Consider the following 61107-nt stretch of genomic DNA (forward strand, 5'->3'; position numbering starts at 1 on the left):
GCTGTTGCTGTAGCGCCTGTGGTTCTTGTGGTGGTGGATTTTGAACATTGGTACTCCGGTAGGAAAGGTACGGATGATTCCGATACCCAGGATTGTAGGTTGGAGTATGGGTTATTCTGCCTATAGGCTTGGAATGCATTAACTTGCTCCACGAAACTCCTGCAATCTTGTTCCCAATGACCTATAATACCACAATTTTCACAGAAAGCCTCATTAGAATTATTATTAATTGCAGAAACATTAGCTACATTAGCAGTACTAAGATTATCTAATTTTTGGCATATAGAGGTCAGTTGAGCTTGCAAAAAGGATACAGAGTCAACACTATGCTTCCCCTTGTTAGCAAATCCTCTAGGATTCCCATATTGGGAATTATGTATCGCCATATCTTCAATAACCCGACCTGCATCATCAACATTTAGATTCATAAATCTCCCACTAGCTGCAGAATCTAAAATTATTCTAGAAGAATTTCCAATGCCATTGTAAAAGGCTTGGATTAACTGCCATTGTGCTAAATTATGGTGGGGGCATTCTCTTTGTAGGTCCTTGAACCTCTCCCAAGCCTCATATAAAGATTCATCGGCTTCTTGAGCAAAGTTCTGAATCGCACTCCGTAGTACGGCTGTTCTCTCTGCAGGATAATACTTGTTATAAAAATTCAAAACAAGAGTTTCCCAGTCAGTTATACCAAGTGCAGTTCTATTTAAGCCATTAAACCACAATTTAGCTTTTCTCGTTAAAGAGAAGGGAAAGAGAATCTCCCTGATTTGGTCTTGTGTAACCCTGACTTGCCTGATGGTATTACAATATTGACAATAGTCGGCAATGTGAAGATTCGGGTCTTCACCCTTAGCTCCACTGAATTGCTTCCTTTCTATCATCTTTATAAATTGAGGTTTAATTTCAAATTGTACCCCATCAAGAGCCGGAGTGGGGGTGAGATGTGGAAAATCTGTAAGCTTTGGTTGTAAGTAATCACTAAGCTTCTTTGGAACCGCCATCTCTGATTCTGCGTCTGATGATACCTCTAAATCGCTAGATACAGTTGGAGGATCGCGGTGATTATTATTATTATCACCAGAATCCGCCAGGATTTGCTTGTAGAGATTTTTCTGTCTATGGAAGGAACGTTCGATCTCAGGATCGAATGGGATGTACCCTGATCTGGAACACCTGGGCATAAACAAAAAACTAAAAGCAAATATGAGATTTGCCTCAAAGAACTAACGTTCTCTGAGACAAAAAAAAAGAAAATAACCTAGACTAAAAAAAAAAATTAGAAATAAAAATAAAAATCGTTTCCCCGGCAACGGCGCCAAATTTTGACAAGGTAAAATCGTACCCCCTAATCAAAAATACTTACCTAAGTCCTCTAACTAAAGTAGATAGGGAAGTAGGGTCGAACTCCACAGGGAAACAAGTCTTTCTATTCCTAATTAACAAATTTAATCTAGATTATTAGGTAACCAATATGTGAATTTGAATAATAAACTAAACTACGGAGATCAAGAATAGGGAGAAATTAATATATAAAAGGATCTAGGGCATAGATTCACCAATAAATAATATTCCAGGGTAGAATATAATAATCATTCATCAATGCATACATTAATCAGATTATAAAGGGCTTTCGCTACGTATTATAATCACACAATTAATTTACCGGTATTAAATCTCATCTTTCGAATCTCGACCTAACCATTTATAAATTAACCTGCCTATTGAAACTAGACCTAAACATCAATTCTCATCGGTCGAATCTCGAATCAATATTGTCAAACTCATGCATAAAAGATCAGGCCTAATCTAGTCACAGAGCATTAAATCAATCAATAGAAAATTAATCCAGCATTGATAATTAACAACAATAAATTACCCCTTCATATTATTTATGGATCCCCATAAACCCCTAGAAATAAAACTACTCACACATAATAGGAACTAAACAAATCAAAGCAATAAAGTAAGACATGATTAAAGGAATAAAATAAACAATTAAGATTAAGAGAAGAGAAATAGTTACTAAACAAATCTGGAATTAAGAATGGATTAAGAACAAAGGTTTAAGAGAGAGAAAATCTAAGAAAACAATTAAGAGAGTAAAGAAAGTGTAAAAAGAGAGAGAGAGAGATAGATAGATAGATCCTAAAATCGTATTACGGAGGAGTATTTATACTCCGTACAAATCCTAAACTAAAACAAACTAAAACGACGCTAATCATATCCTAATAATTACATGCGCCCGATCGGGCGAGGCACCGCCCGATCGGGCGCGCCTTTTTGCTCTTCAAGTAAACTCTCGCGCCCAGCCGGGCGCGTCATCGGGCGCTGACCTTAGCTTCCCCCGCCCTCTTTGGCTGGGCGGCTCTCTTGGGCCACTAATTGGACTACGATTGGGCTCCAATTCTTCGGGCCAATCTAGGTTTCCTCCTCGGGTCTTGATTACTCGGTCCAAATGCCCCGGTATCACCTATACCGAGCCCTTAATCACCGGTTCGATGGCTTTAATCGGTCCTGGGCTATAAAGTCTGGTCGTGCTTTTCCTATGCTCGTGATTGCTCCAAAATATCTCGGGAAAATACTCCAAAAGTGTAAATCCCTGCAAAAGTCAACCAAATCTACGAAAACACTAGGATACACCAATTAGTAATAAAAATGGCTCTAAAGAGCCAAAAACACTACTAATTATGACCAAGGGATGGGGGTAAAATACTATATAAAATAGACACATCAATCACACACATCACAGATACATGACCAAATATACTTCCCTTAGGAACCCTTTGTCATGGAATCTTAACACAACGTTGAAGCATGCCTTGTCATATCAACATCACTCATCAATCATAATTGTTATTTTTGCTTTTTAGCGCCTGGTGCTAGATCACAACGTCCGGCGACAGAGTCAATTCTTGGCGCCAGAGATATTTCAGCAGCGACAGAGCTCGAAGCCTCTTAGAAAGGTGATTTCAACCTCATATAGCAATTTCGGGTTCCTTGGTACGCCAGTTAGCCCCTATAAGCAATTTGACATGATCAAGTAGTCAGTTTGATTACAATCGCAATAGGTGATTGACTTGATGAATGATCGTTTCACTTAGCTTAAAGCGCCTAAGCGTTGGCTCATCACGGAGACACCGACATAATGGTTCGCAAGCAGCAAACCGCCGACGTACTGGCATAACGGAAGCAAAGTTCAAGCGAGCTTTAGAGATCGGCAAGCGTTGGTCTTCGAAAATTTTTCTTCGGAATATTAACGCAACAAACATTCATGTATCAGAAGCTCTTTTGCTCCAGAGAGGCGTGGAAATATCATTCAGAAGCTCTTTTGCTCTAGAGACACGTGGGCATATCATTCAAAGCTCTTTTGTTCAGAGACGCTTGGACAATCCTTTCAAGCTCTATTTTTCAGAGACGCGTGGACATATTAGAAAAAGAAGCTCTTTGTTCAGAGGCGCGTGAACATATCCAAAAGAAGCTCTATTGTTCAGAGACGCGTGGACATATTAGAAAAAGAAGCTCTTTGTTCAGAGGCGCGTGAAGATATCCAAAAGAAGCTCTTTGTTCAGAGACGAGTGAACATCAAAACAGCAGGATGGCGTTCCCTAGATTACGGAGAGTTGTCACAAACAACTGAAGGTGATTTCAAGCAAATTTATCTTCGATCATGTTCCCTTAGACGTGGAAGATGGTCACAAAAGCGGAAGAGGATCGTTTCAAGCGAAGCAATCTTCAATATTGGAGGCAGTTACAAGCGTAGCGGTTTTCAAGCGGGATGGTATTCTCTTAGTAGGAGGTCATCAAAACAGTAAAGCGACAGCAAATCGGTTACTTTAAGAGACGTGTGCTCGACGGTGCAAGATACACGTTTCTTAACTCTTTTATCTGTTTAACTAACGCTAGTTCGCAGGTATCGGTGTTACATTTAGGATCGTAGAACGTCCTGAATCATTCTCCGTCCCTATCGATACTTTGACTTTTGTTTTCGAAACTCGCGTATCTCCAAACTCAGTCAAAGTGGGGGCTTCTGTAGATACCCATTTGTGTCTCCCCAAAACCAAACCCAGTGATGAATACCTTTCACGTCGAATCATAATCGAATGAAGTGAAAATGTGGAAAGTTTAATGTTGCGGAAAGTTTTAATTTCTTTTCTCTTCTCTCTGTTTTTGAAAACCTATTTTAAGAAAACAGCCAATCCAGTTTGGTTGGTCCATGATATGGGTCCAATAATAGTGTAGTTGGATGGGGATTGAAAAGAGCTTTCCAACGATATATTATAAGCCCAATTCCGATGAATATTGAGGAAGTTATGGACAATTTACTGAACTGGGTCCGGTTTGAGCCTTATATGCGGCCCAATGATCTAGAGGAGGGCCTAATATGGATTTATCATTCCTAATGCAATTAGGAATGGTTTTATTCTTCTAGATTTTTCTAGAAGGTTCTTTTTATTCCTAATTCAATTAGCATTGATAAATTGACTTTTTAGAGTTTTAATCAGAATAAAAGAATGTTTTTGAGGAAAATACGATTTTATCCTCCTGTACGGTTAAATTATATCTGATTTTAGAAAACGCGTTAAAAACGGGATTAGCGCCTAACGCCAACATTAGCGCCTGGCGCTAGCGTTAGCTCCTGGCGCTAATGTTAGCGTCTGGCCCCAATTGCCGGCGTCGGCGCTAATCAAATTTTATCTGCGTCAGAACTCTGTTTCAATTTTTTATCTTTTTGACTGATTTTCTTTATAAATAGCCTTCTAAAAACTCCGTTTTAGATCATCAATTCTCATCAATTCTTATTCTCACCAATTTTCACCAACTCTCATCAAGATTTTCTTGATTACCCTCTCTCTCTCTCTCTTTTCTAAACTAGCCTTTTTACAAATATAAAATTTCCGCATTCGCAAGACTTAGAAACACCTAGCCATATTCGAAGTTGCCTTCTCCCTAGACGTGAAAGGTTTAATTTCTGAGGGTTTGGTCCCAAATCTCTCTTTCAATTATTTAATTTAATTGTTTTAATTATTATTTTCCTTGAAGTTACTAACGTGTGTATTTTGTCATTAGAAAGAGGTACGAGGCATCCAAGTAAGTGCTTTAATTGTTTAATTGATATTTTGATATAGAAATCATGTTTAGGTTATTATTATGATTCCTAGCGTCATGTTAGGATGCTTTATGGATTCCTAATATCATGTTTAGGGTAACAACTATAATTTCTAATATCAAATATGACAATTGTGATTCCTGCGATGCTTCCTATTTTCTTTCTAATATTCATGTTAGTATCATGTTAGGGTTAAAGCTTTGATATTTATTGTTTAGTGACATGCTAGGGTTTTTTATTAATCTTGTTAGTATCATGCCTAGGATCTTGCTATTATTATTATGCTTTAACATGATTATGATTATTATGATTTTTATAATTTTTATAATTATTGTTATGATTATTATTATGTTTCTTGATATATATTTATTGTTATTGCTTGATCACACCTTTTATGCATGTTTAAAGGGAATTGGTTCTTGTAATCACGCTTAATAAGATAATTAATAATCTTGTTTAGGGTTAATATGATTATAATTCAAGTGATCGCCAATAATAGATTTATTTGTGCATTAATATTCAACCAACATAGATTAAACAGGTTTAGGGTTAATCTATTGATTGCATGTTAGTCAGAAAGCGCACATGAATACGATCAGAATAAAGTAGAGGCCTATTATTAGGGCAAGTTCAATCTCTTTTAGGTTGGATTTGTACCTTCATCCCCGAACTACCAGTCATGGTTCAAGACCTATTGGAGTTGACGATCTCCTGGATCGTTAAGGGGTGTAACCTTCACCCTGTGAACGGTTTACAAGTTCCTAAAACTTGTTGGCGACTCTTTTGCTCTATCTTCTTTTCCTTTGGACGCCACCGTACTTTAGTGTATGATCACAGTGGGGTTCAAGTTTGGAATAATGCTTGAAATATTCCCTACAGATTATAAAACAAATTTCTCTTTTTAAAACCAATTCCTTAGGTGAAAATTTTATAATTCCTTATTAAATAAAATCAACCTTTATAATAGGTTAAATCAATCCTTCTTTTATTCAATTCAATCATGCTTTCAAAATCAACATTTTAATAGATACTTAGCCTGAAATAAAATCTCATAACTTTTCAAAATCAATAACTCTTCCTTTGAAAACTCTTTTATGTAATTAAAAAAAACTTTTCAAATCACTTCCTTTATTAAACATTATAAGTAATAATTCAAACCATTCAAAGCATAATTTAAAAATCATTCAAAATACTTTTATTAAAACAAATATTAAAAGCAATACCTCCAAGGCTCCAAACATAATTTATTTCATAAATCATAATTCAAATTAATTTAATTCAATCATATCATCATAAAATCATTCAAAACATGTTATTCAAACAAATCACTTTTAAAGGTCTATCCACCTAAACGTATCTTGATTCTGGATATCAATCAACACTTTGCACTTTCAAAGTTCAATCATGAATACACCTTGCAAATAATATAACCATAAGATTATCACAACATAAACTCAAATCTAATGTGCATGGAATATAAAACTCTTTTAAAATGATACTTTACTATAAAATTATAGCTTTGAAATAGGTATTTGTATTTTAGAAAACTAACCGTGAAGAAGATAAAGGAATAGGATTAAATAGAATAATTAAATTTTCGTTGGAAAGAATAGGCCGAACTTGCAGTGGACATAACTCCTTCAATATAACTCTGAAATGGGTAATTCTTGAGCATCACCTCAAGGATATTTTGAGAGGAACAATCTTTCGTGAAACATCAATACCCCAAAAATTGACCATAAGTGCCTAAAAAGTGGCTTCAAAGGTGCACGGGTTGATTTGTGTGAAAAAGAGAAGAAGAAAAGTATGAAAAAGTTTAGGGAAAAGAAGAGAGAAGAAGAGAATTAGGTTTTGGTGTGAAGAATATGAGAGGTGCAAAGGGGATATTTATAGGCTCATGAATGAAAGAAGTATGGTATGAGAATGTAGAAATAATTATGGTAAAAAGAATTAAGGAAATTACTTGGTTAAGAGAGTTAAAGAATTATTGAAAATTTACTATTAAGGTAACTAAGAAATTAAGAATAATTAATTTAAGGAAGGTGTGTCGTCATGAAATATAATATGGAAAAAGAGATTACTTGGAGAATAATCAAGGAAGATATAAGGTAGGAAAATAAGATGATCATATATTTAGAGATGGAAAAATAAAATTAAGGAAAATAAGAGATTTTAAGGAGATAATTTAAAATAAAAATTACCAAAATAATTTACCCAAAATCAAACCAAGGTGGCCAAATATTTTGAGCTTCCATGCTCCAAATTTTTGGATTTCCTTTGCAGTATTTAGGGAATGTTTTTGCTTAATTTAAGAAATTAAAAATAATTATGTAAATAATATCTATTGTATAAAATAATTAATTAAGGAAATACCAATTATTCACTAAATAAAATAACTAAGAAAATCAGATTATCTACACATAGAAAATCCAAAAATCATATTAAATAATTTAGGAATTTTCGGCCCTTTTAAATAAATAATAAAATATAGTTTTGTTTGATTAAAATATTCGATATATATATAAATAATCCGGTTTTTAAATAAAATAAATGCATAATAAATATTATTCAAAATTCACAATAATAATTGAGTTTTGAAATACTTTTGGCGCCAAAATTCAAATATCATTTTGGCTCCAAAATTCAAATAGTAAAATAAAATACTAAAATACCCTTTTTAAGAGAATACTAATTAATTAATTAAAAAATGCGTTTAAAAATACAGGGTATAATAACGGCGCTCGAGGGGACGGGGTAGGGTTGGGTTGCAACGACTGGTTATGGGTGGTTGGGTTGTGGTTTTGGTTTTGGTTTTTTTTTTTTAACTTTTTGATAACAAAACTTTATTAACGAAAACTTAATGGCAAGGGTACAACAGAGTTACTAACGAGACCTTGGGATTATAGTGTAGAAGTTTCAAACACTTGAGGGTTATAGCATAAAATTTCCCTTTTTTTGGAAAAAAAATGTCAAAAATAAAACTACCTGAGTTTCACATTTTTGCAACTTTGAAAAGTGCCCAGATTCCTTGGAAAATTTTGTTTGTGAGTCTAAGATAAAGAGAGAAAAATAGCACTGCATGTAAGGAGGAGAAAGATAGAGAGAAATCACAACCTAAAAAGGAAAGAAAACATTAGTTGCAAATAATGTGTAGCATCCATATTTGGCTAAAGTTGCAAAAAAATATGAAACGGATGTAGTACATAAAATCTTTGAGTGGTCTGAATTATACAATCTTTGAAGGTATCCACTTAAAAAATGTACTCCCTCCGTCCTATTATTTCGTGCTTATATCTCAAAAAGCACGATAATTTAGGAGAATGGTGGAAGAAGTAGAATATTATATTGGAAAGATAAAGAGTAGATAATATTGTATGAAAATAATAAAACGGTTTTTTCACCATCTACCCCGGAGTTTTTTGTTTATTCAACATATACCCATGAAAATTTTCAAATTCATCATATACCCTTGACTTGTTACAAAAATTCACCATATACCCTTAATAAAAACAAGATGAGTGAAATTTAGTTACGTACTTATCCATCAAAACCACCTTAGATCTCTCCCTCCATCACTGAAACCACTCCTTTCCTTTGTCCAATTCATGAAACCACTCTAAATTTCTGTAATCATATATGTATGATTGATTTAAGGATAAAAAACAAAGAAAATCTGGGGTGGTTTGGAAGGTAGGGAAAAATGTCGGTGATTTCGAAGGTAATGGAATGTATTTAGGATGGTTTCATGTCATAATTAACTCTAATGATTGATATAGTTAACAATCAATAGTCATCAAGGGTATATGGTGTATTTTTGTAAAAACACGAGGGTATATGATGAATTTTAAAAAGTTCATCGGTATATGGTGAGTAAACAAAAAACTCGTGGGTATATGGTGAAAAATCGTAGAGAATATTGTATGAAAAAGAGAAAAAGTAAATAATGATTTTTGGGTATATGAGTATTTTGTATATGAAAGATAAAAAGTAAGTAATAATTATGTGCTTATTTTAGAAACAGACACAATATTTTGGGACATCCAAAAAGGGTTACGGACATGAAATTATGGTACAGGGGGAGTAGAAAATTTATTAAAAAGGTCCTTTTAAGTAGGTCTTTTTGTTATAAAAGTCTTTTTATACTACCCCTGTTTCACATTTTTTGCAACTTTGAAGGTTGCACGGACTTATAGGCAAAATTTGTTTGTGAGTGTAAGATAAAAATAGGAATACATGTGATGAGGAAAGAGATAGAGAGAAATGACAACCTAAAAAGGAAAGAAATTATTAGTTTCAAATAATGTGTAGCATCCATTTTTGGCAAAAGTTGCAAAATATACGAAACAGAGGTAGTAAAATAAGTGGCACAAGAGATCCTTTTATTGCACTTAGTTGTGGCGAGTGCCCTATAACCGGATTTCGGCTATTGACTTTTGGTCGGAAAAAAAGTCAATGGCCGAATCCGGTCAAAGGACCATCGCCACAACTTAAGTGCAATAAAGGACCTTTTGTGCCACCTTTACTATAAAAGAACTTTTACAACATATTAAAAAAATTAAAAAATAAATCTATTTAAAAGGACCTTTTTAACAATTTCCAAACAATTATGATTGGTTTTTAACCTAATTAATAGATTATATGGGATACTTGTCATTATTGTATTGGTTTGACAATTTTTTTTATTTAATTAATATTTTTAATTTTAAAAATATTATTATTATTTTTTTTTTTTGGAAAACAACCATTCTCCACCCACTAGCCGAGAGTTTGTTATATATACTACTGTGGTGTACCGTACACCTAATAACCCAAAGTTAGTTTTTTCTCCTCATTTGGTTATTAAATGTAAAACAATAATCAAAACTAGAACAAAATATTCATGGGTGTACGGTGCACCCAGGTGTACTAACAACCTCTCCCACTAGCCACCACTCTCCTTGCCTTCCGGCGCCGGTCGTACCCAAACACCCCTCCCATGACGCCGGCGCCGACCCTTCCCCGGCTCCCCTTCTCTCGAAATCCCTCTCCCCCCTAACAAACAACCCGCCTTTGAAACCCCTTCCTATGCCACAAAACCCCCTAAAACACTACATCCTCTACTTTCAAAAACCCTAAAGATGGCGGGGATGGTCTGATTAGGATTTTCGCTGGCGGGGGAGATAGTTTTAGGGGGTTTCGTGGAGGAGGGAGGTGGGTTACGGGCAGAGGGGCTGCTAATTCAAGGAAGAGGGAAAGGGGTAACACGCGACAAGGAGGAGTGTGTCAGGGCTAGCGTCAAGGGAGGGGGATCAGGGCGTAACCTACGTCGGGGAAAGGGAAGGGCAGTGGTGGCTGGTGGGGAGGTGGGCGGGGGATTATTTTTTACTTAAAAAATCTATTTTAATTGTTAACTATAATTATCGTTAAAATTAATAATTAATCAATACTATATACTAAAGTAATCACTAGGAATATTCCAAAAATACACGTGTCGCATCTATAATAAAAATTTTCCCGCAAAAACTTTTATTTTTTTTCCTTAAAAATAATAGGAAATTTTGCAAAAAACCACCTTTTAAATCTTGTTTTTTGCATATAACCACCTTTTAAATCTTGTTTTTTGCATATAACCACCTTTTAAATCTTGTTTTTTGCATACCTTTTAAAAAAAATATTGCAAAAGATCACCAATTTATAAAATTTTGTTGCAAATTACCACTTTTTTAGCCAAATTTATCAATTGTTTTACATTGAATTGGTCGTAATTTGCAACAAAATTTTTAAACTTGGTGGTCTTTTGCAACATTTTTTTAAAAGGTGGTTATAAGCAAAAAGCAAGATTTAAAAGGTGGTTTTTGCAAAATTTCCAAAATAATACTACCTCCGTTTCAAGTTAGTTGCAACTTTCACCTTGACACGGTTTTTTAGACAAAATTTCATAATAGTTGATTAATGAATTAATTAAGTGTAGGAGAGAGAAAGTAAAGGTAATTAATAAATTGAATACCACCAAAGCAGTACCACCACGAAAAACCACCAATAGCAGCCACCCTGCAATCGTCTCCCCAACAGTAGCCACTTCAAAACCGCCCAACAGCAGCCTGAAACCACCTCATGTCAGCCCAAACAACCCCAAAACGACCCACACGTACCTTGAACAACCCTAAAACCACCCTCTCTTAGCCCGAACAACCCCAAAATCACCCCCTCTCAAACCCAAAAGACACCGAAACCACCTCATCTCAACTCGAATCGCATCAAAACCAACCCCTCTCAACCGAACCACCCCAAACTCACCAACACTCACCATAAACCACCCCAAAACAACCACCCTAATTCAGCCCCAAAACCACCCACACTCACCCTAAACCAACCCAAAACTACCCTTACTCACCTTGAAACCACTCCAAACTAGCTAATTTACCCCTCAAGCCATCAGATCTATGCAATTGTTTTTTTTTTTTTTTAAAAAAAAACGAAGAGAGAGAAAGGAACACAGGAGGAGGCGACGAAGTTGACGATGGTGGCTTGGTAGATGCAGCGGAAATTTTGATGGTGGTGGCCTGGTAGATGCAGTGGCAACGTTGTTGTTGGTAGCCTGGTAGATGCGGTGGCAATGGGGACGACGATGATGACGTTGAGAATTTGTTCACAATTTCGTGGGAGTTATGAAGTTATCCAATTGAATGAATTTTGAAATTGAGTTGTTTTGATATATATATATTTAAGTTAGATTAAGAGTTTAATGAAATCTGATTTAGATAGTTAATTGTGTTTATGAGTTTTTTAGTAAAGAACTTTTTGTCCTTTCATTTTAAAAAACATACTAAAATGGAAAAAAAAAAATTGGAAAGTTGCAACTAATGTGTAGCATCCCATTTTGGTAAAAGTTGCAACTAATATGTAACGGAGGTAGTAAGATAATTGACATTTTATAAAATAAAAGAGAATATGTTGCCTAAAAATTAGGACATTAAAAACTACTTTAAATAAATAAAATATTTTTTAAATCGTATACACAATTAATATACATACTATATACTACATTAATCACTAGGAATATCCCAAAAATACAAGTGTCGCATCCACAATAAAAATTTTCCCGCCAAAAATTTTATTTTCCTTAAAAATAATAAGATAATAGATTTTTACAAAATAAAAGAGAATATGCCGCCTAAAAACAGAAAGATTTGCGTGGACCTGGTTCACAATAATATTATTGTGGACCCGAGGTTTATACACACGCAACTGACATTATATTGGACATAGTGGCCCTTATTTTGAACATAGTAACCTTATTTTCAACATAGTAACACTAGTACATAATTGAGTTTACGTAACACGTGTTTGTAACACTTATTAAAGTGCAAAATTAATAGATTTATAAGTAACACTTTGGTAACATTTTTGTAGATTGCAACACTTAATGTAACACTTTTAAAATAAGTAACATTACAAAGTATCACTTTTCACATAGGTAACATTATAGAGTAACACTTTTAAATAGATAACATTTTATAGTAACACCTAAGAAGTGTTACCTTATTTTATAACATCCCTAACCTATAAAGCTCTAACATGGCATTACTCCTCTTCTCATCTGCTAATTGATTAACTAAAATTAGTTTTGTTCGCTAATAAGGACAACTATGTAAATTACCCTCGTTGCCTTTAGCCTTCTCTAAGGCCTTGTTCTTTTGAGTTACTATGCTCTACTCTGCCTTGCTCTGCTCTACTGTGTTGAAATCTACTCTACTCTACTGAAAATCGCTCTGCTGATTTGCTTTGTTATGTTCTGTAGTGTGTGGAAGCCATGCTCTGCTCTTCTTTGCTCCGTTCTACTGAAATCTGCTCTGCCTAAAAGTTCAAAAAATTCGAGCCTAAGTTGTAAGTACTACAACTCTTTTTTTTCTCTTTTTTTTATTTGAGGGGAAAAGTATTACAACTCTACGAGTAATAAAATTCCTCAAAGTATTTTACTTTAAAAAAAGAAAAAAAAAACTCTACAAGTGACAAAATAAAAACTTGTTTCAAAAAAAAAAAAACAAAAAAAAAACTTTACAGGTTTATATTGCTCGATTCTTTCTCCCACTTAGAAATGATGAACCCTAACATACCTCCAATTGATTGATCGAAACTCCCAAATTGATTGCTCGAATCTCCCAAATTGATTGCTCGAATCTTTTATTACTCGATTACTCATTTCTGCTTGATTCTCTTTCGCCTGAAGTGCTTCCAATTGATACGATAGAATTGCTGGATACAATTCTCTCTGCTGCTCAATTTTCGTTTGAGTAATCGCCGAAATCGAAAGTTTCAGGTATCAATTTTATTATTGTATGTTGTGTTTTTGATAGAAGTGGAGAAATTGTGTGATAATTTGTTGAGTTCATGCGATTTGAAAGTCACTTTCAGTTTTGCCATATCAATTTTGTAATTACTGATCGAATTTTCTCTTTTCGCTCGAATTTGCTGCAAGTTAGATATCGCTAATTTGTGATGATTTTGTTAGATTCTTAATTATATGAGCTAATTTTGTTATTGTCCTGATTTATGTTGAAATGCAGTTAATTGATTATTCCATAAAACTTTGAGTTAAATATTACTTTTTTTTTCCCGCTAATCTACAGTTTATAATTAACTTTGATGAATGATTATTTATATTTTTGAACTGATTTGCTTCTGTTTGATTGTCTGAATGGATGGTTGAAAAGGATGGAAGGATTGTGGGGTTAAGAAGAGGGTTTTTGTTGCTAGGTTTTGACTTGTGGATGTGTATATTTCGATATTCATTCTACTAAAACTAATGGTATAAATATTTATGAACAATTGGATAGAACTTAATTGGCAGACTATGTATTGATCCCTTGCCTTTAAGACAATCATGTACAAAGTGCTGGGAGTATGATCAGGTATGCCGCATTGTGACAATTAGGTAATCCATTAAGATGCAAACAGGTCTGAACACTCTAGTAAATTTCAAAGAACTAACCTCACTCCTATAATACATTTGGTATAGCTTAGAATTTCTCCAATTTTAGAGACCCGCCAAAACTCTACTCACCCATCCCAGTTTAAGCACTGATATAGTGACATATTAACTTGTAGATTGAAGTATACCCTGATAATTGCAAGCAAAAATCCTTTATGTATTCAGAGCCTTATATTATCTCCTGTATATGTTTGATAACAACTACTCTATAGTAGAAGCTACTAAAATTATCTGACACCAAAACCCATCAAAAAAATAACTTTTGGCAAGACTTATGCTTCCGTGGCTGGGACTACATCTTCATCAGTTGTGTCAAGCAAAACTGTTTCTTTTGCTGGTTCAGTGCCATCTCCCACTATAGCCGCCTTTGTTGAATGTAGTAGTTTTTCTCTAAGCTTTGTTTTAAGCTCATCTTTTTCTCTTACATTTTCAATGAGAAACTTTCTAACTGATCTTTCCCACGGAAATTATGGCAGTTGAATATCACCCTGATTATTTATTAGCTTGTTCTTGACACCCAAACTTATGAGCTCTGCATCCCTACGTATGCCCTTGCCATAGCCCTTGCCATACTCGATTTAAAATTCAGTAGTTCTAAAAGGGGGGTGCATGCTTGTTCTTTAGGATTTTCACAAGGACCTGACTCCCGACAATCTGCAGAATGAAATAGTACATATAGTTAAGGGGATTCATACACTATTTCAAACGATATTTTTATTAGTTCTTAATGGTTACCCTACCCCTAATTCAATGATTCAATCACTTGAATGTTTCTGCATCCCCTAGCCAGATTCATTTTGCTAATAGCTTTGAAGATAGCTAGGGTCAAGAGTCTACTAAAATTTGTTTACAACAATTAAAAAGTAATGAACTAGAATTAGCAATGTAAACTCTGATAACCAAGCTAATATTTCTAGGGGTCTGACACTCTAAAAATCTATTTGTGATCAATGATGTCCGTCAACTAACTGTCTTGTGTGTTCTTTGTAGGAATCAAGATCTAGATGGACATTATGAGAAAGCTAGACAAGCTAAGCAAGGATAGAACAAAATAGAATCAGAATGAGGGATTTGGGGGTTACATTCATGTTTTATACACTGAAACAGTCGATGAAGGGATCAAAATAAACAAAAAAAAAGTAAGAAGGCGACTAAAGATTCCTACTGAAACAGTGGATGAAGGGATCGAAACAAACAAAAAAAAAAGTAAGAAGGTGACTAAAGATACTGACGAGTATACACCCGATGAAAAGGGAGAATTGAACCACTCAAGTGAAGAGAATTAAAATCAGATAAGGAAAAACAGTGTAAACTTGAGGTCTCGTTAAAAAAAGGTTGTTCTTTTTTTTTTTTTTTTTCTTTCTTTAATCCTGACATCTAAATATTTTGAATCCCAATTGTAAAAAAATCATGTAATACTTTCATTGTTTTTTAATGAATACTTTATAGCAAGAGATGACGCCATAAGAAGTGTGCATGCTTGCATATATGTATGTGGTTGATGTTTAGGGAGATACAGAAAAGAAGTTTTTTATCCCCAGGATTGAAAAGATTGGAGCTGCCCGCTAAGCTTATTTATACTGTTGTTGCAGTCTCTTATTGTTAGCGTTGTTTTTCTGCTGCTGTCACTTACAGTTACTGCTGTTTTGCAGCTGCTACTGTTGTTTTTTGCTGTTGCTTCTGCTACTTTTTGGTGCTACTGCTATTTTTTTGCTGCTATTGCTCTTTGTTGCTGACTCTTGCTGGTGTTGTTTGCTGCCACTGCTTCCTGCCACTTTTATTTGCTGCTACATGATGTCTGCTAGAAGCTCTGTTGCTGCTGCTGCAATTATTCTAGCATTTGTTTCTTTTAATTTTTTTTCACTTTTTTTAGATAGAGATCCAAGTTAATTTTCTTTTTGTTTTGATTATCATCTTGTTTGGCCAAACATTAAAATTGGTGTGTATGGATTTTTTTTTGAAAGAATTATGAAATTATTTCAATTCAAATTATTATCTATCATATATGTTAGTTTCTCATTCTTTATTGTTAATTTTATTTTATATTTAATAATAATAATAATAATAATAATAATAATAATAATAAATGTTACCTATTAATGAATAAGTGATACATAATGTCGAATACAATGCTTAATATATGTCAAAAGATGATCGAAAAATGTTACCTTATAATAAACAAAACTTTTACATTAGTTTAAAAAGTGATACATAATGTCGGATAAAGTGATACTATATGATTGAAAAATGTTATTAAAGATAAGTAAGTGTTACGTAAGAAATAAAAAGTAACACTTTAAAAATGATACTAAAAATGTAAAAAGTGTTACATAAAGAGGGTTTATAGTATCACTATTGAAAGTGTTACCATATATTACCCAAAGTGTTACATAAGACCTTAGGTAACATGGGCGGAAGTATCACCCAATAAAGTGTTACATATTGTCTATAATAACACTTTTACCACTTTATGTAACACTTTTTGGGTGTTACTTGAAGTTAGTTATGTACTAGTGTAACCTTTATTAAAACTTGTATAATGTTTAATGTTATTGTGAATTTAAAATACGACATTGACCCTAATTTTAACATACTGACTTTCATTATTCATATTGACGAGAATATAAACTATTTCATCAAAAATATTAACATCTTATAGCCTATATATTACCAAAATGACTTTTATTTCAACATAGTGACTTTTTTTTAATTATTATAGAAACCTTTTTTATATTAATAAAACAACTATATTTTCTCTAATGATTATTGTCCACAATAAATTAGTGTGAACTAAGTCCATTTAAGAATTTGTAGAACAATAAAAACTACTTTAAATTAACAAATATTTTTTAAATCGTATACACAATCTATATACAAATACAAATTTATAGTAATTTTATAAAAATAATGTTTTCTTGTGAATATCCGAGCGTTGCTCGGGCAAAGAACTAGTTAAACTATTAAACAAAAATATTTTAAAATTAATAAAATATTAACCGTAAATATCTTGTTTAAAGCGAAAACTCTTTAAAGATTGTATTATACAAAAATAAATAAATTCGACTTGTTTTTGGCGGACCACTCAAAAGTTTATTATTTTTTTTACAGTTTTTCTTTTTTTTTTTTGTTCTTTTATGAAGAATGTTGTACAAGTAATTTGATTCACAAACAAGTAAGACTTTTTGTGGCCAATTAACTAGATTAGTAAACAAATAAAAAAAATCTTTTGCAACATTTTAGTAAAAAAATTTACTGCAGCGATAATTTGGTAAATAAAGTTAATCTCATTTGACAATTTGGTAAAAATTATTAACTCAGACGACATTTAGACCAAAAATCTATACTTTTATTTTGAAACTGGAAGTTTAAAGGATACTTGTCGTCCATTAACTTTTTTTTTTTTTTTTTTTTGTTTCAACTTAAGTGTAAATATAACTTTCTTTATTTATTTTAAAATTTCTTCTTTATCCCAAACACTTTTAGTCACTTTGATAGACAATGATCAATTTTTATTTGTATATCTTGGTTCCTCTAAATTTAATTGAGTATGATTTATGCTTGATCAATTCTAAAATTTAATTTAGTTACCTATTAGTTCCATCACTACTACAAAACTAGCCTAGTGTAACATTTTTTATGCAACACTTTTTACATATGTTGCATTATGACTGGCTTTATATTATGTGCAACGCTTAATTTTAAAATGTTGCATTTTACTCCTTGTTGCAACACTTTTTGTAAGTGTTGCATTAAAGTGCAACACTTTTTTCTAATTTTTTTTTTATTATAACTAGGTTTGATCTATGTAGAGCCAAAATTCCTTTAAGGCGGCTCTTTTAGCAAAAATGAAAAATTGGGAGGGCATTTAGGCGGTTCTTTAGCAAAAATGAAACTTGGGCGGGCAATTCAAAGTTACGTGGCAATTGTACAGCTCCCCATTAAATTTCTTTTCTGGAAACATCCTTTCTCTCTCCTAGTCTCTTACTCTAAACTCTAAAGACACACTTTCTCATTCTCTCCTCCATTTTCTTACTACTTTTCTGAAGTAAAATACTAAGAATTCACTGTACTCAAGCAAGTTTTTTGCTAATTTACTAGTAAATCATACATTCATTGTGCCATTGGGTTTTTGTGCTGCTAGTAGCCTCTTCCTCACCGACGTTTAGGCTAGGGTTTTTTATTGCTCTTTTTATTCGTTGGGTTGCTGTGATTCTATTGTAAGTTCCCAGATTTTTATTTAATTTTCTTCTTGTGTATATATGATTGGGTGGGTAATTATAGATTTATCTATTTTTCGGGCAAGGTTCTCAATTTTCTTAATGGGGGAAATTGAGGGGTAGTCGAACACTAGTTGTGTTGGGAGCTGATACACATACAATTGTTGTATGTGGGATCAACATACAACACCAATAAAAAATCGCCCCATCAGCAGTACCAAAAAAAAGAAGGGGGAAATATTGGGGGGAAATAATTCACTACTATGGCGCCATATCGTCACTTAAGCGGGAATGTTGGTGGCTGAAATAGTTGGCGCCATAAGCAGTAATTACATTAATATCTTGATTTTGTTTTTTTTTTTTTGAAAATTAAACCCATAAATATAGGATAATGTTCTAAATATTTTCAGTTTTAAAAGAATGCCGGAGAATCTGAACAAACCGCTGGAGAAGAAGAACAAACCGCCGGAGAATATGGTAAAAGCAACTAACGTCGGCGAATTTTCCGGTAATTCAAAGTACATGTTTTCGGGATGTTGTTCAATCCATATTAAAGAAAATTGATTTTTTTCGACAATCCACCATGTTCGATTCAATTTTAATTTGTATATAATTTTTATTTCGTCCACCATGTTTCTGGGATTTTCATATTAAAATCTAAACTCATGTACATAATATAGAATTTGTTCAATCAATTATTTATATTCAAATAATCTTATTTAATTTTTCCAATTCTTCAGCTTTTACTGAAATTATAAACTCTTGTATAACCTGATTTATTAATAATATGTCAAACAATTATATCTGAAATTAACAATTAAACATGTCCTGATATGAAGTTCTTGCGACGTCCTTGTCTCATCTGGTGATTGTTATTTTTTTTAGAAACAATAACAATTTCTTTAGTAAGAATTGGCAAGTGAAATCAATAATGAAATAATAGTAATTATTCCGTTTAATTAGGGAAATTGTTAACAAATATCTGCTGTCGTTAGATATTGTCTCCAAACATTTGGTGATTATTAAAATTATGTACATATTTGTGACAATCAACGACATGGGAATTGCATAGGGTAAATTATATTATGCTTAAGGAAGGGATCAACCTAGAAACCATGTACGATTATTGTATGTCTATGTTCGTTATTGTTAACCAATTTTGCAGAATTACTAACAAATATTGCGAGATTCACCTTGTAACATTTCGCAAATATATTGTATCGGTCTTTTGTGATATATTCATAAGAATAGTTACAAATCAATAAGGTTCTGTTACTAGACAAAGCACAAACATACTAAAATGTCCAAATGATAGTTAAATTATTTACGTTAATTGATTATTCATTAAAATACAGTGTACTCATGTTATCACAATATCATGTTTAAGGTCTTTGGTAAATTATGAAAAGTATAAAGTATTAATGTACTCCAATTAAAAAGTGAATTATATTGATTAACTGTTATTTTATTAAATGCTTATTATTGATGTGAAACTGGATTGATATTTACTTGATTCACTCTACTGAAGTTACTAAATAAATTGGTTGAGTTACTAAATATTTCACTACGTGAGTTACTAATTGTACTTCTTGTGTTACTAAATTATACAAATAAGCAGCCCTAGTAATTCGTATACTCTACAATTCAATTTAATTTGATCCATCATCACTGTCTAATTCATCATCATTTCATTCGAAATTGATGGGCCTTTTTATATATTTTTCTCGACTTTATGCCAACAGTCATCAGCAATGGCATGCTTCCATAGTTCCAATTCAATGTGGAGCTTCCGCTTATATATGAACCTTCTATTAGACATTTCTAATAGATCTACTTCTATTAGTTATCCTCTTATCAATAAAACAATTGTTTTCCTAATTCTACTAATGTATGGTACTCCCTACATTTATAGTGACATTGAGACGACTGATTGTTATGTAAATAGGTACCGGTCGGTGAACAAATCATATATGATATTTAATAGAATATTTTTTAGTAACTGTAACATTTTTATTTTAACAAAGTAGAATAATTTCACAATTTGTAGAATTATTTGGTAATTTAATTTTTAACATTTAGGGAATTTGTTTAACAAAAAAATTATTTAGAAAAAAATTATCGAAATAGAATGAATCATGAATCGAACCCAGGTTTCAAAGTAGATAATGTGCAAAACAAACCACTAGGCTAACATCATTTTCACATAATATTTTTTAATAATTTAACTATATTTATTATTTATAACTCATGTATTCTTATGAAAATTTGTGTACCAATTTATTGTGACCGTTCGTCTTCCTTTCCAAATAGACTCTGACGATCTGACTACCAAATAGGCATAAACATTCAAAAAAAATTCTTCCAGATACAATATTTTTTTTATAAAAAAAATCAAAAAAAAAAATGGCCTAAATTACAAAGCTAATTTACATCAACTTTCAAACGTGGAGTGTTATGAGGTAATCCAAGATTTCAAAACTTAAGCAGTAATTTTCTGGGTTTGATTCAAGACTCAACCAAAGTAGCCGTTAACTACGAGTGAATCCCTCGAATTATGTGCGTTTTCTTTATTTTTTTAAAAAATACCTTGTTTATTGGACACTTAATCTTAACAAGCACATTTCTTATATCACATTAGAGCTTCTAGCTAACAAAAATTGTAACGTCTTGGTAGCGGCTGTAGAATAAAAATTGGTTGTGGGATTTTAGGGTTGGATTTTTATTATGGCAAGGGGTTTTGCGGTTAAGCTAACTCACATTATTAAATTGTCTAATACGGTTATATATTGAGATACTATTATAATGAGATATATATTGTGCAAATATATTATTGTGAATATTGTGATTATCTTTAGGTAGTTGAGATCTTTAGAGAACATTAGGGCTTACCCCCCAAGTATTCCTAGGCTATAAGTATTGTATTGAGGCTGTGCTTTATGAGATGAGAAATACAAAAACATACTTTTGTGATTAATTTAACATTATACGAATACTATTTACCTTGTAAACTAATGGAAATATAAGTTTGATTTGTTAATCCAAATGTACATAAATCAACAATGTTATATGATATGAGCTTCGCTTATTATTCATGTATTTGCAGTGACATGGATTTTAATCAAGAATTAAATCTCAACCAAGTTATAGAAGGAATTGATGTTGATGAAGAAATCCTTCATCAAGAAAATCAAGAGAAAGAGCAGGAGAATGATCAAAACCGTGATGATAGCATTCAGCAAGAGAATGCTCAAAACGGAGAACAAAACCTTGACCAACAAAATGACCAAGACGAGATAGAGCCAACTATAGGAATGTGTTTTCCTTCTAGTGAAGAATATGCTAATTTCTGTCATGATTATGCATTTAAAAAAGGTTTTTCCTATTTCACAAGAACAACCCTTTTGATGGATGGATACAAGGAAAAAGGTATCAAACGGACAGAAATCGGGTCTAAGGAGACAGCTTACCACATGATGAAGCCACTAATATTTGCTTGTAAGAAAGGAGGAAGAAAACAAACAGAGGGTTCTAATGTAACTAACTGCAAAGTGTTTGTTCACGCAAATATGGTGAATGGTAAAATGGAAATACGGAGTTGTCAATTAGAGCACGACCATGATCTCTATCCAAAGTCAAGTCGTTTGATGGCTAATTACAGAAGCATTGATGATCCTAATGTAGACAGAATTGTGAACAATGACTGTGCTGGTATATCAATTGTTAAAAACTTCAATTCATTTTTAGTAGAAAACGAGGGTCATGAAAATCTAACATTCGACCAGCGAGACTTGAGGAATGTAGTGAACTTGGAGCGTCGTAAAATAAGGTTTCAAGGAGATGCAATTGCCCTCGAAGAATACTTTAGGAAGTAGCATGAGCTTAATAATGACTTTTACAGCTCAATTCAAAGGGATTGTGATGGAAGGTTAATGAATGTGTTTTGGTCTGATCCAAGGTGTAGGGCAATGTGTGAAGATTTTGGCGATGTAATAACATTCGACACAACATTCCAAACCAACAGGTTATGTTATTTACTGTATTTAATTCTTAGTGTTTTGCTGTTAGGTTTTAATTTAGTAACTAGACTATATTTAATAGTAACATAAAAGCTACTGGCTAGCAACAACAGTGTAAATTAGATTATTTATTAGTAACATAAAAGGCTTTTGCTTGTTCCAATTGCTTAGAATTTTTATTTTAAAAAGATTTTTGTATAACCATTAACAGTGACGCTAATTATATGTAAAGAAATTTGACAATTTATTATACCTTTCAGATACGAAATGCCTTTGGCACCATTTGTGGGTGTCAACCATCATGAAAATTCAATTGTATTTGCATGTGCTTTGATTTCACACGAGGATACTGACACCTTTTTTTGGGTATTCAATGAATGGCTTAAGTGTATGGGCAAGGCTTCGATAGGCATTCTCACTGACCAAGATAAAGCTATTGGCAAGGTAGTGGGTATAGTATTTAAGGAGATACCACACCGGTTATGCTTGTGGCACATTCTTAAAAATGCTTCTAAAAATTTGGGTAGCAACAAAAACTGGAAGCAAATTGAGGTCGCTTTGAAAGTAGTTGTTCATGAATGTCTAGATCCGGAAGAACTTGAAGAAGCATGGGCTGCCATGGTGGAAAAAATTCAGATCGGTAACAACACTTGGATCCAAGAATCATATGAGTTGAGGGAAAAGGTATTGTCGAGACAACTATTGGGCTGGAATGTCTTCCACTCAAAGAAGTGAAGGCATGAATCGTTTCTTGAAAGGGTCCGTCTGCATTGATACACCGTTGGCTCGATTTGCTGAGCTTTATGAGGCAGCAATGGGGGATTTAGCAAATACGGAGCATAAGATGAATTTTACATCCGCTGATGCACCACTTAACGTGGACAAGACTATACTTGCTGAGTATGTTTTCCATAGCAAGTATACTAACAATAAGTTCAAAGAGGTAAGAGACGAGTGCCTAGGCTTACGGCATACAAACATAGGCAAGACTTCAATGCTTAGTACGGTCACCTTTTACAAAGCTGATGAGAAGATTCCAACCTCAATATCTAGGAAAAGGTGGAAGAGCTACACACTGACTATTGATAAAGAAAAAGGTGATTTCTCATGCTCATGTAAGTTGTTTGAATTTAGAGGGATATTGTGAACGCATATTATTCGCGTAATTGAGTTAGAGGATATAGAATTTATCCCAGAGAAATACATTTTAATTAGCTGGAGAAAGGACGTAGTGAGGCGATACGAGGCCATTCAAGTAGCATACTATGACCTTGATTCAGAACGAGTTCAAAAGGTACGTGAAATAGCTCTTAGGAATAAATACTTGAGCACGCTAGCTATACACAACGATGCTACGTTTTCAATGTTCAAGGAAGCAACTGATAAAATTAGAATTGAGTTAGAGGATTTAATGGGTATTGAGCGTCATGATAATGATGCACATTGTTGGTGGGATCAATCTGCACGCAAGGTATTTGGGCGTCGTAGGATACGTCCAAGGGATAAAAATGAAAGACACTTAAGAAAAAGTGTAGTACCTGTTGAAGGTGGCACCAAGGACCCTCTTGATAAGAGAAATACTGGTAGGGGCAAAAATACTAGAATCCCTAAACCAGGAGAGAAAGGTGGAAAGTCAAAGAAAAAGCATAAACTTACTGATGAAGAAATTTCTATTAACGAGGTAACCTGGTTAAATTGTCTTATTTTCTTAAAAAAATAAAAAGTCAGATATGTTTTTCAATAATTTAGTAACAGGGATAGGTATTCTGGTAACCGCATTTGATAGACAGTAATTTAATAAGTAATCTATTAGAATCATCGAAAAAATCCTCGTATGTTTAGTTATATTATTATGAAAGTCACCAATCCAAACTTTTTTCTTTTGTAAGGAAATATTGAGAGAAACATTTGGTTCATTGTATGGAAGGTGGCAAGGAAGGGGTCCAAATAACAATGCCAACGGAACCCTTAATATAGGTGGAAACAACATTGGCCGCAATATGTTAGCAAGAGAAGACAATTCATCGAGGATCAGAGACAACAACACAATGTCAATCTAGATTTAGTCCTAATTGTTCAGTTCCAACAGGTAGTAATCCATATTGGTTACGTAGTACCCAATAGTGGTACCCAATAGTGGTGCTGATGTGACGACTATATTACGATGACAACACATTCGGGAGTTGTTTTGATTATGAACCTTTGGTTTTCAGTTTATTGCTATCGAATTAATGCTTGAAACTTTCCGAATTATGGAACTATAATGACTTAAGTATCAAACATGCTGGTTTCATCGTTGTTGGATTGTTTGATTCAGGTTCTAGTAGCTTAATATTTTTGTGAAAGTATTGTATGTTTAATTTAATTCAGTATTTTCATTTAAAGCTCAAAGGTTATATTTTAGACTAATATGGTTTTTAATATGGTACAAATTAAATAATATGTATTCGATAAAATAAAATATATTGCAGAATAGTAATTGAAACCTTTACGAGTATAGTATAAAATATTGCCTAACTAATTATTAAATCAATACAACAAATCATATTTAAAACTAATATATACAGAAGTTTAATATGTAAAAATCTATTAAGCATTAAATTATTATGTCAATTTAAGAGGAAAATTATTTAATAGTATAATGTTAATCCGATAAAAAAAACTTTACAACTTCCAAGAACTATGTCTTTATAGTATGTACATTCTAACATTCTAAGAGACTCATTTTTATTGTCGTTGCAATGAAGTTGTTTCTTATCGTGTTTTACTTTTTGTTTCGTGTACCTCTAAATGAAGAACAAAATAGAAACAATTTATTTGATTAATATATACTATCAAATCATTCCTCAATATATATATATATATATATATATATATATATATTCTTTCAAATTGTTCAACATTTATATTTAGGTTTAAATAAAAAGTAAATAGTAATATACTTCAAAAAAAACTTTTCTTAGTCTAAAAAGAAATATCCTGCACAAAATCCCAATTCTTCATATCCATACGGACAAGCCATAATCAGTTATTCATGACCATAGATAAAACTTCTTTGTGAATCTCGTTCTGTTCATCCATCATAATGGAAGAGCACATTGTCGTCCTGTACCGGTTTTAATCACCTTTGAACCACTGTATACAAATGTAAACCAACCATGAATATATAAATACAACTTAAGTGGGCTTTATTTGATAATATCCAAATAAATACCAATGCATTTCGACTGATAAATACTTACTTCCATCCACGACTGCACATCACTTGATATGTTTAATAGATATAACAACAATAGCATCCCTGAATCATTAGGTTTCTTTTCCTTGGGAATTGATTGAAAACTTATAACTTCAAAGGCATCAAAATGTTGTAAAGTGCCTTCTATAATCTGACATAAAACTCTATTCGCAAACTTGAGCTGTTAAAATATGCATCAATATTTAATAACATCTTCAATTAAGTTAGTAACCATATACTTGTTACTTATAATTTAACTTTTAAACAAGTTAACTTACAACTAGAGTGATTATTTTGTCATGGTACTTGTGGGGATAACTGTTGGAATTTGATTCATCATCACTACATGGATCAAATTTCTCTAGCCTTTTATAAATGACAGTGTATAAAGTTGTTACAATGTATAATGACAATGTATAAGGTTGTTACAATCACCCAATACAAATTCCCTAAATCATCATATCTATAAAATAAATTGTTGAATTAATTCTACTAATGTACACATTGAGTCAGTTTGATTTTAGTTACAATATTTTCTAGTAACCATAACATTTTAATTGATATTGGCATTTATTGTAATTAATACTCTCAATTGAATTAAATAAAAGAATGATATTTCACCTTACAAAAACTTAACTTCATAATGATATTTCATCTTGCATAATGTGTTAGTAAAAGTGATAATATAAGTGAAGGAGTTATGTCTTCGATAAATGCAATTACTAGATGTATCAAGGATCACGATTATGGAGATAATTAGGTCATTCTATAGGGTCGTCAATGTTTGGTGCTAGATATGACAATTGATCTTTGGGCTAGCTTAATGGCCCAAAGCCTTATAGAATGGATCCTACAAGGTCACACATAAGAGTATTGGGTTAAACAAGTTAGAGGCCCATTATTGGGCCTCATGAGTTCATGACATACCATATTGATAATTGGGCTTGGATAGTTAGAAGAGTCTAATGGGTTTTGGAATTGACATGGTTTTATTTCTATATATGATCTATAAATATAAATCATGCCTAGGGTTGCATGACACAACAATTGACGTACAGTGAATTGTCACACAAGCAACCAAGCTTCCCAAAACCCTAACTCTCTCTCTCTCTACTCGGCTCTCTCCCTCTCTTGCCTGTCCGTACGACCCTCCCCCTTGGGTGGCGCGTTTAGTAGCACGTGGGTGGTGTTTTGGTGTGTTCGCGGCTCAAATCTCCATTGAAGGTTGATTGAAGTGTTCAGTCACAATTAACTAGCATTACTGGAGGTTTAATCCGTGCTCGTGGACTAAGTAGAGGAATCACATGTGGGGTTCTTGTTTTCCTTATTGTTCTTGTTCGATCACTTGTGGAATCACGCTTCAAAGGTATAATTCTTTCTTCTTTATTTGTTATGCATGAGATCCTTGGTTTAGGTGTTTTATGAATATGATTCATATATTTCCGCAATCTAGTACCTATATTCTCCTACAATAAAAAGATGAAGAAGAATGATAAAAATAATAGTGATAATAACTTAATAATGATATTTCATCTTTTATTAAGGAAATTTTTTTTATCAAACTAGTTCATTATAATATTAAAACAAATGGAATGTTTATTTGTGACCTTTTTCCAAATATATCTACATGAAATTTTTAATTTACAGGTCAATCAGTAGTGATCTTATTCAACAATTATTATTGATGTGAAAGTCTATTATTACTTGATTACCTCTACTAATTCCCCTTCACTTCTTATTACTTTCCATTGATTATGTCTTTCTCATATTATCTAAACCTCCAACGATTTGATAGGGGCGACCCCTTATTTTTTTTCTCAAAACAAGAAATTATTTGAAACAAATACAATTACACAAGACCAATGTTGTTTTAAAATTATGAATTCCAATTATGTAACTATAATTAAAAAATAAAAATTTACTTATTGTTAGGGTTACAACAAAATATATAGAATAGAAAAATATGCGCTAGTGAGGAATCAAAACCGGAATCATGTAACAACTTGTCAATGTTTGCATATCTATCAATTAATCAAAGCTTTCATCATATAGCTTCTTGTAATCTTGTGTTACTAAAAAAATTTCAAACATTATATAATGAACCATCATGTCGTTTTCATATATGAGCTTACCAAACATAATTGCATGTGTTACTAAAATATTAACAAACAAAAATATTTGAAATTATCGGGGATTTTCAGCCATTGTCCACGACCTTAAACCATTGGGGGTTTTTCTCCAATGTCCACGACCTTACAACATTTCCTACCATTATTGTGCTGAGCCTTCAAATCTCATCTTTATTTATTAATCAATAGGTTAGTTTTGTGCCTTTAACAATTATTGTAATTCAAAACAAAATCGAAAATCAATTTATATCTAGATGAAGAACAAGAAGACTCATATCAATAGTTCAATATAAAAAAGGGTATATTCTGCAAATAGACCCATCTCCTTAATTAGAGACGATTATAGGAGGAAGAATAGTTCATTTTGATTGCAAATAATTAAAACAATTTTACACCAGTTTACATTGTTAATTAACACTCGAAATTCTTAATATTCTCAGGAGGTTTAATTTGTCCAATTAAATTCGATTAATTTGTCCAATAATATCAATTAATCTAACAAATGTATATTCAAGATTCTATAATGATAATGAATTAGCTTCAAAGTTTTTTTTTTTCATCTTCCATGGTAGCCTTTTCGCTAGTTCTATGTAATGTTGTTCATTATATAATAAGATCGATTACTCGATTAATCTGAGTAGAGGATGTATACTCGAAATTCTATGACAAAAATGAAGCAGCTTCAAAGTTTTTTCTTCATCTTCCATGTCACCCTTTCGCTAGTTCTCTGTAAAGATGTTCATAGAATTACAGAAATGAAAAGTTTTTTTTTTTTGTAAAAAAAAATTAAAAAATAAATATTAAATTAATAGCTTTGGAAATGACAAAATATTTGAATTTTGAACATTAAGTCAAATCAGAAATTTCAATTCAAATTTGAATGAAAATTTAAAACTAGAGGAAAGTGGGTCCAAATTAACAACCAATGAAAAAATGCCATGCAATATTGTATGTGGGTCTCACATACAATAGTTGTATGTGTAGCCTTTTCGATTTGTGTTAGTCAAGTACAAAATTAAATTGGTAGTTAATTTATAGCGTTTATAAATAAGGATATTCACTGCATAATTTTTAGCATTCTAATTTATCTCATCTATTGTAAATCGTGTGGAATGTATGTAAGATCTAGTTATATGTGGTAATTAGCTTTGAGGTCTTTGACTTTTTTTATGACCCATTAATTTTCTGCCTAATTGGTTTAGTTTCAATGTCTCAAAAATTATTGTAGTTTATACAGAGTAATATCTTTTAAGATGTAATCATTTCCCAATCTTTGACATTTATTTTTCTAATTAATAATCACGGGTCTAGTTTGACATGTAGCAGGTTCTTAATTTTATCTTTGCAGTATAATAGTTGATGATGATTTTTATAATGGGCTTTTTATAATGATAATTGATACTAAATTTCTAGTTTATTGTGGTTTATAAGAAAATCTATACTTTTTTTCAACATTTTAGGCTCTGACCATTATCATGTCGCTGAAATTACTTTTGCTAATGTAGACAACTGATAAACACTAATCCCATTCATAAATTTGTTATTTTTACATTACTATATGAAAAATTAAGAAGTAGATTTTTTAAAAAATAGCTTTTATACTTGAAAAAGTGTTGGTTTTGCTATCCATGTTTTTGATATACAATTAGCAAAAGCATACTCTAATGTTATTTAATAATTCTATGTTAGCTTACTTAGTTTTTTTTTATAATTATATATCAAGTGATGCATTATTATAAACTTCTTCTATATCTTTTTACTTGTAACACACCTTTTAGAGACACAGTTTTAAGAGATGATTAGTGAAACGAGTGATTTTATCAATATAATTTTAACACGAGAATAAGAGTAGGGTAAGGTATCATGTGTTAAAAATTATTTCGAATAATGTGGTCAAAACAATGTGTAAAAGCCAACTTTGCGAGTATTTCGGAATAAATGGAATATTTTAATTATTTAATCAATTACTACTTGTAACATACAAGGATGTAGCTAAATGTGAGGAAATCTTGATGCAATTTCCAATAATATATGTTATGTTTCGATTCTTATTGTATTTTATTTTCTTTATCATTTTTTTTGGGTGCAAATCCGATAATACTAGTATTAATTGAACAGGTTAAATGTAACTTTTAGTCAATGTGGGATCACTATTATCATAATAAGTTGAATATATTAGTAGTTATGGTGAAATTAAACCTGTATACAAGGATAAGAGATATTAGGTGAATTGATACGAAAATGAAGGTGTAAGGGACTAAAGACTACTACTACAATTATAGTACAACGATGTCTATATTGGATTCTTATAACTTTAATTTGGTGGTGTTTGATTGGTTTGTTATTTTTCTTCCAATGTCAGGGAAGTTGCATACAAGACAAAAGAGCTCAAACAGGTTGCTTTTGAAGGTTTATTCGATCAACTGCTACAATCCTACAAGAATATTATTTCTCATTAATTCAAGTAAGAGTGAATTATATCTCAATCTCAATTTTTATGTTTAGTTTTAATTCCTTCTGCGGTGTTGTGTTATTTTTATTTTAATTTTCAATCTACAATGCAGGTTTAATTTTATAAAAACTTAAGCATTGCTAATTTATCTATTACATGTATATGAGTTGTTTGATTAAAAATTTGAGACTATTTTGAAAGATTTTATGTGCATTCTTGAATTGTCTATAATAATATACTTATCATCTGAACATAAGAATTTTAAGTAATATGTGCATCATTTTATTTTTGTTGAGTAATATGTGATGCAATTAAATATAATTTTGGTGAGCCAAAAATTTATGATAGTTCTATTATTCATTAGTTACATAACAGTATTGAATTATGGAGGAAGATAGAGTTTGGATGTATATAGCTAGACGATTGCCTGAGTTTGAAAGTGGAGTGATTAATTTTCTTAATGCATCATTTTCTAAGGAAGCTCGAGGGAGTCAAATTAGATGTCCATGTAAGAGGTGTAAAAACCGTTATTGGTATCGTAGAAATGAAGTGTTTGATCACTTGAAAGTCGAGGGCTTTGTTGATAACTACTATGTTTGGACTTTTCATGGGGAGGAGCCACTGCCAAATAAACCCAATAATGTTTCAAATGAAAACCACTCGGGCATGCATGACAATTTTAATTTTAATGAATTCTTGCATGATCATTTTGGAGAAAATATAAATGACACAAATAGAGTACAAGGACCAAACAAGGATGCTAAAAAATTTTATAAATTAGTAGAGGAAGGCAGGCAAGAGTTGTTTCCTGGGTGTAAGACTTTTTCTAAGTTATCTTTCATAATCAGGCTTCTTCTCTACAAGTCCCTACATGGCTTAGTAATGTGGCAATTGATGACCTTATTAAATTTTTTAAAGAGTTCATACCAGAGGCTAAACTTCCTGCAAACTTTAATGGAGCAAAAAGTATTGTGAGAGATTTGGGGCTCGATTATGAAAAAATATATGCATGTCCCAACGATTGTATGTTGTATTGGAAAGAGCATGAAAATGATGAAGAATGTCATGTATGCCATGCCTCTAAGTGGAAAAAAGAAGATGAACACCATGAAAATGGAAGCATAAAGCCTTCTAAGAAAAAATCTCGAATTCCAGCCAAGGTCTTATGGCACTTTTCCATTGAAACCTAGGCTTCAATGACTGTATATGTGTTTAGATATAGCTAAAAACATGAGATGGCATTTTGAAGGGCGTCTTAAAGATGTAGATATGCGACATCTTGCTGATGGATTGGCATGGAAACAATCTGATGAAAATTATCCTCATTTTGCAAAAGAGCATAGAAATGTCAGGTTAGGTTTGGCTAGTGACGGATTCAATCCTTTTCGAACAATGAGTATTTCACATAGTACATGGCCAGTGGTTCTTATTAATTATAATTTGCCACCTTGGATGTTTATGAAGCAAGAGTACCTAATGTTGTCCCTGTTAACTCCTGGTCCAAAATCTCCGGGCAATAACATTGATGTATATATGTAGCCCTTAATCGAGGAGCTCAAAGATTTGTGGAATGATGGAATTCAGACATATGATAAATCTAAAAATCAAACATTTCAAATGCATGTTGCCTTGATGTGGACAATAAGTGATTTTCGCTATCAGGGTGGAAAACTAAGGGAAAATATGCATGTCCTTGTTGTAATCATGAAACTTTCCATTATTCCTTAAAAAATAGTAAGAAATTATGTTATATGGACACTCGAAGATTTTTAGATGAAACCCACCCTTGGCGGAGTGACAAGAAGGCCTTTAATGGGAAAGTTCAGAAGAGGCCTCCTCCAAAACCTTTAACAGGGGTCGAGGTGTACAGGGAATTGTATGATTTTGTAAACTCATTTGGGAAAACCCAGAAGAAGAGAAATGATCCGAAATTTCATTGGAAGAAAAGGCCAATTTTATTTGATTTGCCATTTTGGCAGCATAATTTATGTCCTCACAATCTCGATATGATGCATATAGAGAAAAATATTTTTGATAATGTGATTGAGACTTTGTTGGATATTAAGGGAAGTCTAAGGATCATGTAAAAGGTAGATTTGATCTTTTAGAGTTAGGATTCAAGAAAGAATTGCATTCACAACTTTCAGCTGATGGTAAGCATGTTTTATATAAAAAAAAGCATGTTTTTCTATGTCTTCTAAGGAAAAAGATATTTTTTGTCAAGCCTTAAAGCTAGCAAAGCTACCCCATGGTTGTGCATATAATATAGCTCGTTGTGTGTGATATTTTGAAAGAAAAGTCAATGGTTATAAAAGTCATGAAGCACACATCATATTACACTATCTGCTTCAAGTTGTTGTCAGAAGACCTTCAGCAGTTGCATAATAAAATAGTTGAAACAATTTGTGATTTTGAGAGGATTTTTGTACCATCATTTTTTAACATTATGGTGCATCTCCCTGTCCACTTAATAGATCAAATCAAACTTGGTGGTCCACTACATGGGAGAATTATGTACTTCACAGAGAGATTTTTGAAAAGGTTGAAGTCATATGTTCGTAATCGAAGCCATCCAGAGGGATCTATTGCAGAAGGATATTGGTCAGATGAATGTTTGGTATTTCTTTCACGATATATGGATGATGGAGTAAAGACTAGATTGCATAAATTTCCAGATGACTCCGATGTTCAGTTAAATAATGTTGATTCAGATGTTCATATTTTTAGTAATGAGGGTCATCCATTAGGTGGGAAAAAATGAAGGAAAGGCAAGTTATTCACTTTAGATGCTCAATCTATTGAAAAAGCACATCGATTTGCGCTTTTTAATTCAAACAATGAAGATGTTAAGGAGTATATCTAGTGAGTTATTGTCCTTAATTAAGCAATCTAATAACATTTTTATCATATATATAATGCTTGTTTTTAACTTAAAAAAGTTCTTTTGTTTTTTAATACATTAATTATGCAGTGAACATGAAGTCTATATCAATTGTCAATCAAGAAAAAACAAATGGGCTCAGGCACAAAACCATAGCAATGAATTTGCCATGTGGTTAAAAGACAAAGTACTAACTACTAATGTCCCTGATCATATATTTTGGTTGGCTAAAGGTCCTAGTGCTACAGCAAGAAGATATACAGGGTATTATGCTAATGGGTATAGATTTTACACCAAATCACGTGATGCTAGATGCAAGACTCAAAATAGTGGTGTTAGTTTGACAGCATTAACTCCTAGATTTGCAAGTACTAGGGACAAAAATCCAATCATGGGAAATGTTACTTATTATGGTTCCATATTAGAAATAATTGAGCTAAATTATTGGTCAAAGTTTCATGTTGTTTTGTTTCGATGTGAGTGGTATTAGGTTGAAAAAGATGATTATGGACTTCTTTGTGTGAACATAAATAAGTTTTGTTCGGTGGATGATCCTTTTGTTATACCTTCTCAAGTGCATCAAGTTTGGTATGCTCCAGACCCTATAAAACATGGGTTAAATTATGTTATGAATGCAATCCCGAGAGATTTTTTTGATCACAAGGGAAATGGTGTTGATGCTGAATATTCATATTGGAGTGAGCCTTGTGAAAACAGTCTTGATTGTTTAGAAAAATCCGGAGATGAAAATAATAATTTGTCAAGGGAGGATTTAGCACCCACAGTGATGAATGCAAAAGCAACTTTAGCTAATCTTGATGATTTATGTGAGGAATTTCATGATAATTCAGATTACGATGACACATTATGGGATTGGATGTGAGCCGAAGATGACGATGAGGATGTTGATGAGTAGTATACCATGTTTATTCATTCAATTGTAAATATATATGTATATATATTGTTTTTCTAGAAGGTAAGGACATTAAATTCTTAGTATTCAACTTGAAAATGTCTATGTTGAGGTTTATGTGTTTTTTAATTTATTTAACTACTGTCGTTTGACTTGAATGGCTAAAGTTAGAACATTATAGATTAAGACTTAATATAAATTCTAATTATATTGAATTTGGTTACTTGTACAGATTTGGAATGGGAAGAAGAAGCAAGTAGCACTCCATAGAGACAAATATGAACCCGTACAAAAGGAGTAGAATGTCAAGAGTTCAAGAAAATAAAGCAAGATTGATGCAATCCGGAAAAAAGGATATTGTCAAGTCATTGACAAGTTTAGTGGATAAAGGAAATAACAAAAAAAGGGAAAAAAGAGTAGAGTCCTTTCATAATGAGGAAGACGAAGACTATATCCCTGATTAAGATTTGATTGGTGAAGAAAGCCAAGAAGAAGAAAGTGCAACAAGAGTTGCAACTCCCAAAAAGGTGGTAAGAAGTTTTTATAAAAGTTACTAAATTTTGTTTGTATTGTATGTTTTATTTTTATTTAGAATACAATTACTAGTGACTTATGTCCAATTATCTTATCATGTCACTAAGGGAAAAGTTCAACCCCACCAGTATTTGCCACCTATGATGATGAAGAAATATGCAACATTGACCAGACAACAAAAACAAGGGATCGTGGTAGGAACAAAGCCCCTAGCGTAGCAGAATTGATTTTAAAGAACAAGCATTCAAAAAATCAATTTCATGAAGAACTCTCATAAGAGAATTCAACACAGAAGGATTTTAGTACACATCAGCAAATGTTAGAAAATGTAAATCAATTATTAAATCCAGGTAATAAAATTTGTCAAGAGTTTCATTATTTTGTAAGTGTAAACTTAGCCTAACTCATTGGTTTCATTTTTTCCATGGCTTAAACTGAGTAAAAAGTTGGTGCGAATGAGAGTGACGGATATGGCCATGTAATTGGAGTTGAAAGTGAAACGAAACAAGAAATGGAAGGTGAATGTGAAACTGAAGGAAGTGACAACCTTGAAGATAACAATGATGATTGTCCTGACATCTTATCTCGATCTGGAGTTAACATAAATGAAGCTGACAATAGCATAACAGAATATCGTGTCCTGAATAGTAAGTTACAATCAAAAGGTTAATTTCTTTTAATAATTGTCATGTAATTTATTGCAAATTTAACTTTTATATTCTATGAACTATTATAAATATAGGTACTACAGATGTGAACAAAAGAGGACCTACTATGATGCATAAAGTGCACATGCGACCATTTGAAAATCGTGAAGCTATTATTTTGAATGAGTTTGGGCAGCCTATTAGACCAGTTACATCTAAAAAAGATACACTGAGCGAATTTTCTCGATTTTTAGATACAATTGCTCGTGATTATGGTTATGCGCCATTGATATATAACTCTTGGCATTATGTGACCAACAAAGAAAAGATGTGGGAGTATGTTTTGGTAAGTTAATTGATATGGGTTAATGCACACTAATAATCTTTACTAAACTAAAATTATCAAATTCATATCTAATTTTTTTAAAGTTTTTCAGACAAAGTACATTGTTCCAGAAGAAGGTAAAGATTGGGTGTTAAAAACCATCGGTGCTGCATGGAGAATACACAAGTGTCGATTCAAGAAAAAATACTTCTATAAGTATAAGGACAACAAAACCAGATGGAAGAATCGACCTAAACGTGTTCCAGATGATGATTTCAAACTACTGTTAGTTTTATGAAACAAAAAAAAAAAAAAAAAGAGCAGGTAGCTATTTTATAAAGCTAAGTAGTTTACATCACTAATAACATAATCCTTGCAAGTAATACTTTACTTTCAATCTGTATACAGAACGCTCTTCTTCTAATCAAATACGACGCAATTCTCAAAAGAATATGCATAATGCAGGTCAAAAAGTTTTGCTATAGGATTCAAGAAGAAATGGTAGAATATATATCACCTCAGTTGCCGTCTTTTTTAATAATTTAAGTTTTATTGTTAAAAGTTAGTTCGTTCATTGTAACTTATTAAACATTACCTCATTTCTTTTGTTTGGCTTCGGATAGAAAAATGAGGATCCTAATAAGCAATATCCTTCCTTAGCTCAACTATTTGAGCGCACTCGTAAGAGAGATGAAAACAAAACATATGTTGTACGTATGAAGATACAGCAAAAAAAAAATTGTAAGTGTATTGGTTTTAAATTTATTACTTATACATTTATGCATTCAAATTTAATGTATAACTGACAACAAGTATATTTATGTTATTATTATATAACTATATAGGATGCTATGAAGAACTATACATCCCCTGAAAATGGAAGTGGCATTAAGGATGCTTATTTAGCTGTTATGGGCAAGGAATATGCTGGGCGTCGACGACTTTATGGTAAAGGGGTTACCAATAAAGTTTTGAAGAAGACTTCACCTTCTGTGGCAACATATGTTGTGCCAGGTGAGGTTATAGATTCTTTAAGAGCTGAAGTTATTGAAACAGAAAAATTGCAGCTAGTTGATATGAGAAAGGAGCTTGAAGAAGAGTATGAGAAACAGAAGACAGAGCTTGAAGCAGAGCATGCAAAGAAAATGGAAGAGTTTGAAAAACAGAAGGAGACAATGGTTGAAGAAATTCAAGAGAAGATCATGTCAAAACTGCCACCAAGTGTTGTTAAACAATTTCTAACCTAATGGTTCAATATAAAAGGTATGTATCTGGTTGTCTGATGCCCTTTTTCACATATTTTGTACTTTTTACATAAGAAAAAAAAAGAAAAAAAAACCCTTGTATAAATCGATAATAAGAGGAAAATATATACAGTCCCTTATTTTAAAGTATTTAACTATATCAAATTAAATTAAGTCTTAGAAATTCAAGTTTTATATACAGTTAATGCACATATTAGCTAGAAATAATAATGAATGTTAATCAAGTATTAGATCATTAAATGCTTACAAAAAAAAAGTATTAGATCATTAAATATTATATTTTATTATAATTTTGTTATTAGGTACTTCTGTGAAGTACTTACCTTCAAGTGTTACTTATGTTTCTAATTATTCTTACATTATGTGTGGAGGACTTACATTTAATATTTTATGTCTGGAAATTATACTCTTTAGCCTTTATTGTAACCTGGTAGTAAGATTACATAAAAAAGGATTAAAAGTGTTTATCCTAGGAACACATTTATTATAGTAAGTGGAATGCTTAATTTGATATAACTAGAGGGGCAAATTCTTATCTAAGGATTTTGTTTCTAACTTTGTAACAATTATATTGATTCTATCCTTAAATTTTATTTATTTATTTTCATAGGTGCCCTTTGCTATTGTGGTGTTGGACTTTTGATTAAAATGGAGTACATTAGAAAAATGATTATTGTTGTATATCCCTTTGGTACTACTTTTGCTAAATAATTGTGATGTACCATTTTGGACTTTTGCTAAAGAATTGTAATTGTACCGTTTTGGACAATTATTACATATGTTTATAGTATGAAAAGTTATGCAAAAGGCTTTTATGCAGTATATTAGAGAATTTCAGTTAACAATTATATTTTGTATGCGTGTGTAAGCAAAATAATTTTAGCTTTCATTAGAATATCAAAATTAAATTCCAATTTAAAAGTGTTGCTTTTGAATTTGCAAAGTGTTGCAAATTTATGGAGGGAAACTTTGAGTAAGTGATGCAATAGATAATAAAAACGTTGCATTTTTTCGAGGAAATTTTTTAATTAATGTTGCATTAGATATAGAAAAATGTTGCCATATAGTGATGTTGGCAAGTGTAAAAGTGTTGCACTAGGGTAACAAAAACGTTGCATTTGTAAAGCATTGCACTTGGGAAAACATGCAACGCTTTTCTAAAGTGTTGCATTTGATTTCAAAAACTGTTGCATTAGTCTAATGCAACGGGACTTAAGGCAGCACTAGATAAAACGTTGCTTTTAGCTTTAAGCAACATTTTTATACCCTAACGCAACATCTTTTCAGTGTTGCAATAGGTTCTTTTTGTAGTAGTGATATGATTTGGTTGCATTTGCACTTGGTGTAAGACCACGCACATGTATGAGTTTCGATGCATTGTCTGTTTCTAGGTGCGAATTTATTCGAGATGCACAAAATGCACATGATACCTCCTACAATATTTGTGTCTGGAGCTCAAACTATCTCCATACAAACTTCATTTATAAGTGTGTTGAACTGTCCATTATATTGAGCCACAAACTTGTTCATATCGGCTAGACTCAATGATAGCTCATTGAGGGTCAATAAAGGACTGGCCAAAGATAAAATATAATTATCAAAGAATTTTACAAGAAGGAAAAATTATAATAAAATTTGAATAAAATAATCACTTATTACTCAACTTATAGTGTTGAAAATTGTAACAAGTTTCATAAGATCCTAAGGTTATGCAACAATTTTCTTGATTAGAACCCAAGATTATTGTATTCTATCATAACATTTTTTTATTCACAACTTTATATTGATATAAAGTAAGAAGGAAGTTATTAGTCAAATATTAGTATACATTTTTATCAAGTGTATTAATAATGATCATAAGTCTGAAATAATATACCTTGAAATTGTTGCTAACCACCTCACAATAAACATTCTCCCACCTTTGATCCATGTCATTGTAAAAAATCCAGGCCGAGGAGACTAGTCCCCCGATAGCAAGGTGGGGGAATTTCAATCTAAACCATGTGACTAGTGTTTCGGGGTTTTCTGATGTCCTGCGGGAGAGTTACAATTCCGAGACTGGAACCGGACGCCTGTACCTGCAAAACAAACGGATGCTCCGGACGATTGGAGATCCGCCTCCGACGGTCAAGTTAGTACTTGATTAAGGAGTAATTAATGCGGAAATAAAAGTAATTGAGTCTCTCTAGGTGAGAGTGTTAAATGTGCGTAATCCCTCTTAATGAGGATTAATGGGCATATTTATATGCCTTGGATGCGTGCCAGTACTAGGTTTAGGTTAAACCTAAGGCTGACTGGGCCTCCCACAAAGATTGGGCCTTGTTGGTCGGTTTTCCCATTTGGCATGGGTGGACACGTGTCACATTGCAATTGGTCCAAGGAGGACGAATCTCTTGATGACACGTGGCAGGCTCCTATTGGCCTACATGAAGGACACGTGGCGAAACCTGGCTGGCCTACGTGTCGGATGCTGATTGGTGGATAAAAATCCCCTAATCATTTGCCCCTCACAGGTGGCACGTGACTGGTCACGTGTTACCTGTGACAGGTGTCGCACCGTGACAGGCGACGGCCTGCTACAGGTGTCACTCGGCGAAAGGCCGAGAGATTCTCCCGCCCAAATTTTGAATTTTGGAAGTGACCCTTCGCCTTCTCACTTCGCCTATATAAGGGTGTGTTGACTTCAGTCATTTTCACACTTGAGAACTTTTTAGAGAGAACATTCGGACCCCTGAACTTGCTCTGACATTCCGGACTCTTTTTGCCTACCGCCTGTTCTGACAAGCCGGCTACTCAGGATTTTCAGAACTCCGTCAACTTCACTCATTCAGGTAACCGTCGGTTCTCTTACTCTTAATTTTCTCTTTATTTTATTCTTTTTTGAAATGGCACCACGGAAGCATACGACACGACCTAGGTTAGTGATCAGCCGGTCACCGGGGACGGCTGAATCTTGGACTAGGAGTGTCGCCTGCCCTTTTCCGGACCCATCTTTGCCCTTTATACAAAGTCCGACTGTCTTTGTGTCTATGCAGAACATGATGGCCAGAACAAAAAGAACTGCTAGGATCTCGAACTCAGACGGCTCCTCCTACAGGGTGCCGATTAGTGAAACATCTGACCAGGCGCCAGATGTGGAAGTGAACCAAGGCGGCTTGACAGTCGACAGTTCTGAGGGAGGGGTCAAGGTGAACCCTTCCCATTTTACAGTTGACATGTCTACATTCTCTCCTACTCCTTTTGAAGGAGAGAAGGCGGGCCCCTCTGGGAGAGGGGAGGAGTCGTCCTCTTCGGACTCGTCAGAGGACGAATCCGAGTCTAGCTCTTCTGGTCATGCTTCTCTAGACACAGAAGAGAAAAACAACCGCCTACAAGAGGCGAGGCTTTCTCACGCAGTTGAGAAGGGGGACAATTGGACGGAACCATCCGCCTCTTACCAAGAGCAAAATACCCCTTACTACTGCACTGTCCCACGGGGCCGGATCACGGCCATGCAAGAGAGAGTGGGGAGCTTTATTGCGAACCACACAATGGGCCCCGACTTTTTAGTTTTTGTGCCGGATCCAGAAGACACAGTCGTCTAGCCGGCTGGTACTAGTTATGATAGCGCCTGCTTTGGCTGCTACGAGGCGGCCATCAGGGCTGGGCTGCGCTTCCCACTACATCCGGCTGTTCAGCGGATCTTGGATGGGTATGAGTTGGGGTTATGGCAGTTAGCCCAAAACTCCTGGGTCAACGTACTCGGCTATGTGGCCGGGTGCGAACTGCACGGGGTGGAGCCAACCTTCGAGGCTTTCGCCCACATGAACTACCTCACCCGGACCCCTAAGGAAGGCGGTACCGGCTGGTATCAATTGACGAGCCACAGAGGCTACCTCATGACAAGAGGTAAAGCAAACAAGTGGAAGGATTGGCGAAGCACCTTCCTTATCATTACAAGTTCAGACACAGAGCTGAACAAGCGCTTCAACAGGTGGAACAGGAATCCGCCTCTTCTTGCAGGTGGCCGGAGCATGCCGCCTGTTCCCCCCAAAGCTAAGAAAGAGATCCTGGATAAAGGAATCTTTAAAGTAGAGTCGAGGGTCGACTCTACTACAGGGGTACGAGAGCAAGTACCCCTGCACTGCGTCCCGAGCTTCAAATGGCTCTATGACGAATACTTTTTGGCCGCCTGTGGCCTCAGCAGTCGGTGCTCAAGAGGTAGCCGGCCTGTCAAATACTCTGTTTTTCCATGCATTACTGTTATGACTTTTTATTAACTTTGCTATTTGTTCTTGCAGCGGACGCCATGAGCAAAATTACCGCCTCCAAGACTGCGGCGGCCATGTTGCGAGCCTCTATCATGCAACAATCCTCAACCGACTCCCCCAACAAGGGGGCGCCCTTGGTGAGCTCCGAACCTTTCACTCTCTTTTTGGAGTTGGGTTTATGCATATACTGACCGAGTGCTTCTTTCTTTTTTTTTTTTTTCAGACGGGCACTCCAAGAGCCTCTTCTTCCCAACAGCCGGACTCCAAGACCCGGAGGTCGACTGTTGCGAGCTCTCCTGGTACTGCCAGGAAACATGCAGCGGCTGAAAAACAGCCGTCCACTCCTTCTAAAACTCCAATCGGGCCGCCTAGAAGTATGAAGTTGTCCTTGTGAATTTAGACTTGCTCCCTTCTTTACTAGGTCTAACTCGTTTGTTTATGCTTGATGCAGCCGGCCCTCAGGAGCCAGACTTGGTCGAGGTGGCCAAGTCTATGATCAAAGCCGTCCCTCCGGCTGAGAGGGAGGCGGTCAGGGGTGTCGGCACCCTTGACCTAGACGGGATTGCAGGCGTCCTTGCTGAGGTATACTTAGCATATTTTTGGTTATTTAAATTCCAGGACGCCTGTTTTTTGTTTGAAAACTGGCGCCTGTTCCCGTTTACTTAGGCCCTGCTCCGAGTGAACGGCCTTCGCAAGACGCTTGACAGGAAGAACAAAGAGGTAAAGGCTGCAAAAGCTATGGCCGCCTCTGACTGTGATAAGGCAATGTTTCAAATTGCCCAAAATGAGGTTTTGACAATTGATATTCTTTATTATGAGGCGCAGGCTACTTCTGCTATCCGGGCTCAGTTAGAGGCGGCCCAGAAGAAAAATAATGAGCTGGAGGCGACCATCAACAATCTCAAGGCCGAGCTGAGACCTCTTCGCCAAAAAATGTCCTCATACGACACCTTGGAGAAATCCTTGGCACACGTTAAGGAACGCCTGGTGACCCAGGAGAAGAGTCTTACTCAGGAGCTCTCGGCAAAGGCCGAGCAAGAAAAGAAGGAGCTGGTCTGAGAGATGATGGAAGACTCTGCTCAGATCCAGCGTCTGACCTGGGGCCGCCTCTTCCCCAATGCCGACTTTTTCCTCCTGGGAAAAAACGTACCGCCAGTGTTCTGATAGATATAATCAAGAGATCCTGGCGGCTGCTGAGGACGAGGCGTTGGAGGAGGAGGAGCCGGTAGTGGCGCTTGTGCCACTTGGGGTGGATGCATCGAAGAAGGATGCAGCTGAAGCCGAGTCCAGCAAAAAGAGTGCTGACCAGGCGGCAACTGCTATTATTGAAGATCTGCCCCCTTCTTAAGCTTTATGTCTTCTTTTTACGGCCTGCGTGCCGTTTGTTTCTGTTTACCCGGCCAGGGGGCCGGGGTTCTGAATATTTTTCCGGTCTTAATGACCGGCTTCTTTTTGTATCTTTTACCCGGCCAAGGGGCCGGGGGTATGAATATTTATGCCGGTCCTTCTGGCCGGCTGTTAATGCCACGTGGATACCTTTTTGCCAAAAATGTTTCGAATTTGTTTTGTTTCGAATTTGTTAAGTATCGAAACTCTGATATCCAATTGCATACTTATACCGACTGTTTTTCATGGCCGATAGTTGCGGACAGATACGAGGTAGTTAGTCACGCCACCTATGCCCCTGGACGACTGGTTGTCTATTTCCAGGCTAAGCGATCAGTCGGCCACTTTAAAGACTGGATCCCCTTCAACCAAGTAGGAAGGTGGTTTCCTACCTGTCTTGTTTGTTTTGTTTTTTTAGGCTAGAAACTCTAGTCGGTCCAGGCCGACTGTTCCCCGCCACATTTAATCTAGTGTGAACAGGCGCTGTATGAACACTTTTTTAGTTTCATACTAAATTTTTAAGGAGTGACCAAGTAAACATGATTGTTACCTAGTCGCCGAGTGACTGAGTAGTAGAGGTTTCAAGCGGTGGGTACAGGTTGTTCCCCTTTATTCGCCAATGTCTGTGGCTATTAACTCATAAGATACAGACTGTTCTTATCCCAAGCAGTTCAGTCGGTTGGTTGACACGGATGGTTACTGCGAACACTTGTTTGACCTGATTAGTCAGTTAAGTGAGAGGTATCCTTGTCCGGGAAACGGCTACGTGGTTGTCTTGGTTAGACAGTCGTATAGGTGCCGTGTAATGATTTTATAGAACAATGTTCCACCCAAAAGGGAGCTGCTCTCTGCGACGTATTTCATCCGGATGGATGCCGTCGGACGCCTGCTATAATGTTGGGACAGGTCGAATTAAACTTATATTTGGATCAGTTGGCTTGGCGCCTGGTCTGATCATTTCAGCCATGAGCCTTTGATAGTTCTTGGTGAACTGTGTTATGGGAGAGTAGCCGGTTGTGTGGAACAAGCGGCGTGCCCCTCTTAAGTAAAATGAAAATTAAACATGGAGAGTAGCCGACTGTTTGTCAGTAGGCATGCCCCTCTTAGGTAAAAATGAAAATTAAACATGGAGAGTAGCCGACTGTTTGTCAGTAGGCATTCCCCTCTTAGTACAAAATTGAATGAAACATCAAACTTTTATTAAGTAGCCCTCGACTATTTACATCCTTCAAAAGAAATATTTCTTAAGATTATTTACATTCCAGGTTCGAGGCAACGGTTGGCCGTCTGGTGTTTCCAGACGGTAGGTACCGTCTCTGACCTCTTCATAGATTCGGTAGGGTCCTTCCTAGTTGGGAGTTAATTTGCTAGACTCATTAGCCCTACCAACTGCTTCCATTTTTCTAAGTACAAAGTCCCCCACTTTGAGTGGACGCCTGTGTACTTTTTTGTTGTATGATCTGGTCATTCTCAGGCGGTAAATTCATGGCGCAAGACAGCATTGCCCCTCCTTTCTGGGAGTGAGTCTAATGCCAGGCGCATGGCTTCCCAGTTTGCCTCTTCGTCATATAGCGTTACTCAAAGAGTCGGCTGGTAGTGTTCAATTGGAAGAACAACTTCCGCACCATAAGTTAGGAGGAATGGAGTTTCTCCAGTCGCCCCTTTTTCAGTCGTCCTAATGGCCCAGAGAACATGTGGTAATTCATCCGCCCATAGGCCGCCTGCTCGTTCAATCTTTTTCTTGAGACCGTCTGAGATGATTTTATTAAAGGCTTCTACCTGGCCGTTTGCTTGTGGACGGCCGACTGATGCAAAGTGGTGTTCAATTCCTTGGTCACCCAACCAGCTTTTGAGAACAGGCGTCTCAAATTGGGGACCATTATCAAAAACCATAGACATGGGAACCCCGAACCGAGTGATGACATTTTTCCAGATGAATGAAATTACATCCTTCGTCTTGATTCCCTTTACAGCCTCCGCCTCCACCCATTTAGTGAAGTAGTCGACTGCAACAAGTATGTACCTCCTTCCACCTGTAGCAGGCGTATAGGGACCCAGAATATCCATGCCCCACTTAGCAAACGATCGTGGGCTATGAATGGTAGTGAGGTCAGTAGCCGGACGGTGAATTAGTTTGCCAAACCTTTGGCACTTGTCACATTTTTTCACCATCTCCATTGCATCTGCTTCTAAAGTAGGCCAAAAGTAGCCCTGCCGCCTTGTCCGTTGAGCAAGCGACCTACCGCCTATATGGGAAGCGCAGTAACCAGAGTGAAGATCGTCTAGTATCTCTCGTCCCTTTTCTGGAGTAACACACTTTAAGTAGGGTTGAAGGTACCCTCTTTTGTGAAGTTCTCCCCTTATCATTTCAAAATTGGCTGCCCGTTTTTTCAGCGCTGCCGCCTGGTGATGATCATCCGGCAGGGTACCGTTTGTCAGATATGCCCTGATTGGATCCATCCAGGTTGAGCTTCTGTCTAGGATTCCAATAGGGTCTTCCTCGATGCTTCTCTTCTTCATTACTTCCCAAAAAACAGTTCGAGGAGTATCACAAGAGGCGGATGATGCTAATTTTGAAAGTGCATCCGCCTGGTTGTTTTCTGATCTCGGCACTTGAGTCAGATGAAAATCTTCAAGGGATCCGACTGCTTGTCGTACCGCCTGTAAATACTTGATCATGGCCGGATGGGTTGCTTCGTATTCGCCATTATACTGACTCACTATCAATTGTGAATCGGAACAGGCGTCTATCTTTCGTGCCCCTGCCGCCTTGCACATGCGAATTCCGGCTAGTAAAGCTTCATATTCTACCTCATTGTTTGAGGCCTGAAAACTGAAGCGTAGAGCATACTCGTACCTGTCGCCCTCTGGCGACTGACATATGACGCCTGCTCCACAACCATTTGAAGTAGAGCTTCCGTCCACATATACCTTCCAGACTTGGTCTGGATCTCGAGAATCAGGGGGACGAGTCATCTCAACAATAAAGTCAGCAAAGGCTTGCCCCTTCACTGCTTTTCTAGGCTCGAAGGTAACTTCGAGGCTCTGTATTTCTATGGCCCATTTGATCATCCGGCCTGACGACTCCATGGTGGTCAGTGGCCGCTTGATAGGTTGATCTGTATACACGACGACTGCATGTGCCAAAAAGTAGGGCTTCAATTTTTTAACAGCCATGAAGAGTGCAAGACCAAATTTCTCCACTAAGGGATACCTCAAGTCGGCATTTTTTAGTACATGACTGACAAAGTAGACCGGGAGCTGACAGCCGTCTCTTTCAGCAAGAAGAACAGCGCTTAACACATGATCAGAGACGGCCAGGTACATGTAGAGTACTTCTTTGGGCAAAGGGCTGACCAGCCTCGGCAAGGAATGCAAGTAAACTTTCAATTTCTGGAAGGCCGCCTCAGCATCCGGCCCCCATTCAAACCTTGCCTTCTTCTTAATGGCTTGGAAGAAGTATAAGCATTTGTCGCCTGATCGGCTTAGAAATCTTCCCAAGGCCGCCAGACAACCTGTTAACTTCCGAACCTCTCGGACGGTACGAGGCGACTGCATGTCGATGACCGCCTGCACCTTCTCAGGGTTCGCCTCTATTCCTCTCTGATTGATAAGGAATCCGAGAAATTTCCCAGACTCAACCCAAATACACATTTCTTGGGATTGAGCATGACATGGTGCCGTCTGAGTGTGGCAAAAGTTTCTCGGAGGTCCGACAGATGATCTATCTGAAGCTTAGACTTGACAATCATATCATCAATGTATGCCTCGACGTTTCTCCCAATCTGATCAAAGAACGCAGTGTTTATCATTCGCTGGAAGGTGGCCGGGGCATTCTTAAGACCAATCGGCATGACCGTGTAACAGTATAACCCTTGATTAGTGACGAAGGCCGTCTTCTCCTGATCTTTCTTCCATAAAGGAATTTGATGGAAACCAGAGTAGGCGTCCATAAAGCTCATCAAAGCATGGCCGGCTGTTGAGTCGACCAGGTTATCAATTTTAGGCAGAGGGTAACTGTCTTTTGGGCACGCCTTGTTTAAGTCTGTGTAGTCTACACACATTCGCCAGGTGCCATTCGGCTTTTTAACAAGCACCACATTTGCAACCCAGTCTGGAAAGTAACATTGCCGAATGAACCCTGCATCAAGTAATTTTTTAACTTCGGCGGCTGCCGCCTGACATCTTTCTTTGCCATGGTTCCGCTTCTTCTGCCTTACCGGCTTCTTTTTCGGATCCACAGCCAGTTTATGTACCGCCAGGTCAGGACTAATGCCTGGTATTTCGTGGACTTTGAATGCAAAGATGTCCTTGTATTCTTTCAATAGTTTGTGAAAGTCGTCACCCAGGACTCTCAGAGCAGTCGTCCCAACTTTGACTATTCGGTCAGGACGCGAGTCGTCTAAGATCAGGTCCGTATGCTCACCAGCCGGCTGAGGGCGGAATTCATCCGACCGCTCCTCTGCCAATGATTGCTATTTTCTGTCTTTTCTTGCGGCCCCCGTCTGGGCTGCCTTTCTCTTCTTGTCGCCTGCTTCTTGAACAGGCCCACTCTCCTTGACATTGTCAAGGTCTGTTTTTCCACCACTTGACCCAGCGGCCATAACAGTGGGCTTGATATCCGAGAGATAACACTCTCGGGCCATCCTCTGATCTCCCCTTAGGGACCCGACTGTTCCATCATCCTTCTCAAACTTGAGCAACATAAGAGATGGGATTATAACAGCCTTGGAATTATTCAAGGTTGGTCGTCCCAGAATCATGTTGTAGGCCGAGAGTTCTTCTACTACCAGGAACCAGACTACCATGTGTCGTCCTCCCCCTTTTTCACCCAGGCGGATGGGTAAATCCACTCGTCCCACTGGGTGGACGACTCCTCCTCCAAACCCTACTAAAGGGTGGGATGCCGGATGTATGCAATCAGTCTGATATTTGAGTTTTGACAGACATTTGCTACTGATAAGATCTGAGGAGCTTCCGGTATCTATAAGGATTCGGCCAACTCTCTGGTTGGCCACTTTACATTCAACAACGATAGGGTCGTCATGCGGCCCCCTTACCCCTCCTAGATCTTCTTCAGTGATGACAATCTCAGGAAATGAATATTTGGAGGGCCGTTCTTGGTGAACGGAATTTACGTCTAGCCGCCTGATATTGTCTTTGTTGCCCCTAATAGTGGGGCCGCCTCCTGAGAAGCCGCCTGCAATGGTGTAGACGACTGCATCATCTGTATCGGAGCTGTCGGCCTGTTGACTCTTTTTGGCCGACTGCTTTTTCGAGGAAGTGTTCCCCGTAGATTTCTTGACATAAGAGTCAAGATCGCCTTGCTCATCCAGGCGGTCCAGATACCGCATGAGACTGATGCATTCGTTGGTGTGATGAAAAACATCTTCATGATAATCACAGAATTTTTCTTGGTTCCGGTTGCTCGCAGAACCCTTCATGGGGACCGGCTTCTCAATTTAGATCCGTCCCTTGATTTCCTTTAGGATAGCTTGGCTATCCTTGTTAAACGCATACTTTGGGGAGTATGGTTTGAATTCTTTCTTCTTCTTCTGGGCCGGCTGTTTAGAGGAATCAGCCGCCCAGACCTCTTTTCTCTTCTTCTCATCTTTGTTCGACGACTGTTTCTGTCGTCCTTCTCTTTTGTCGAACCTTTTCCCGTCCGACTGTTTTCCCGTACTACAAAGATCAGTCGCCTGTATATAGGCTTCCGCTTCAATCAAGGCCTCTTGAAGAGTCGCCACCCTCTTTCGAACCAAATCAAATTTGAATGTCGACCCGTCTTTGAGGCCTCTAAAAAAGTCAGTATAGGCTACCTCATCCGGTAACCCTTGAATTTGTATTCTCATCAGGTTGAACCGCCTGATGTAAGAACGAAGCCCCTCCTTCTCGCCCTGCTGAATCGTTCCTAAATCAAGGGTCGTCTTCTTCGCAGGTAAGTTCATGGCAAAGTTGGAGGTGAATAAGTAAGCAAGCGTCCTGAAGTTATTCACACAACCAGTCGGCAGGTTGCCGAACCATTATTGTACGATTCCTTTGAGAGTCGCTGGAAAACACTTGCACCAAGTGGGATCATCCAACCCTTGAAGGTACAACAGGTTGGTGAATGCCATCAAATGGTCTTCTGGGTTAGTAGTGCCGTCATAGGCGCCTACTAATACATTTTTTACTTTGGCCGGCTGAGCGGCTTCAGCAATTTCCTTGGAGAAGGCCGACGGCTGTTCCCCAAGTCTAAGCAACCGTAGCTGCCAGTCCATAGGTTGGACATTCTTTGCTGCATGCCCACCAAACAGAGGTGGCTGCAAAAAATATTGTTGTTGCGGTACAAATGGTAAGTTTGGTACCGCCTGGTCACTATGAAAGCCGGACTGACGGGAGGTGCCGCCTGACTGACTCTCATGATGCGACTGAGTATACTTCATCGAGGTATTGTGTAGACTGTCTTGGAAGTCTGAAGTAGAGGCCGACTCTGACAATCGGTCATTCTTCTTCTGCTCTAGCAATAGCCGAGCATCTGTGTATGTTTTCTTCGACCCGTCCGCCTGAATATGACGAACAGGTTTCCTCTTTCCTGGAGTAGGAAAGCGGTACTTTGTGAGATCAAGGACAGGCGGCTCCCACTTCCTAGAGTTAGGATGAGGGGTCGCCTCTCGCCCTCGAACAGGCTTCCTCCTCCCTGAAGAGGAAGGTTTCTTAGCCGACTGCTCCTTGGCCAGAGCAGGCGGCTTCTTGTTGAGCAACTCTTGAATCTCTCCCTTGAAGCCCCTCATGAAGGTCATGAGTTCGTTTCTTGTAATGGGAGCAGACCCATCAGTCGGCTGCTGCTGAACAGGCGGTGCGCCGGCTGGATCACTGAGTCCAGTTTGAAGATGTTCCCGTTCCCTCCTTTCGGTATGACGGGTGCGTCGGGCCCTTAGGGTCCCGTCTGAAGCTGTGTGAGCTTCAACTTCAAATTCTTCCTCAGTATCATGGTCCGACTGAACTTGAGGGTCGTCTATGGGACGCCTCTCTTCAGGAGTCGGTACAGACGTGGATGCCATCTCAGAAGTACTCTCCCCACAGACGGCGCCAAAATGTTTCGGGGTTTTCTGATGTCCTGCGGAAGAGTTACAATTCCGAGACTGGAACCGGACGCCTGTACCTGCAAAACAAACGGATGCTCCGGACGATTGGAGATCCGCCTCCGACGGTCAAGTTAGTACTTGATTAAGGAGTAATTAATGCGGAAATAAAAGTAATTGAGTCTCTCTAGGTGAGAGTGTTAAATGTGCGTAATCCCTTTTAATGAGGATTAATGGGCATATTTATATGCCTTGGGATGCGTGCCAGTACTAGGTTTAGGTTAAACCTAAGGCTGACTGGGCCTCCCACAAAGATTGGGCCTTGTTGGCCGGTTTTCCCATTTGGCATGGGTGGACACGTGTCACATTGCAATTGGTCCAAGGAGGACGAATCTCTTGATGACACGTGGCAGGCTCCTATTGGCCTACATGAAGGACACGTGGCGAAACCTGGCTGGCCCACGTGTCGGATGCTGATTGGTGGATAAAAATCCCCTAATCAACTAGCACTATAATTACAAAATAACACAAGTAATCAGGGGAGGATATATATTTATTGAGGCTCATAAGGGTCCGACCCCTATAACTTTTGTAGGAGTTACTTGACGTGCGTGATAAAATATTATGTCAAGTGACAAATCCAATAACTTTTGCAAGTGAGTTCAAATAAATGAAAATTAAAATTTAATGTAACATAGATAGTTTTACTACTTAATTTAATTAAAAAAATAATATTTAAATTTACATTTAATTGAAAAAATAAATATTTAAATTTAGTTCTATCGAGACCTTAAATATTTACACTCGAATCATAACATTACAAATTATTTCACAACTTAAAATTTATTAACTACAAATCTAAAATGGTACGTATTTTTTAAATTATATGATTTTTGTATATACATTGTACATATATTGTACATGTATCATAATAAATTGTTTGCATCTATTGACGCATATAAAATTGTAAAAATTAAAATTTTGATCAAACTCGCATATTGCTTCCTTATAGTGATTAATAATTTGATTAGTATATTTTAATTGTATGAAACAAACTTTTATAAGAGTTAAGTTGGGTCGATTGATTTCATTGCTTTAAACTTAAATTCAGTCAGATTATTGTTTTTTTTTGTTAATAATTAATTAAATATCTATAATTTTAATTATAAGTTATTAAAGTTTAAAATTTGGGCCACCATATCTTTTAGTATAAAGACCTGCTAGTATTTGCATCATTAATATAAAACATAACTAAACTTGAAGAATCAATGAGCTCAAAGGAAAATTGTCGTGGCGCAAGGTCATCATTAATGGAGAAAGAGAGATTTTGAAGTGAACTCAACCTAGAAAAAACATCAAATGAGATTGAAGTAAAAGTGTTATTATCAAGAAAAGCAGTTTGAAGAAGAGAGGGATTATCTAAAGAAGGTAAAGGGGCAGTAATTTCATTGTTTTGAAGAGAAAGTGTGGTGAGTTGAGAGAGGGTATTAATGGAAGAAGGAAGTGTAGTTTTTAGAGATTGAGAAGCAAGATTAATGGAGGTAACCTTTTTTCTATTGTCACAGTTTACACCTTTCCATTTGCAGAAATCTATGAATGAATCAACCCAAAAAAGAAGATGATACGAAGGATTTCAACAAGCATCCATGGAGGATTTGTCATCTGCAATGTTGGTAGCAAATTGAAGCTAAGTGTAAGGAAGAGGAAGAAAATGATTACATTTGGTGGTTGGAGAGAAAGAGAAATTCTACATGTAAAATGGTTGGAAAGAGGATAGACATAGAGAATTTAGATGGAGGGAGAAGAAGACCGGAAAATTCTTCTTCTCCCAAGTTTCTCCCTCCATCTACATCAGCGTTACACTTAATATTTGAATTCTACAACATTTAAGTTGTCCTAAAATCACTACTTTGATTTTTGCTACCAATCTGAAATTTTATTTTATTTACTTCCACACAAAAAAAAAACCCACTTTATGGTTTTCGTTAATGGTTAGTCTGTAATTTTTTTTTCTCATTTTGCGTGCTGAAAATATATCTCGTTAAGGTTATATGGGTCATTTTAGACTTTAAGGATCCAAATTAAGCTCGGAATTACAACAATAAAATAAGTGCCTGGTTTTGCATGTCATATAATGCATTGATTTACGTGCAATTATTCTTTTTGCGGTGAAAATCACTCGAGTAAGGTTTTAAGGGTTATAAATTCATGATGTTCTTTATAATTATATAATAGTTCGTTCCGATTTAATCCGGGTGTACCATGAGCGCATGGTACACCCGGGTGTACGAACCATCAATTGTTATTTTAGTTCTTATGGGACCAAATTGAGTTTAGAATTGAAAAGAAAACAATTCTATTCTAAACTCAATTTGGTCCCATAAGAACTAAAATAGCAATTGGTGGTTCGTGCACCCGGGTGTACCATGGTACACACGGATTAAAGTGGAAAGAACTAGTATATAATTATAAAGAACATCATGAATTTATAAAATAACATATCATTGAAATATAAAGAACATAGTTTTTTATGAGATCTAGTTTTTGCAAAAGGTAAAAGATAATTATTAATTGAGTTTTACCAATAATTTAATGTCAAATTATTTCAAAATATTCAGATATCAAAAACTTTTCTATCTAAAATTATTTTCACACAAATACAATTCAAATTTTCATTCTTAAATTTGAAAAATTCAAAATGTATAATATAAGAACATATTATATAAGTAAAAAGAACATAATTTGTATTATGTACCCAAAGAACATGATTTTTATATGGCTTGATCAGACTAAAAAAACATATTTCATTGCAATTATAAAATGATTAAAGAACATATATCCGAATATGAAGAACATCATGTTCAACCTTAGAAAATAACACCAAAACAAAAAAGTAAATTAAAAATAAAATAAAAAATACCTTTTCCCTCAACAACGAATTTGTCATATCTTTCAATTAGATGATTCATCAAAACGATAAAATTAACTCTATAATAACATTAAATCAATTCAAAATTCAAACTTTATCATGATTTCTGTCTCTATAAACTCAAAATTTGAAATTTTGTTTATTAAAAGTAATATGGAATGTAAATAATAAATCAATTGCATAAATCAAGGAATACAAAAACAAATCAATTTCTTAACTCAAATAAAGAATCGTTTTGATTTTTTTTACCCGTGTACTTTGTATTTGTAGTTTTGCAAAGCTTGGGTCGTGCAGGCGGATGCATGATCCGCATGGTGCATCCGCTCCAAAATACAAAAAGGCGGAATGTACATGCAGGTATATACTAATGTACATGAGCGTATAAAAGAACATTGTGTTCTTTTATAATGTACATTGACATATACATAAAAGAACATAGTGTTCAATTATGATGTACATGATTTTGTGCAACAATTTTGTATATATATATTTTTTTTTGAAAGAAATATTGTATAAGGAAATAGATAAGTAGTACTATAATATATTTATTTTTTTACCATACATTGGATACAAATCATTTCAATTTTTTTATTTTATTTTTGTAATTTTTTTTTACCAAAAGTTCACTTTCTCTCTCCAAACAAAACTTCAAACCCATTTAAATTCCTCAAACCTCAAGCAAAATTTCAAGAAATTCGAAATTTTGAGTCCAATATTGTTCAAAATGACATCTAAAAACGAAAGGTAAGACCAAATTCGACATTCATACTTGTTTATTTGACATTCATATTTGTTTATTTTAAGTTTGAGTGTTTGTTTTTTATAAATTTGATTGAAAATTGTAATATTTGATTTTATTGGGAATTAATTTGTGATTTTGATGTAATTTTGTTGTTGCAATGAGAAATAAAATGAATTTCTTGAAGAAGATCGACCAATTAATACATTTTGAAAGAAGAAAGCAAGCAAATAGACAAATTTAGAAAAAGTTGTAGCTCCAAATAATATAATGTACATTAAAATACAATAAAATGTTCTTTTTCCATATACTTACATGATCCAAATAATACAACGTACATTATAATACAGTAAAGTGTACTTTTTCATATACATACATGATCATTTATACCAAATGGACATTTACTATATGAATAATCACTAGTACAAAATTAAAATTGAATTAGGCACCCCTAATTTGCCACCAGTTCAACCTAAATCGGTGGAAATAAAAATGGGCGGGGTTTGGGTGAAGGTAATTGGCACCGGTTCAACCCAAACCGGTTCCATATGTTATAAAGGTCACCGATTCAAACCGGTGGCAATTGAACCGGTGCAATTAAAAAAAAAAAACCCGCCTTATCTCTCCCCTTCCTTTATTCCTTCTCTTTCCTTTTCATTTCTCAGCCTTCCCTCCTCTTTTGAAAACGCAAAACCCTCCACGTACTGTTGCATTCCCCTTTTCCCTCCACCATAGCCGCCACCTTCAATGTCGGCCATGTGCATTGCTGGAGGTTCGAAAACCCTCCACCAGTGCCGTCTTCTCTTTCCCTTGTCCTTCTCTTTCCCCTTTCTTTCTCTTTCATTTTCGGACAACTCCACCACTCCACCACAGCCGCCTCCACCACTCCACCACTGAGGTTATGTCGTCCAACTTCAAGTCGCCGCGCCACCACCGAGGGCCGTCCTCTGCCCTCAATCTCTCCTCCCCGTCCACCTCCAACTAAGGTAAGTTTTAATTGTTTTGTTAAAATTTGAACAATTAATTTGAAATATGTACTTACACTATTTTCAATTGCATTTTGAACAATTGTTAACCAAATTAAAGTTAAGGTTTGAATATAACTTTACCCTAATTTTTCTGAATTTTTGGTTGTTTATTGGGAAATTTTGAATAAATTATAGATTCATGCTTTGTTCATTGTAAATTTTGAATGTGGATGCTCATATGTTTGAGGAGGTTGGTGTGAGTTTTAGGGTTGTTGTAAGGGATGCTTCAGGGACCCTGCTGCTGGTGCTGTGAAGGGAATCGAGGCAAGGTGGTCTCCAGAGATGGCAGAGGCTAGGGCTGCTGCCTATGGTGTGTCTTTGGCAAGAAGGTTCTGTTACTCCGATGTGGTTTTAGAATGTGATGCGCTGGGCGTTGTGAATGCAATAAGAGACAATCGTGAAGGGGCTGCTCCTATTTTCTTGCTTTATGATGAAGTAGTGTTGGCTAGTTCTTGTTTTTGTTCTTTTAATTGTATGCATGTTAAGCGTAGTGGGAATGTTGTTTCTCATAGTGTTGCTCGATGGGATACTAATATTTCTTCGGAGCGCATTTGTATGTCTCCTTTCCCCCAAAGCCTTGTAACTTTGGCGGAGATTGATTTGTGCTAATATAATCCCTCTTTGCTCGTTTTCAAAAAAAAAAAAAGAGTAACCTTGTTCCTTAGTTGAAATTTTGTATGTTTTAATGGGTGATTTTAGGTTGATTTAATGAGTAATTTTGAATATATTAGAGATTAGTAAAAGTATTACTTAATTAGTTGAATTTTGGTATGTTTTAATGTGTAATTTTAGGTTGTTTTAATGGGTAATTGTGAATATATTAGAGAATTAGACCTTGCTACTTAGTTGTGAATAAATTAGAGAATTGTGAATACATTAGAGAATTGTGATTAATTTAGAGAATTGTGAATAAATTAGAGAATTGTGAATATATTAGAGAATTAGCGACCTTGCTACTTAGTTGTGAATAAATTAGAGAATTGTGAATAATTTAGAGAATTGTGAATAAATTAGAGAAATAGAGACCTTTCTACTTAGTTGTGAATAAATTAGAGAATTGTGAATAATTTAGATAATTGTGAATAAATTAGAGAATTGTGAATAAATTAGATAGTTGTGAATAAATTAGAGAATTGTGAATAAATTACAGAATTAGTGACGTTGCTAATTTATGTTATTTTTTAATAGATTCATATGTGAAACACGAGTTTAGCTTGAGGACTACATATTTAGCTCAAGTAGGAAGTTCATAAGTGTACATCCATTGTACTTGCTATATTTGTATGAATTATAAACTTTACTAAGTTGTATTTCTTGCTACTTATCCATTTAATAAAAGTTTTTTTCATGATATTACAACTTGTGTATTGTTTAATTTCAAATAAATACAACAATATATAGAATTCTTGCATCATCATATGCCTAGATACCTGTTCAAGACTTTCTCATTAGGAGAAAGTCTTGAATAGTTCCCGGTTGGGATTGTTCTTGAATGTGTACTCTCACTTAGGTGGTGAATGTATGTCTTCTTTTTGATTTTAAGGAACATCTTGGCTTGCCATTTCCTCACTATGTTCTCTGGGTACATATGTGGGTAAGTAATTATCTACATCGTGTACTTGGAGAACTAGGGGGAAATGCTGCCGGATTTTCCTTAAAATTGGAAAGTTGACATACATTCACTAGTGAGAGTAGACATTCAAGGATGGGTTAGGTTGGAGTGATGAGGACCCTTTGAAAACATGCATTTTTTCACTATATGAATGGTATATTCACGATGTGTACTTAAATTTGATTCACATAAAATATGTAGCAATTACACATTATTCATAATATGTTGCTGTAGACACCCAAATGTGTCTCCCCAAAACCAAACCCATTGATGAATACCTTTCATGTCATTTATTATCGAACGAAGTGAAAGTGATGAGGATGTTTTTATTAAAATATCTCTTCTTTCTGTTTTTGAAAATATATATTTTCTTACCCTATTTAAGAAAATATTCAATCCAGTTTAGTTTGGTCAATGACAAGGGTCCAATAATAGTGTATTTGGATAGGGATTGAAAATACCTTTCCAAAGATATATTATAAGCCCAATTCCAATAAATAATGAGGAAGTTATGGCCAAAATACTAAACTAGGCCCGGTTTGGTTCTTACATACGGCCCAATGATCTAGAGGAGGGCCTATTATTAATTATCATTCCTAAAGCTATTAGGATTGATTACAGTCTTCTAGAATACTCTAGAAGGTTCTCTTTAATCCTAATGGAGTTAGGATTGATAATTATATTTCAAAGAGTTTGAAATTGGATAAAACAACTCCTTTTGAGAATCCTTGTTTTGTACGAAATGAAATATATTCAAATATTATTTTCGTGCCTCATAATAATTATCCAAATCTTATATGGTTAGATAGATCTTGAAATTATCTTTCCAATAGTATATTATAATATTAATTCCGAGTTATAACGCAAAAGATATGAATGAGATATGAAACTCTATCCAAAACTGACACCCTTTCACTATTTCGGCCATATCTTTTTATCTACAAAATATTTTAATCTTATTCTAATAGGGTTGGAAATTAGACTTCAAGAGCTTTTGAACGACATATTATATGACTTATTTGGACTTCTGGATAAAAAGATATGATAAAAAAAATCCGCAAAAAACCTTCTGCAGCGCCGAACGTCGGGTTGTCGCCTAGCAACAGGAGCTATTGTTGGCGAAAAAGGCGTGTTTTATTCCTTTTCGAACTCTGATTCATTTCTATCAATTCCAGACTATTTTCTTATAAATAGGGTCCCTGGACCTTCGTTTTCAATAACCAGAATCAACTCTCAACCAGAATTCTCAAATTCTTCTATCTCTCTAGCTAAAGCTTATTCTCTCTCTCCCTCTTTCTAGCCTAGCCCTTTTACAAACACAATTCCTCATAAATTAGCACTAGACACACCTAGCCAAGTTCGAAGTTGCCTTCGCCCTAGACATGAAAGGTTTGAATATTTCTAAGGGTTTGGTCTTGTAGGGAATATTTCAAGCATTACCCCTAGCTTGAACCCCACTGTGATCATACACTAAGTACGTGGCGTCCAAAGGGAAAAAAGATAGAGCAAAAGACTCGCCAAAAAATTTTAGGAACTTATAAACCGTTCACGAGGTGAAGGTTACACCCCTTAACGATCCAAGAGATCGTCAACTCCAATAGGTCTGGAACCATGACTGGTAGTTCGGGGATGAAGGTATAAATCCAACCTAAAAGAGATTGAACCTATCCTAATAATAGGCCTCTACTTTATTCTGATCGTATTCATGTGCGCTTTCTGGCTAACATGCAATCAATAGGATTAACCCTAAACCTGTTTATCTATATTGGTTGAATATTAATGCACAAACAAAACTATTATTGGAGATCACTTGAATTATACTCAAATTAACCCTAAATAAGATTATTAATTATCTTATTAAGCGTGATAACAAGTACCAATTCCCTTTAAACATGCATAAAAGGTGTGATCAAGCAATAACAATAAATATCAAGCAACATAATAATCATCATAACAATAATCATAATAATAATAATAATAATAATAATAATAATAATAATAATAATAATAATAATAATAATAATAATAATAATAATAGCAAGATCCTAGGCATGATACCAACAAGATTAATAACAAACCCTAGCATGTCATTAAACATCAAAAATCAAATGTATAGCCCTAACATGATATAATATCATGAATATTAGGAAAGAAAATAGGAAGCATCGCAGGAATCATAATTGACATTATATTCTTTACCCTAAACATGATACTAGGAACTTATTGTTGTCATTCTAAACATCAAATTAAGAAAAACATCCTAACATGATACTAGGAATCAAAATAACAACCTAGACATGATTTCTATATCAAAATATCAAAAAATCAATTAAAGCACTTACTTGGATGCCTCGTACCTCTTTCTAACAAAATACACCTCTTTCTAGTAACTTCAAGGAAAATATAATCAAACAATTAAATTAAATAATTGAAATATATATTTAGGACCAAACCCTAAAAAATTAAAACCTTTCACGTCTAGGACGAAGGCAACTTCGAACTTGGCTAGGTGTGTCTAGATCTTGTGAATGCGGAATTTTATGTGTAAAAAGGTTGGTTTAGAATAAGAGAGATAGAGAGAGTAAGAGTAATCAAAAGATTATTGATGATAATTGGTGATTGAAAAAGGGGATATATGACCTTTATTTATAGAGAAAAAAGAGGGTCGAAGAATAAGAAGAGAATCCGAATTCGAATCGAAATAGAACTCGATGGACAGTAGTTTTTGCGGATATTGTTTTTATCATATCTTTTGATCTAGAAGTTCAAATAAGACATATGATATGTCTTTGGAAAGATCTTGAAGTCTAATTTCTAACCCAATTAGAATTAGATTAAAATATTTTGTAGATAAAAAGATATGGCCGAAATAGTGGGACGGTGTTAGTTTTGGATACAGTTTTGTATTCCATTCATATCTTTTTCGTTATAGCTCGGATTTAATATTATAATATATAATTGGAAAGATAATTTAAAGATCTATCCAACCATATGAAATTTGGATAAATATTATGAGGCACAAAAATAAAATCTGACTGTCTTTGAACATCTTTAAATTCGAATAGAATTAGGATTTAAGAAAAAGGAAAGTTTTAAAAAAGGAAAGTTTTTATTTAACTCAAATTCTTTAATCTTATCTTTTCAAAAAGGATAATTAAGATTTTTAGAAACTTATAGAAGCTTCTAATTCATCCTAATTTGTTTAGAAATAGGATTAAACCTTTGGACCCTCCACATGATCATTGGGTCGTAGGTAAAATCCGGTTTGGGCCCAGTTTAGTATTTTGGCCATAACTTCCTCATTATTCATCGGAATTGGACTTATAATATATCGTTGGAAAGGTCTTTCCAAACCCTATCCAACTACACTATTATTGGACCCTTATCATGGACCAAACTAAATTTAAATGCATGTTTTTCAAAAATAGGGTAAGAAAAGAAATATTTTCAAAAAAAGAAAGAAGAGATATTTTAATAAAAAATCCTCATCACTAGACTTTTCACACTTTCACCTCGTTCGATGATCAAATGAAATGAAAATTATTCATCACTGGGTTTGGTTTTAGGGAGACACATTTGGGTGTCTACAGGTCCCAAATCTCTATTTCAATTATTTAATTTAATTGTTTGTTTTATATTTTCCTTGAAGTTACTAACGTGTGTATTTTGTTATTAGAAAGAGGTACGAGGCATCCAAGTAAGTGCTTTAATTGTTTAATTGATATTTTGATATAGAAATCATGTTTGGGTCCTTGTTATTTTGATTCCTAATATCATGTTAGGATGCTTTTCCTAGTATGATGTTTAGGGTAAAGAATAAGTTCCTTATATCCATTATGATTTCTATGATGCTTCCTATTTTCTTTCCTAATAGTATGTTGTTAGAGTTAAAGCTTTAATCTTGTTAGTGTCATGCCTAGGATCTTGTTATTATTATGCTTTAACATGATTATGATTATTTTTATGATTATAATTGTTATTATTATGGTTATTATGATTATTATTATGTTGCCTGATGTTTATTTATTGTTATTGCTTGATCACACTTTTTATGCATGTTTAAAGGGAATGTGTACTTGTAATCACGCTTAATAAGATAATTAATAATCTTGTTTTGGGCTAATATGATTATAATTCAAGTGATCACCAATAATAGATTTATTTGTGCATTAATATTCAACCAACATAGATAAACAGGTTTAGGGTAAACCTATTGATTGCATGTTAGTTAGAAAGCGCACATGAATACGAGAAGAATAAAGTAGAGGCTTATTATTAGGGCAGGTTCTTTCTCTTTTAGATTGAATTTGTACCTTCATCCTCGAACTTCCAGTCTTGGTTCCACACCTATTGGAGTTAATGATCTCATGGATCGTTAAGGGGTGTAACCTTCACCCTGTGAACGGTTTATAAGTTCCTAAAACTTGTTGGCGACTCTTTTGCTCTAGCTTCCTTCCCTTTGGGCGCCACCATGCTTCAACGTATGATCACAGTGGGGTTCAAGTTTGGGGTGATGCTAGAAATATTCCCTACAGTTGCTATATATGTTTAGATACAATTTACTAAATGGAGAAGGATCGTGGTTGGATGTATAGTAGACACGATACATTGGAATTTTGGAATGGGGTTCAAGAGTTTTGCAAGAGGGATTTATCTTATCAACGCAAACTGGGTGACAAAGGCCTTTATTGTCCTTGTGTTGATTGTAATAATGTGAATGTGGTCAACATGTTGAAATCATTAGAGATCATGTATTATGTCGTGGGTTTAGGCATAAATACAATGTGTGGATTTGGCACGGTGAAGGTGGAGAGTACAGTGGGGATCTTGATCGGAATGATATGCGTGATAAAAGCAATGAGATTCATGTGGTCGAGGAATATGAGAATGATGACTGTATTGTTGATATTGGTGAGGATGGAGCCGATGATGATAAGGCGGATGAGGTCGAGGATGAAGACGTGGATGAGATGTTGCATGGTGTTGAAGGTGGCGTGTTTGAGTTATTATCGGAAGCTTCCAAAAAGCCTTTGTATCCTGGGTGCAAAAAAAATACTCCAAACTATTAGCCGTGCTAACACTTTTCAACATTAAGTCAAAGCATGGGTAGACGGACATTAGTTTTACTTCTTTGTTGACTGCATTAAGTGATATGTTGCCTGATGGGAATGAAATTCCTAAGTCTTACTATTATGCAAAGAAGCTCATGTGTCCCTTTGGTTTGGAGTATAAGAAGATACATGCATGTCCTAATGATTGTATTCTTTATCGAAATGAGTATGAACAATTGCAGGAGCGTCCACGATGCAAGTTGTCGCGCTACAAGTGCATGAGTTGCAATCCTGGTACGAAAGGACCTCCTGCTAAGGTGTTGTGGTATCTTCCCATTATTCCAAGGTTT

The 61107-nt window shown here is 35.2% G+C and overlaps 1 protein-coding gene and 1 long non-coding RNA gene across 2 annotated transcripts; both read left to right on the forward strand.

Moving 5' to 3' along the window:
- The first annotated feature begins 12882 nt into the window (after positions 1-12882).
- Positions 12883-15989, forward strand: LOC110709105. Its single transcript, XR_002508846.1, has 3 exons — positions 12883-13409; positions 15072-15415; positions 15734-15989. It is a non-coding gene; the product is annotated as an uncharacterized LOC110709105 (long non-coding RNA).
- An 18957-nt stretch (positions 15990-34946) lies between these two features.
- Positions 34947-35716, forward strand: LOC110709132. The gene is made up of 2 exons (XM_021887352.1): positions 34947-35108; positions 35204-35716. Exons 1-2 carry the CDS (start codon positions 34973-34975, stop codon positions 35461-35463), a joined length of 396 nt encoding a protein of 131 aa, XP_021743044.1. The 5' UTR covers positions 34947-34972; the 3' UTR covers positions 35464-35716.
- Positions 35717-61107: the final 25391 nt, after the last annotated feature.

This window comes from Chenopodium quinoa, unplaced genomic scaffold (genome assembly GCF_001683475.1).
Source record: "Chenopodium quinoa cultivar QQ74 unplaced genomic scaffold, ASM168347v1, whole genome shotgun sequence".
Classification (NCBI taxonomy): domain Eukaryota; kingdom Viridiplantae; phylum Streptophyta; class Magnoliopsida; order Caryophyllales; family Amaranthaceae; genus Chenopodium; species Chenopodium quinoa.

Excerpts from the sequence above, each read along its gene's own strand:
- LOC110709132 (XM_021887352.1), top strand. The coding sequence starts at position 34,973 with ATGGAAGGTGAATGTGAAACTGAAGGAAGTGACAACCTTGAAGATAAC. Across the intron at positions 35,109-35,203 it reads AGAATATCGTGTCCTGAATA|GTACTACAGATGTGAACAAA; the intron begins GTAAGTTACAAT and ends TTATAAATATAG.